At 38.2% G+C, this 72,089-nt stretch overlaps 1 protein-coding gene and 2 long non-coding RNA genes across 6 annotated transcripts; 1 reads left to right on the top strand and 2 right to left on the bottom strand.

The window, feature by feature from the left end:
- Positions 1-24,307: 24,307 nt before the first annotated feature.
- Positions 24,308-27,885, bottom strand: LOC117412807 (early growth response protein 1-like). Its single transcript, XM_034021385.3, has 2 exons — positions 27,274-27,885; positions 24,308-26,695 (listed from the first exon to the last, which is right to left on the bottom strand). The coding sequence occupies exons 1-2, from the start codon at positions 27,485-27,487 to the stop codon at positions 25,455-25,457; spliced, it is 1,455 nt and encodes a 484-aa protein (XP_033877276.1). The 5' UTR covers positions 27,488-27,885; the 3' UTR covers positions 24,308-25,454.
- A 7,225-nt stretch (positions 27,886-35,110) lies between these two features.
- On the bottom strand, positions 35,111-54,587 carry LOC131699645 (uncharacterized). Its single transcript, XR_009308240.1, has 2 exons — positions 53,992-54,587; positions 35,111-35,377 (listed from the first exon to the last, which is right to left on the bottom strand). It is a non-coding gene; the product is annotated as an uncharacterized LOC131699645 (long non-coding RNA).
- On the top strand, positions 50,210-70,278 carry LOC131699644 (uncharacterized). 4 transcript variants are annotated; one of them, XR_009308239.1, is made up of 4 exons: positions 50,210-50,387; positions 67,065-67,169; positions 68,423-68,554; positions 69,647-70,278. It is a non-coding gene; the product is annotated as an uncharacterized LOC131699644 (long non-coding RNA). The 4 variants fall into 4 exon arrangements; XR_009308236.1 differs by having other exon boundaries at positions 67,065-67,473; XR_009308237.1 differs by lacking the exon at positions 68,423-68,554.
- The last annotated feature ends 1,811 nt before the right edge of the window (positions 70,279-72,089 follow it).

Below are 72,089 nucleotides of genomic sequence, written 5' to 3'. Positions count from 1 at the left end.
TGTACAACAAGTACTGATGGTTCTAGCATTGAAGATTTTTCATTTTCATTGCTAGAGTGATTTTTTTTTTCATTTCTTTATTATTGAATCTCCTTTTGAAATCTTCCTTGCACTTCTGCAAATCTAGCAACAGAATGGTGGAGTGAAAAGGTTGCTAAGCAGATGCAGAACTAAGGAAAGCAATTATCTGAATTCAGCTGTTCATACATTGTACTTGTTATATAAACAGAATATTCCATGAACTTGCATGCAGGTCTTCTATGTCACCCTTGGGATCTGGGATATCCTCTATCATACTACCAAGAAGGTGAACAGAGTTCACCAAAAAAAAAAAAAAAAATGTACTTGTGAAAAACATTGCTGCAGCAAGATTCCAGAGAAATGGTAAGAAATATTGCAACATAAAATCAAGAACACTTGCAATCAATCGTAATTATTGCAAGCATTATAATATGTAAGGGATGAGTAAAAAAACAACCTATAATGCCATTTGTAGTTGTATCTTCTTTAATCAGGGTGTGCTATTTCTCTACTGTATTTTGCATATGTTCTGTTGCTCTAAAATTCATCTCTATTAGCCAGACATTAAGTACCTCTTTTGTTTAAATTCTCACTGGACTGAACCTAACCCTTTAGAGCTCTGCTCCTCTGTAGTAACAGATCCTTTGTCACAGTGCTCTGCAATGAGCACTATTTGCCGGTTTACCTCCAGATGTCCCCATAGTGCCGTTTCTAAGCAATGCTTGCCATCTCACTTTTATACCGGTGCATTGACTCTCCTTTCTGAAGCTGTGTTGCCTTGGTGATGGCTCTATTTTTATATTATATGTAGCTTTCATATGGAGGTTGAGTGAAAATATGAACCGTATAATTATTGAAATAGGAGTTTGCAATTGTAATGTGGTATGCTGTATGTTACTGATACTTAGTGTGACTGACTGTGTACTGTATGTTTATCTGTACATGTGTCAAAGACTGTTATTTAAATGTAGGCACATATGAGCAAAACACAGCTGAATTTGTTAAACTTGGGAAAGCTTTGTTAAAGTCACATGAACACTTGTATTTGGATTAGGGTTAGAGTCCTGTCCAGAAAAGGGGTATTTAAGGGGTGTTTCTAAAATGTAAGTGTCTCTCTTAACTATATATAAAGCTAAACACTTGTTAATTTTTTTTTTTATTAATAAGATCTATTATTTTTAACATTTAAAGTATAAATGCAATCTGTGATTCCCACTGTTAATTTACAAAATATTCCTATGCAATAATTATAAACCATGGGTACTCATCTATCTATCTCTCTCTCTCTCTCTCTCTCTCTCTCTCTCTCTCTCTCTCTCTCTCTCTCTCTCTCTCTCTCTCTCTCTCTCTCTCTCTCTCTCTCTCTCTCTATATATATATATATATATATATATATATATATATCGCTAATGATAATGACAGAAGTGGAGGTATTCATGTTGCTTTGAAGTGTGTCCTCGAATAACAGAGTAAAACAGCAGTATTTCAGGTGCAAACTTTAATTAAAAAAAGAGAAAGTAAGTATTGTTAGAACTTTAATAAATAAATGTAAATGTAATACCCTTAAGATCTGTTTTGGTTTTTTTTGGGTTCAGTTGTTCTTTGTGATTTTGACTCATCTCTTGTCATTATCTTTATCTCACACATGTCCTATTTCTATAGGAAATCCCAGCATGCCTTGCCATCAATTAACATATACATAAACACTTCTACCTGTGGGTCATGTGACATGAAACAGACCCATTTAGAGTGTTGACAGATTATTTAAAAAAATGTTTCTTAAATGCAAAGCACATTCCAGGGACAATATCAGAGAGTATTTGAATATGGGCAAAACTATTGGCAAATAATAAATACTATTGGTTTGGTTTATCTTTGTCTTTATTGCAATCACTATTTAAAGATAAGGACTGCGCATGTTTATTTCAGGTGCAGCTCTAGGTTCAGCTGCAGCTGTAGGTTTGTTTGGGCTGTTTGCTAGGAGTGTGAAGGGTAGAACTGTCAACAGCTCTGAAAGGTGGTGTAGGTAGTGTTCAAAACCTCTTAAATGTGGCATGTTCAAAGTTCTCGTCATATGTGGCACAATGAGGGTTGTAACTGTCTGTACTGTGCTACACTTAGCGCTGTGCTGAGGCTAGGAGTGTTGTTGGCACTGGATTAATATTGGCAATAGACCAAGCAAATGATAATGCACACATATTAGTGGTGTGGCATTGTACTTCCACTGGCACCTTTGTGGCACCTGGTACGATCTGCAACTGTAAAGATTTTTACAGCAACAAAAGCTCTTATCTGCCATTTGTGGGTTTAACTAAATACATATTTGGCCATTCCAGAATATTTTCAATTTTTACTGCCTTTATATTTAACTAGAATTCCCAGGGGTGTGTACGTATATATATAGACTGCAACGAGGTAGTTCATGTGTGGAAATACTCAATCCCAGCAGGTCCTTGTTAGGGTAAGGATTTGATTGGTCTGTCAGGGTTGTGAATATACACCATGTAATAAATAATAAAGTACTGGCATGTCCAGTATTACCACCTGCAGTCGCCCTAATAAAACAATGAGAACATTTCCATGCAATTCGATATGAATTCAGTAATTGAATTGCATTGCCACAGCATTTGCCGTTGCTGCTTTTATGCCCCCAAAGGAGATGTTAATAAGTCCGTGCAGCCTTATCAGTTGCACTTTGCAGTGTAATTAAAGTAACTTGGTTGCTAAAGTGTATAAAATTGCGACACAGCAGTCGCACATCTTAACCTGGAAGTCTTAGAGCTGGTGGCGTCTGAGCAAAGGACAAAGCAGAGGGGTGAATGCCAGCCGAGACCAGGAGAGAACACTTTGTGCCTGAATTGTGGTATTAAGCATTAATGCAGGTTAAAAAAGGCATTACACTAGATTAGTGCTGAGACAAGTATTCAAAATTTCAAACAAACACTGTTTGAAAATGTATTCTGTGGCAATAAAGTCTGTATTCATTTGAAACATAATTTATAAAAGGACATAATCAAAAAGACATTAATGCAAAGGAAGCCAATGCATAAATGACATACAATAATAAAAAAACACCCTTTCTACTGTACAGAAGAGTGTTTCTCTCTTTTCTTTAATAAATCATTTAATGGGGGTTGTGTTCCCCCTGAGAGATTTGTTTTTACTGTAATGCAATACAAATTTTGTTTTCCTGATAATTTTAAATGAAAGAATATTCACACATGAAAACCCCACGGCCGTCCCAGCAGATTAGACCTGAATACAACTTCAAATCAATCCAAAAAGATGCTGAGGGATTTTCTAATACAATAGATGGACTGCAGCTACTAAAACACTACTGCGGGATGCAATATATAAAGCATATACTGTATTACAAGCATACAAAGCCTGTTCCATAACAATACAATACACTGCAGTATATATATATACACACACACACACACACACACACACACACACACACACTTACATATATATATATATATATCCACAGAAAGCGTCAATAATAATAACAAAACTAAACAATGTAGAGAGTTGAAAGAATGAATATGTGAACCAAAAGCCAGCTTCTCAACGCCTCAGAGTTTTATAAAGAACTTTAGCAGGATCTTTCTTTCTTATACAGTTCCTCACCTTTGAAATGCTTGGGTTTATCTAAATGTCTTCTTCCTTGGCACTGCTATCCATCATTGAGTTAGCATTAGAAATGTACATCAAAGAACCAACGTGCTTAATAGCAAGTGTGAATGTTTCTGGACTATGGGACCGATCTTCCACTGCGTTGATAAGCATGGCTTTTTAAAACATTGTTAAGCTCAAAAAATGATGCTATAATTACACTTTTTGTAACTGCTGTATACCTGTTTCATATTTTCCTTTTACTCTTTAATGACATTTATTTTCTCATTCCATGTGTCTCAAACTGGGATATATTACTTAAACGAAAGCGCATTTTCAATACAGCTTAATTGTACTACCAGAGCATATTCATAAGAGGTAGATTAGCCCAACCCTTTCTCCCACATTAATATACTGATTACACTTCATAATAACGGGTGAAAATTCATATAAATCCCAATACATTAGCTACTATTCTTGTGGTGTTCCTCCGGACATTCCACAGGACACAAATCATCATAAACAACACCAAAACAGGTGTTATTCAGAGGTTACTAATATCCAAACCTATAAAACGCTATTGAACTGATTATTAATCTATTCAGGGTTGTCATCTGTCACAATCCAATTGACAAAAAGTGTTTTTTATTAAAATCCAGCACTTGTCATATTGTTTCCATAACAATAGGACGCATCAAGTGCACACAGAGATAACCATTGCCCTCGCTAGTTTAAAATCCCCAACTCTGTTTCAGATTTTAAATGAAATAAATGAATAAGACTGTCTTCAGCGTCTTTTATGCATAGGACCATCATACCAAAACCAATTCGGACTATCTTAGATGTTTCATTGGCTTTTATGAATGGCAGTCAGGATGTTTCTAGAAAGCACAGATGGTGTGTGAAGACTTTTTGCAAATTAGTTACCATAGACAGCTGTTTATTTTTTTCTCAAAGTGCTTATTTTTTTTTCCAGCGTATTCTTTTCGATGTGTCAAATATCCAAATATATAATATTTATGCAAAGAAAAAAATTCAAAATAAAATAAATGAAAGTTGTGTAGGGTACAGAGCACCTGTGGTTTATCACGCATGTTTTGTGTGTCATACTCTTCAGCAAATATTGAAATAAGTTTGTCGAAGACCCATTGAGGCAATTTTGCAGTTACGGCAATATTACCAGCACATGTTGTGTTACTTATTCAGCGGAGATTCAATCACTGAACTTTCCCACCCTGATGCAGGTCGTTGTATAAACTGATTGGTAATGGCGACTAGGCTGATTTTACACATAAACATGGAGCAAATCTAGTGAAACAAACACTGTTAGGGCATGACGCTGTATGCATCAAGGGAAAGCAAGTGGATTTTTAAAAACTATAACTAACAAGCATGTTTAACGCCATACTAAGCTGCAGTACTGGTGCTGCAAGGACACCATTAGAAGTAGGATTATGCCGTACCAGGAGATTGTGTGCTCTAATCTTACAAACGGAGTAGCTTCAAACACAGCAGGTGCTTTAAAGTAAGGGTTAATTTTTAAAAAAACCAAAAGAAGCCAACCAAACAGGTTACTTTACTTCAGATGGTTCCCCGACAACACAGACAGCTACAGCGTGCTTAAAATAAGAGGTGCGAGGCATATTTAGGAAATGTTTAAGAATGTTTAAACCACAGTTTTGTTCATTATGGGAAATACAGTACAACAATTTGTGATTTTTTTTTTTTTTAATAATGTCAGGCCAGTCTTGATTGATACTGTTGACGATATAATACGTGTGTATCGGCGTTTGCCAGGTTACCGCCTGTTGGCCAAACGATTGATTTATTTGAGGTGTGGATTACTATAATAACAATGTGCAGTAGCCCCTGATGACGAGATCATTGTGTTGTGTCGCTCTTCTAGTGCTTCCTTTGTAGTATCTTTGAATGCTTCAGATTTCGAGTGTACAGCTCCCTCCACCCTACTTCTGTGCTTGTTGGCTCTACTAAAGACAATATTATTTCTGATGAGTTTAATTTATGTTGTATAATCTCAAGTCTAAAGGAGTAAGTACCTTTAAATGTCATTTTCTTTTTTACTGTCGTTCGCAATCATTCTGATTATTGCTTATTTCAATAACTCAAATACTGTGTTGTTTTATTTTCTTTTTTAAATCTGTGCTGCTCTTCTGTGCCAGTTGCCATAGATCTATGCAATGTAAACTAGATCAACCAAGTGTCTTTAAAATACGAAGCGCCAGCGACCTCTAGAGCACTGCTGTGTATTGCCAGAAAAACAAAAGGAAATTTGAGTCCAAGTGGCAAATCACTACAGTATATATAATTAAGACTTGCATTTTTGTATTACTCTGTTACTAGTGAGACTGAATACTAAGCTTCATTCATTGTGTTGAGTTTGAAAAATAGTCGGACATAATATTATGTGAAAATATTGATTAACAAAATTTATTTTTTGATCGTTATATAAAAGACCACGCTGTCATTAAAATTACAGTACTGAATCATTATCTGATTAAGTATTGTATAATCTGATTTTCCACTTACTATAGTAAATTAAACTATGACTATTATTCTTCTCATAGACTTGGCGCCAAAAGTAAACTTTAACAACTCGATAATTTCAGTAAAATACAAAATATATTACTTACACATAGAAAAACGACGTAAATAAGGTTTGTATTTTGTGATGCATAACACGTTGCTAACTGTTAGAAAACACATAATATGCAAAAAGAAAAAGAAAAACGAGACCTCGTACATGCCTGTAGCTGTGAAGTGGCTTTGAAACACTGCACTTACACCTAGGCAAGATGGTGTCTTTGTTTACACACCAAAATGATGTAATGTCCCATCAAAGCCTTCTATGTCTTTGATCTGTACTGCAGCGTAAAGGAATGTCCCCTAGAAAGTGTCCTGAGGGCATCAGATGATTCGAGGGCATTTGCCATTCACTCCCACCTTTCACTTCCAGAGCTCGGCAACTCTACCAAATCAAGCCACCCGGTCCCTAACCCAACCCCAACCCTAACCTTAAGCAACCCCTGCCCTAAAACCTAACCCTAACCGAATACCTAACCCTAAACCTTACCATTAAGAATCATCTGATGCCCTCAGGACACTTTCTAGGGGATATTCCTGTGTGCTGCGATCTGTACTACAGTGTTGATTTTGATATCCCAGAAGCCCTAGCGGTCTGACGGTTGCGCAGCAGGAACACGAGAAATGCTTTGCACACTCGATCTTCTCTATTTTTTGTGTTGGTCAGAACAATTTCATGTAAGTGTTTGGGCAATTTATTTAGCATCTTATACGTGCCGCCTATGCTCCCAGGTGTATGTTTTTTTAAATACTGTTCCAAAATAAACCCTGCTTGTTGTTTCCTGGCCCTATATTCAGACGTCATGGTCAGGGTATATTTAGTTGTGCCACTCCCTTGTAAATGTGTGGCTGTGTGGGCCTCTCAGAAGATGATGTTTCTGTAGTAATAACAAAAACAACCATAAAGAAGAGGCCCCCAAGACCACAAACCGGGCCCATCGATGATCTGAAACATCAGACTCTTAGGCAATTCCCCAGACTCTCAGACCTTTCCATTCTTCACATATCCTCATGGATATGTGCTCTCTACCCACAAATTCTGAGTCCACAGCCTTTAGGTATGACTCACAAGAAAGCACAGACAGCATTTGCTGTATATTAACAAAACCAGTTTGTACGTTTATAGATTTTGTGTACTAACAGGCCTGTGAGATTTATACAATTTGAGATGTGTGAATTAAATAATAATAATAATAATAATAATAATAATAATAATAATAATAATAATAATAATAATAATACATGGATGAGGTCTACTTTGATGCAAAACACCACTGTCCTAAATGCTTAAATAAATAAATAAATAAAAATGGATTCTGCAACAAATTAAAAACTCAACTAACTTTTACATCCCTCTGTTGAGTTATAGTAAGGGAAATGTATGCATAAACACACAAATACCCACAAACCCATGAACCCGACACACATACATGAGGTATCATTGTTCTTCAACCACAAGTCATGTACCAGCATCAGTTTTTCATTAATAATCAATATTAAACTAAGGAAGTAAAAGCTGTACAGTACACTACATTAAAATAGAATAGCACAACAATTCTGAATCTCTGGTGTGTTTTTTTTTTTTCATTCTTTCCTATCAAAGCCAGTAAACAAGCCCATATACTGTAAATACACACCCACAGACTCTCACACACATGCATGAACCAACATGCACACAAGAGCAGGCACACACACACACATTTCTTCAGTTGTGCGCATTGTCAAGCACAACTGTAAAAGAACATTTCACAGGCTCACTCCTCACAGTTGAACTTTAGCTAGCCTGCAGTTTATACATACAGCACAGCATATAGTAAAAGAACAGCTGGGAGCTTGTTGTAACCTGCACTGGCTTCACCTCCTTCAGGCAACAATTAAGACACTGTGTTAAGAATCACCTTTGCGGCTGTGTTTTCTACTTTTGTTTTCACGTTGGCTGCTTGTCTTTATCGTTTTCATCTTGGCCATTACTCTGTTAAAATAAACACTTCTAAATACGCCCCTGTCATTCCTCCACTGCATTGCTGTCATTATCGAAATCCCTCACTGTTTAAAACAGGGCTGCTGTTTCCAAATGCTGGGCTGCAGGCCAGGAGGGACAGGCAGGAACAGCCATACATAGCCAGCAGGAAACTCCATGTTTGGGGCCAGGAAGAGCCTTGTATGGGCACAGCAGTTCCTGGCTGGAAGTTAGACTGACATTTCCGCTGCTGGTTGGCTCGAGCAGCGCTGGATCGCATGACAATAATTACTTTGCCGCTGTAAGGCCAGAGCTTGGCTCATTGGAGCTGGCACACCTCAGCCCTGAGGCCAATTCTCAGTCAGAGATAAATTGAAAGTGGAAAAAAATATACTTACAACAATAAGCAATTACACTGGAGGAAAAAAAGTTGGAGTGTGTGTTTTTCTTATGGTGTACATAATTACAGTAGATAAAGGGACAGACACAGATATATAGTGCTTTCACAATCCTTTATGACGCCTGTTATTAAACCTGTTCAAGGTCAGAGAGGTTCACATAAGAATGAAATATATGCTTTTGTAATGGGTGCGTAGTATAGTTCACTAAACACATATTATCTGAATACCTATTACTTGTTTTTTCACCCATGTATGCACAACTAAATATTGCAATACAAAATACAATATAAGAGCCGCCCTCCCATCCCAACATTTCCCCTAAGAAATAACAGCAGTTAATCATTACAACACAGATCCTCCAAAAGTCAATACATTTTACAACCATGTTAAGCTTTAATTGGGGTTGATTGAGATCATCAAAAGGTTATTATATATTTTGTTTCCTGCAACATAGGTCAATGTTAAATGCAGGCTATTCCATCTCCAGCATTAAGAAGCAGGGCTGCTTGTTTTTATCTTAAATCAGTGCATTGGTTTAGTTTTTTCTTTGCCGTTGGTTAATAATTGGTTTACACTGGAGCATACCTGAGCATGCAAGTCACTGTGGCTTTACACTGCTTTTATAATGTATGTTGAATCCATGTGAATTACAATCGCATAGATTTAACAAGTGCATTTAGGTAGCATGGATAGGGCTGTAGATTCACATTAGGCTTCCAAACTGGATTGGGAAGCCTATTGTTATTGTAAAGATTTTTTTTTTTTTAAATGTATTTATTTATTTATTTATTTATTTATTATTGTCATTTTTCCCCCAAAAAATTGTAACTGCTCCTGTTCGCATGCAGTGTAACCAATCAACATGAAACTTGGCAGGTATCATCCCGTGTAGATTACAGGTCAGATGAAAAAAAAAATTGTGCTCCTGCGTCAACCAAGATGGTGGCCTGATGCATTTTTTGGAAAAACCTTTCAAAATCTTCTTCTTGGGAACCGGTGAACCAATTGATCTGAAACTTTGCATATGTCATTATTATTATTATTATTATTATTATTATTATTATTATTATTATTATTATTATTATTATTATTCACAATAATAATTATGAATTAATTAAAGCCCTTTCAGGATTGGAATGGTCCTTCCCTACATTGCCTTTAAATGAATCGTGAGATGATACATATTGTTGAAGAATGGTTAGTTCATGTGGTCTTGTACTCTCTTTGCATTGTAAGAATAATGTAGTTTATCATCCAGCATTTAAAACTTATTTTCCTGGGAAGCTGTCATTGCCTCCCCTTCATGCCATGATGGATATCGATGAACAAGGTACAAACTGACCTATGATTTACAGCACTTCACCAGTCTCTGTCGTGTCATAACGGATGCTTTATCTGAAACAGGTTAACTTCTCTGACAGGACTATGTGGCCAAAGGGCCCCAAATCATTTTGAAATCTGTGAGTGTAACATTGCTTACATTCTGGGGTTTTCTCTGTTGAGAGCTCAATGTATAGCCCTGTTGTGTTACGAGCAGGATCTTATAAGCCAGGGGGTCTGGAACAATTCGTCAGCTGGCTGGACTGCATGGACAAGGAAATAAGAACGAAAATGATAAAGAGAAGATTCTAGTCCAAGTCAGGAGCAATGGTAATGGTAAACATTATGTTAAACCTTTTACAGTATTTAAAGGCTTACCTTTATTTGAACTACAACACACCTGCAAACAGCCTGCTTTCAAACAATAACAAACAGTCAAAGACCTGCCTGATTGTTTCTATTACTGCTGAGGTGATACAGCCTGTTCAAGAAACAGATGAGAGTGCTGAGGAAGGGACCGGTGTGTGTGTGTGTGTGTGTGTGTGTGTGTGTGTGTGTGTGTGTGTGTGTGTGTACAGCAGTGTGCTCAGTGCAGTGTAATATGTAGGTTAGAAAGTGAGAGCTGCTGGCTCCGGGCCTGCTGTGATGTCACGGTTTTCCTGTCAGTTGCAGGCCCCGTCAGCGATCCACAGCCCGGGATTAAATTACAACCAGCTGCTGTTTACCAGAGCCAGAAACACAGAGAGCAGATTCTCATCCACTGACTGGAAACCTGCACAGATTAACTATAGTTCTAGTAATCCCCTCAGATATGCAGCATACTGGGAACCTACTCTTGCTTGTCATTCAACTGAAATAATTTACTGTAACTGAACTGCATCCCTGTTAAGTCTGTAACCCTTGAAACGTCACTTTCTAATAAGTTGTGGGAACTCAAAAGAACTGCAATTACCCTTAGAAAATATTATAATGGCAACCACTGAACCCTGAACGGTAAGCCATGGTAAGACATAGCAATGAATTATATTTTCAATGGTAAGAAATGTGGAAGTGATGTTCAATGGCCACAATACAATTCCCATCACTATACATGAATTACCAAACACTGTTTAATTATCAATGATACTTTACTCCTGCTACTATGTTTCTTTACAGAATCTAGAATCAAACAACCAAAAGTGTCCCTGTTTACTTATTGATGGAATCATATTATTCACATATTCATATTAAATATTAAAGGAACATGCCTTTCCTTATTAGTGGGAGACTTAGTCTATTTATTTATTTGGTTTGTTAGTTAGTTACAAGGTGGGTTCATGGCATTCAACTTCCATTCTGTGGAATTCAACTTTGAAAACATTTTTATGCATTTTAAAAGTTTCCGTCATGAAGACATGACATCATAAAATATCATCCAAAAATGTTATTCAGCACTTGTCATTTATGAAAAAACAACAAATGAAATGGAGTCTACAAAAGTTATGACTTTACATGAAATAAATGTTACAATGCATATTAAACAAATACTAAGTTGTTTTATGTCAGGCTTAATTATACATATATAACACTATCACTGAAGAATACAAGAAGGATATATTTTAGTATTACTATTAATACACCTAGAATTGCTTATAAGTGCTGTTGTAACTGCTGGCTTGATTGTTGAACAATACTAACTAGCCACCTCACTTGGTTTAATAATTAGTATACACAGAGTAATGTCTCAGATCATTTCTCCAAAGCGAAACCAGCTCTACAGGTTAACCTTTTCTTTCAATCACAAATGAAAAGAAATGAATGTATTTGAAAGCAGATGCCATAAAGAGCTCTGAGATTAAAACGTATTTTCCGCAAAGGAGAAACCAGATGGTGCTTTGGTAGTACCGTACATTTAAGACTTTTTATAATAATGTTTCATGTAATGAAAGTGTTGCAATGAATTAAAATGATTTCTTGGAAGAAATGGTGATGTCATACTTTTTGTAATTGTCATTTTCTTCCACATACTAAAAAAATCAAACAAAAAAAAACAAGTCTAACTACAAATAGGCAGGTACTCACAGGCCTGCTACGTCCCCACCCGATTTATATCATTGAGTGTGAAATTGCCGATTTGCTTTGGGTTGTAAGTTGGGTCTAAAAATAGTCCTGTTCTGATTTCACAGTGGAGGCAGCTGAGACGAGCTGGGCAGGAGAGAAGCCAAGCTTTATACATTTGCTCTGTTTTGTTCCAGAAGGCACTCCTAATATTGTATGACTATAACATGTACAGGGAATTCAAAGATTTTTACATATAAAAAATCCTCACGTTCACTTCAGGAAAAAAAAAAAAGTATAAAGTTTCATAGTTTTACATAGCATTATAATTGAGTTAAACTGTACAGAAGATTTAAAAAAAAAAATTATTTTTTTATTTAGTGTGTCCAATTATTACTTTCCCCCCAATTTGGAATGCCCAATCACTTTTCCCCCTCACCGCAGCTCATAAGGCTCAGGAGACCCGATGGTTCAGTGGGAATCCTCCGATCCCACGACCAAGCCAGCTTTCTTTTTCACCCAGGAACTCGAGAGCAGATGTCAGCAAGTTACTGACCTGTCAGCTCTGAGCTCACTGGGCGCCTGGCCAGCAGGGTTCACTGTAGTGCGATGAAGAGAAGCAGTCCCTGATGGTTTTGCCTCCCTAACCCACGGGATCGCCAGAGCTAATGCGACGTTCCCTTTGGAGTCCCCAGTGAAGACCAGCCTACTTCGCTCAGCCAGGACGTGAACCTGCGCTGTATAACACCCCACACACCACAAGGCTGTGCTGCTACCAGGTGTGCCATTCGGGGACCTCACAAGATGTTTAAACTTGTAAAATCACAAAAACAATCACAGAATTATGTGATACAGTCATCTATTTATCTCAAATAGGGGGAATACATGGGCAATGCATGTGCTTCTATGCTTGTTTCAGCCATGCAGTTTAGTCACTGTTGAAATGTACAGCAAAAGGGATTTGTACTGTACCTCCTGCTTAACCGCTTAAATATTTATAAAATTATAAAAACGAGTTTCTTCTTCTTGTATTTCTTAAGTCCACTATTACTACAACTTGTACTACTACTGCTACCATAACTACAAATAATAATAATAATAATAATAATAATAATAATAATAATAATAATAATAATAATAATAATAGCCTTAAAAGAGTATTAGATCATTAATATTTCATACAGAATTTGATTTTTTTAAATCACATTTTTACTCCCTTTCATTAAAAAAAAAAAAAATCTTATTTTTCCAGCCTTACAGCTGATTGATATAAAAAAAGATATCGTTTTTAAAATTTGGTTTTGGTTTAAAGGGATATCTAATTCTTTAATTTTCCCCACTTATAATGTCGTTAACTATTCTTTTCATAGGACACACAGCAGATGTTAGGACAGCATGCTGAGGTTTTATGATTGGCCCAAAATGACATCAGCATTGTGGAAATGTTTTTTTTTTTCATCAGGTTGGACTGGTGTGAAATTGGCACTTGTTTCTGAGTTCCCACGAAAAAAGCCAAGGAATCCCACCTACTCTCCAGCAACAGCTGTGAGTGAGTGATCAGGAAGCTGCTGGAACCAACACGCATCAGGGTTAAAAAATCTCAATCTACTGTCAGGTCCAGAACTTGTGACAGAGGAACAGATATGGTGTCATCATGCAAGAACAGCAAAAATCCTCCTGTTAGAACAAGGTACTTGATGAGAACTGAAGCATTGTGGGGATTGTCCCAGTCCTCATGGCACAGTTCAGTATGAAACTAATAGGCTGATCAGCCTTTACCCTTCCTAGATAAACCACAGTATCAAAGAATCCACCTGGATTGCATCAAGCACTTGTTTTTAATACAGTAATCCTTTGGATATGGTGCAATCGGGAGGGTTCCCCACTGCTGTAGAAGACTCTGAAAATCCAGCCAAAGCTTATCCCAATGTGGTATAGGGTCATCAGACTAACCCCTTAGTAATCACCCTGAAGTACTGAACTGGGACAGTTGATTGTACTTTTACTTGCTCTGCAAGCCTGCAAGCTCAGAAAAAATAAAGGTTGGTTTCTGGAGAATTTTATAGACACCTGAAATCACTACTAGCAACGAGTTGGAGATACAGCATGTCCTCTAACTGGACTGCAGTGGAGCCAGTGACAGATTGTTCTGACGATGACTGCTATTTCAGAGGTGGCTCACTTTGCTAGAGCTGTATCTCTGTTGACTGTCAATGAAGCTAAATGAAGTGCTTTAAGTGCATTCTCATAATCTGCATAATAAGTGCCAAACATTAGCTTAACTACCTGTTTTTTTTTTTTCTTTTTGCAATTTGTCTGTTGAAGTCAGATGAAAATGCCACAAATAAATACATATGAATTCTATGAGGTGCAGAGCTATGCCACTGGTTACAGGCACGGTGCTATCTATCACAAGAGCTTCACTAATGCATCCTTGCCATTCAGTTGACGCTATACAGGGGTTGTGTATGCTAAGTTATACCAGGTCAGGAAGGACGTTTTTGAAATACCTGGGATCTATCTCTGCTTTGCTCATCTTAAAGTAGATGACTTCTCCCAGTCTGAAGTTTTGGAAAGTGCTCGGATGCTCAGCATGTCTCAGTGATCCTGGCATGAGTTGACATTCAATGTCTTTGTCTATAATGTGGAGTGAAGTATTCCCACCCCGATGTAGCTAAGAGGTGTATTTAATAAATGATTCAGCACTGTGAGGATTTGTTTTTCTTGTAATAATGGATATGCATGACAAAATGATTGACTCTGCTACATTTTGACACACTGAGAAGGTTTAGAACGCACAAAAAATGAAGCCACAACAATAACCAATCCGTCACTAAATTATTTTCCTATAAATACTGTATGATATCAGGGTTCAATTAAATAGCATTGCAGATACAATGTCAATCAGATACTAGGACACCATGCAGTCACCTTGCCATGTGGTGTGCTGTGGCACTGGCTGTGCAGTACTAGCATTGTCTTTGTCTTCACTCTTTGTCTCCTCCCCATCAGTTTCACCTGTCGGCTCCCTTCAGAGGTCTTTGAGCGTCCCTCTTACAGCACTTGTCGCTATGAAACATAAAAGGGAAGCGCACACAACAAAGAAGACAACTTCTACTCAGTGCCATGATTTAGTGCATTGTGTCAGAAGTAGCTCCATCAAGATGCACTTGGAGACCCTTTTTTGATGTTTGAAGAGTTCATTTAATTGTCTGTAAAACTATAGACTATAGAAAACGCTAATCTTGCCTCATCTGGTTTTGCATTATTTCTCTTTGCGAGCCTGTGAGGAACAGCCGTGGACATGTGTTTTTATATATACCAGACATTTAAAAAATCATTGAGAAAAGCGGATATTGTGGAGGTTATCTAGTACCCCAACACCATACCTCCAGCCACATCCATAACCCCTCTTCCTCTCAAAGTAACCCAGACTGAAGAGGCAGTTGTAGCTAATATGACCTGTGAATTCTCTATAAACCTGTTTGTATTACTGTTTAGTTTTCAGGTAAGTTAAAACAGCTTTCCAAGCAGGAACTTGTGCCAAAGAGAGATCTTGCCCCCCGTCGAAACTGTCCACCTCAACCAACACCAGGAACACTGGTGTGAAGTGTCAGTTTCAATACAGTCGTTGGTATCACAATATTGTAAAACACAACACTAAATCAAAAAATCAAATCTCTAAAAAAACACTCTTTCTGTGCTTCCTAAATGTAATATTCTCTGAATTATTACCTCCTGTAGCTACTATCTTGGTTGCGTGTGTGTGTGTGTGTGTGTGTGTGTGTGTGTGTGTGTGTGTGTGTTTCGTGTTGTTATAGAAAAAGTAAAGTAGGTCAGAAAAGAAGCGAGTCAAAGACAATTAGTTATTCTATTAAAATAAGAACAGCTAGAGCTTTTACAGTCTTTGAAAGCAGTAATGCTATTATAGTCTGTTTCTTTCATAATCAGAAACGTTGTCAGAGAACCTAAAGTACCGAAGGTCCTCAATTAGGACTGTTTTTGTGAAGCTTGATAAAAGAGCTATGATTCCTGTGCACAAAAAGTGGTTCTAAATATGTACTGTCAGTCGTGCCAACCTAAGAGCAAAAGCCTGTGACATTTAATGTAGCGGTAATTCATTTTGAAAAACAGGCACTGTATCTTACAATCTGAGAGCCAAATGCATGCAAAGTGGTGGGAAGCTTGTCAAAATACTTCCATTTGCACATTTCACCACACCACATAAGGATTTTCAAGAACCAGTCCTTTTATTTCCTGAATTCGGGGTTGATGAAACGTCCCAGGAAAAGTGAGAAAAAAAGTGTCAAAAGTGAAGGTGAAGAAAGGTGTTGAATAATGTAAGGTTTTTTTTAAAAATTATTATTCTTTCTTTAGAAAGCACAAATACGGTCTTTACACAAATAAATAGTTATGTTCCGCAGATAGCAAGCCTGAGCGATTTACTGTACAAAGCACTGTCAGTCGTAACAGCATCTCTTTAGGAGTAAACATAATACTGATTTGTGTGAAAGTGTGTTTTGTAATGTTTAAGCTAAACGCTGTTAATTTTAAAATGATACAACTATACTGTATATACTCAACATACTCTTACTCATTAGTGAAGTCATTTTACTTGTTTTCTACATAATGTACAGACAACAAAACCTACTGTTTCGAAGCTTGTTTGCAGGTGTTGGCCCCTTTCATTCATGAATATAAAGCCTGGGGTAGTGGTGGGTGGCAGTGTAAACCAGGGCTAAGAAACACCATCATTGTCCTCCTAGTGAAGGAGCAAACTGGGGTTTCATTCATAGCACTCATTCATAGGATTCATAGCACTGTTACAGCAGCAGTGATTTAGAAATGTCTGTCAAATGTCAGCTTTTTCTAATGCTACCAACTGAGGGCTAGAAAGAAATTGCATACTGTATTTACACATGCAGACTATAACATAATAATAATAATAATAATAATAATAATAATAATAATAATAATAATAATAATAATAATAATAATAATAATAATAATAATAATAATAATAACCAGGCGGCTTTAGCTGAGATAATTGAAATACCCAAAGTGACAATGCCCCACTTCACTTAATTTACAGAAAATGTCAGACCCAATTGCTATAGCCAGCGCCAGGCAAAGCAAGTGAATTAAATGAGGCACTTAAGTGACTTTGCTGATAGTATACTGCTGAATTATACATGTTTTATGAAGTGCTGTATAAAAGGATCTACTGTATGCATTACCCTCCAGCATTAGGACATTCTGTGTGATAAACTTAAAGAAATGAACATTGCCTGTAAATACATACAGTATATAATCTGCGTAGTAACCAGTGAGAAGTAAGGATTTTTTTTTTATTATTTTTTTTTTAACTTGCCGTAGATGAAAAATAATGTACATTGTAAAAAACCCAATTAAAAAAAAAAAAAAAAAACAACAACAAAATACAAAACATGAACACTGAAGCAGTTAAAAGTTCAAATTATTGTTTCTGCTGTTTTGCAAAGCACTTCAACTTTCATAAAATGAGACACACGTATTTTTTTTTTTTTTTTTTTTTTTAATCTAGCAGGTCAAATCATACACAACAACAATCGTGAGGTTTTAGCCAAAAAATACAAAAAAATACAAAAAAAAAAACAGCATAGGGTGCTAATATATCAGCAGTGTAACAATACAGTGTAATAATACAGCTTCTGATCTTAAACAGAGTGCTTAATATTTAAATAACATACAACTCCTGGAAATATTTGGAGTCTGCTCTTCGATTGATTGTTCTTACAGGTCTCAGTGAGAAAGGTTCTTGAAGGGCTCTCAACACACAGATAAGAGACAAAGGCGTCATAGAGGGGAATAGGGCTCTTCACATCTCTCCACCAGGTCCCCTCTATGCAATGGCTCCTCTAAGCTCTGCTTTTTTATTCAAAGCAAGTCTATACTACCTTGGAGGTGCACTTAGTAACTTCTAAATGTGGGATCAACAAGAACAGAAAGGTCGATGCTAACATGTCATGCATTAGCTAAGCCCGTTGACAAATACTAAGTGAGCGATGGTTGCATTGATAGTTAAAGGCACAAGCAGCACAACATGTGCTCCTCAGAAAGAGCTCAATATTCCAGCTTGACAACATAATGTTACAATGTTTCCCAGCTCAACAACTTCACATTATCAGCAGCAAGCACCTTTAGACATCTTCTGACAGCACTGCAAGTTAGCCTGCTCAAATCGCTTGCGATGACTGCATTCTGTCATGTTGTAAAGAAACAGCTGTTAATGCCGGGGGGGGGGGGGGGGGATGCAGAAGGTTTCTAAGTGGCAAAGAGTTAACAAACACGAGTCTAAAATATCTAGAGCAACTAACTACAATCACATGGCATTCCCCACTGACTTATCCACAAAGTACAGTATGGGTTATTTACATACTGTCTTTCTTTGCTGGACCATTTTGTGAATCTTGCTAGACTGCGATACAGATGAGACTACACAAAACTCATACAGTATAACAACTGCATTTGATCTTTTAAAAGAAAGCCCGCAACGGGTTTACGGTGACTTCTTAAAGTGAGGAGCCAATGGCATCAATCTTGTGCATTAAACCCCTGATGACTGTCCCCATCTCTGGTTGATAAGCGCGACCTTGACAGATGTTTGTATTGAAAACACATGCCTTTTATCACCTTGCAGGAAGTTTAGAACAGTGTAAGGCTTCTGTTGACAGTCAGGGCTCAGGGTGCTGCTTAACTAATGAGTCCCGAAACAATATTTTATTGAGAAATTGAAAGCAACTCGGCCTTTATGGCAGGGATGTGTTGAGGTGCGAGGTTACAATAGAACTGCCAGCATCGTTGGCTGAAGCACAATTACACACACACAAGAAAAGCTTTAACTGTGGACTGTAGGCAAGCTGGGGTCTCAGATTAAAGAGGTTTAATCACTGTGGGGATTTAGTGAATGATGTGGTTATCAAACGGCATATTTCAAAAAGGGATAGAAAAAAAGGCCTTGGGGCAAAGAACAAATAAAGCACATTCAGATCAGGATGAAAGACGGTTTTAATAGATTTCAGATCAGAAATGGAGGGGTTCATTAGGAAAGAAGAAGTCAATGCACACCACAGAATTGAGTTAGCCACTGTGGATGTTTAAAAAAAATAATAAAAAAATAAATAAAAGAGTATGAGAACAAAAGTCGTTTCTTCAGAGAGCGCTCTACTTGAAGCCTTCGCTAAAGGAAGTTGCGCAGTGTTTCAGGTCAGTGAGGTTGCTTCATTGTGAACAGGGCACAGAAAGATCTAGGATACTGCTTTGTTATGTTAAAAGCCACTTCTCGTTGAAAGTCTAAATAAGAATCCCTCTCCTTACTTTGGGTGTAAGCGATGTACTTCACATAGAGAAAAATTGTTAATTAAAAAAAAAAAAACTATTGCACTGTATGGTTTTTGCTTCATGAATGAAGACCATTTAAAATGAGATGCGATATATAAGATTAAAGAGTATAATATTTAAAGGCTAGGTAGTACCTTAAAAGAGAATACCCATAAACAATATAAAAACTTCACTGCTTAAATGCAATGTTTTTTGTTGTTTTTTTGCATTCAATTCTGTCAAAGATTATAATTATGAATAACTCAAGACAGCAACGCCAACTCCTTTGTTCACTGAAATTGGGACATCCTTTGCTACAAGTGCCTTTTCTTTTCTGTCTTTTTTTTGTTTTTGTTTTTTTGCAAACAGGTGTTCGATAAGTTTTCTATGCGAGCCTCTGGAAAACCCAACAACAATAGTCTCAAGAGCAGAGATGAAGTTTCCTGAATTGAAATACATCATTGATTTGCATTGCAAATATCTTGTTTTTTTAAGCAACAATGTATGGAAAACAAAGTATGTAAGTAAGCGATGTCCTGCATAGAATTACTTTACTAAGCAATGCGGTGTACTTCGCAACAATATGATTCTCCTGATCATTCTGTCACTGGATTGGGATGAATGTAAGATACATTCCAAAATTATATATAAAAAAAAATGCAGCAGCAAATATGAAAAAGATGTTTGATGCTGCTGTATACAAAAATGTTACTCTTTCGCGTGAAATATGAAAACATTATCTCTTCACGCTTGTTCTTTGAATAACCTACATTGCAAATATTCGCTTTTGGGACATTTTCTCTTTAAACAAATGGAAAACAAAAAGAAAAAATAAAGCTTTGCAACTTTTTCACTAATAAGGCCGCATTCCAACCCCCCCCCCCCCCCCTCCCCAATACCATCTGATCTTCTCTTCACAAGCGGAATGAGTGTTAGCAGATCATTGGAATCATTCCTATTAGTATTCATGTACGGATGATGTTGATCTAAAGGAAATGCACATGAGCCCAGAAGAAAGAATCCATATTTAAAACAGTTCCAGTTGTTCAGAATAACCCCATGCGGCACTAGAGCTGCCACCTGCAATGACGTTTGGTTTGTCACACGTGATGTTATTGCTGAGGACAAATACTTCTCCAAAGAGAATTAAAACCGCTCGCAGCATCTTAATAATTGGAATATGATGTGCTGTCTTGCAAGATATTCTATGAAACCACTGTAAAATATATATTTTTTTAAATCATTGTTTACAGGAGCACATAATTATGTGCTGAATGTGTGGAAAGGGTTAGATTGGTAATCATTTTAAATGCTGCAAATGTTCATTACCCCGTGACTATGTAATTACATGATCTCTCTCATTTAATGGATAGTGTACTATCATAAAAAAAATCCATATTGTTATTATTATTTAAAATAAAAAAGTAATTTTAATCTACTGTAAAATGTGTTATTTACTCATTCTGTTAAAAAAAAAACCTAACAAACAAGTGTATGTATGTGCATTATTACAATTCCATTTCATTGGACTGAAAAAAAAACTTTAGCAATAAACTGAATATGTTCTATGACTATAGCTATTAATATTTTCTAGATTGTACTGGGGTAATTAATGTCTCATAAAATGATAATCTTGCAGGACTGTACTATTGTTGATAAAGGATTCAGTTTAGTGTTATTCATGCATAGTGAATGCATTATATAATAAGTGAACTCTCTCTCTCCCATACACTTTCTTTACGGACTCCAAATCCTGTTATCCAGCAATAACAGAACACAGTACAGCTGGGTAAACAGCTGTCACAAAGGCTCTCCTGGACAGCAATGCGCGACTTGCCACTGACTGTTTGATTCCGTCGTGCACAAAGCAGAAGTAGCACATAACCTGAGATCAGCTCCTCTTCAGTGCTAGTTGCCTGCCATAGATATATGTAATGAAGGCTAAATCAGCCTTAACAGAAGTAAAAGCCAGTGGCATCATGTGATCTGCCACTTTGGGTCAAGTTTTGTTTTGCTGGCAGTACACTGCTGTTGCACTTTTTAATATAAAGGCACTATAGTTGTTCTAACATAGATTATGTCTATGGCAGGCAACTAAAAGCATCTTAACACAAACGTATCAAAAAAATTAAAAAACACAATATTTGAGTATTTGCAATGATTGCAAAGCCTCATGAAAGGGTAATATAAATGAAAGAAAGTGTCATTTGAAGCTATTTAATGAGTGCAGTCCATTATTTTTGTCAAGTGATAATGAGTAATTCTCCTTGGGAGACAATTTCCCAACTCCCCAAAGTGTCACTGTGAATCTAACCCTAAAAGAACACAAATATTGGAATCGCATACTGTGTGTTCCGTGACATTGTGATGCAAACGGTAATTTGTCAGCTGAGTCAGAATATATGATGCATATGATTTGTAGCAGCCAAAAATAACCTTTTTTTTCTGTAATGCATGAATTTTGACAGCTCATTTGACAGCTCAGTAATTACTTTTTGTATGAAATAAAGAACACCATTTCAGGGTATCATTTGTTATCAAAGTTGATATGCTAAGAAAAGCTGCTGCTGCTGCTGCAGTACCAGCAGCTGCATGCATTCCAGAGTCAGACAAAGTGAGTTTAATGTATCATCAGTCTTGAATAACATTACATACATTTAGCATAAGAGAAAGTTTCTGCACTGATCTGCTTCAAGCCTATAGTATGCATTGGTTTGCCCGATTCCAAATTATCTTTGTTATGTAGGACTTTTATGGAGAGGTACACCATCTGTACGGTTTCCATCTTTTTTTAGTACATGATGATTTTGAGGGCGAGGGAAGTCAACAAAAATTCTGTAAATTGCAAAAATCAATAATGCATTGTGTGGCTTAAAGTATTTAATTCATATGCAATTATGCATTTACGTATTCATAAATACTGTGGTCATATGCAATTGGAATATGTAATTTAAGAAACCATCAGGAATGGGAAAAGGAATTCATTGAACTCAGATATATATATATATATATATATATATATATATATATATATATATATATATATATATAGTAAGGGACTGTCTAACCTTCAAACATGTCATGGTTGTTTGACAAGAAACGCCACATTAAATAACATCATTCTGCAAATGCCCTGCAATCCTACTCCACTTCAAGGTTTTTACAGATGCTTTAGTTACAGTGGTTTCGAATGGGCCAGTGTGAGTTATTGGAGCCAGATAATTCCTGATGCAGGGAACACTCGCACACTGGAGGGATGGGGAACAGATTCCAGCAGTTATGGGGTTAACGAATCACCAGCTCTGTTTCAGAAAGACACATCCTGAAAGTTATCTTCCTATGTGCACAGAATGCTGTCGAGCTTTGTTGCTTCTGACTTAAACTTAATTTCTTTCTTCTTACTGCATCTTATAAAAACACACAACAGGGCATCACATGAAATGAACACTGCAATGCAATACAAAATCAACAAAACAGATTGCAGAATTCATGTAGCAAATTTGCTTGGCATAACTAAAGGAACCCAATGATTCTTTTCCAGACTTGCCTATTTGTCAGCAACATTAGTAAAGTGAAGATGCCTGAAAGGAAATGGTTTGCCCTCCAGGCATGGTAACACCAGACCGGCTAAGAGAGTTGAATCTGAGACGTCCCTTTGCAGACAGTAATGAAGCCAGCTATATACACTGTGAATGGGCCAGAGCACGCGCAGCATCTCATATTCAGCTACACATTTTAAAGGTAGCTAACACATGTTCAGACTGCAGGACAGGAACCATATGGGGAGCGAGGCTTTGTAATGCAATCTTCAGTCAGTGCTTTTTAATCGCTATTAAGGTCAGGGACAGACAATACAAACATTTGGTACAGAACAAATAACACTGGATCATTTGTCAACAACAGACCCACCATCAGAGCTAACATTATTTCAGCATGTTATTAGTATAAGTATTATTATTAGTAGCAGTAGTAGTTGTTGTTGTTGTTGTAGGAGTAGTAGTAAAAATAATATTATTATTGGATGTGTTTTAACAGGACAAATCCATATTGTATCCTTTCTGCTGCTGCTGCAAAAAAAAAATTATCACAAGGTTCAGGTGCACTTGCTCCTGTTAGCCAGTAGGTGATGTCCTCTTTTTCAGTGTGTGCTGTTCTTGTTAGTACACTGTGGATCTCGGTAAATTGAAAACTTGTTTCAAAATTCAACCAGGATACCATGATTAAAACCTAACTACCAATCCCTGACAACTTTCTGCATGGCAGCGGCTTATGTAACTTCATGTCTAAAGGATATATACATCCCAACACACAAACACAGCTCTCCTTCTGGAAGCTTACAATAGTTATATCTCTCCTTACCTTGAATCAAATGTTGTTGCTCATGGAAGGAGCTGGAGGCTGAAGTCCTTTCTATTGCACAGTAGTGGCTTGAGGAGGTTCAATGCTAGCTTTCCCTCATTGACCCTGTTAGGGTGAGGGAGCTGTGGAGGGGTCTGTGCCCATCCCTAATTCAGCATTCTGTCTGCAGCAGCTCCTACTTCCAGCTGTGTTGAAGTATGTGGCATTTTTGTGATGTGGACTACTGAGCCACTAAAGAAGCAAAGAAACCAAATTAATTTCACTTGTCACAATAAGATGTATTTAAACTAAGTGAAATACCAGTGTAAAAACACTCCACCACATAGCCCCTATACTTAGATCTGTATAAGTCTTCTATAGGAAGAATTCCTATCTTTATACAGCTTGCATAGCGTCCGCACTGCTTTCTAATTATCTTTTTTCAAGTTACTTAGGTAAACTCTGTGTTTCTAAATACTACTGTTATTTTTTTTTACTTCTTTCCTATTTTAAATTCATATAGTTGAATATGAAAAAGTATGTAAAGATGATTTGAAATACTTTTTTTGGTGATCTGCTGTTGTTTTTGTTTTCTTTCTGTGAATGCATTAGTGTCAAAGGTGTTCGAGAGAAATAAAACTGGCAAGAGAAATGATATATATTTATATTTTTATTCCATTTATATTTCTTCTCTGTAAGGATATCTTGTACACCAAATATCCCATTGGCTGTAAAGCGCATTCAATGTGTTTTGAAGCCAGAAACAGTCACTTAGTTTAACAAACACAATTACAAAATAAAAATAACCACAAAATAATGACTGCATGTTAATAACATACAAGATCCATGCCTACTCAGTAGGTAACTACATTCCAACTCCTGAATATATAGAGATATTTACATTTTAGTTACAAAAATATACTTTTCAGATTTTTTGCTTACATTCTAAACAAATGAAGCTGTGCCTTCAAATCATTCTTTTTGTCATTGTTCCATCTCTTGAAATCCCTTTTACATTCTGTAAAAAAAATCCCTTTCACCTTAAGGCTAGATGCAAAGCATCCATTTACACAACTGTATGTGTCAAAACGTCAACAAGGCTTCACAAAAGGCACCGAAACGTTTGAAAACTTTTAAAACAGAACTTTTTTTTTTTTTTTTCTTGCCACATGTGAGAGTAGCAGTGGGTGATATTTACAAAATAATATATAGAGGAACATCACTCCTACACATGCTTTGAATACTTAAGTGCTTTTCAAACAAATTCAAAACTCATCACAGCATCGACACGACAGAAAAGAGAAAAATATTTATAAAATATGGCCCTGCTAACTTCAAATAATACAATGTAGATATGCAAATAAGTTTTCACATCAATAGTACCAAAGAATGATAAACGTAACATGGCACATGTACAATATACATATAGTTTATGTATATTATCAAAGTCTTTTCGTGGTTGATCTGATTGTCTCAGATCTGTAGACTGTCCTTGAGTTGGGGCAAGAGAGTGTTAAGACTTTAGGTATTGACTGTGATTAGGATGAAGTCCCTTTTTTTTTGGAAAGGTCTAAAGATCTCAAGCTTGAAGTGCCAGTTGCTCTTTAAAGTCATTTGAAACACTTCTTTCTGAAGTGCTGATTATGTAGAAATCCATTTGTACTCATTTTCTCTGAGGTTTTTGTGTGTGTGTGTTTTTTTTAATAGTCCTAACCTTTACTCTTCGGGTACCTTAAGATTGCACACGGAAACTGTGTGTGGAAAAGTCATTTGATCATTTGTTTGATGGTGCAAAAGTCTTAGCAGATTTCAATTGTCCTTGGAGAGAGAGTTGACTGCATATCTGACAGGGGAGTGGCGACAGGTGAGCTGTAAATGTTTGTGGGGAAGGTAGAGGCTCCCTGGGTCTGGAAGGGGGTGGTTACTGAGGAGTAGGAGGTAGCCACTGATGGGGAGGGGTAGGAGTTGTGCATGGGAGAGGAGTAGCAGGAGGGTACTGGAGAGTGGTATGAGGAGACTGGAGAGGGGTAGGACGTTATTGGGGAGGGGTAGCTGGAGACTGGAGACTGAGCCGAGACGGGAATTACCTTCTCCGCCTTCTTCTCCTTCTGCCGCAGGTGGATCTTGGTGTGCCTCTTCCTCTCGTCACTGCGAGCGAACTTGCGGCCGCAGATTTCGCAGGCAAAGGGCTTTTCCCCGGTGTGAGTGCGGATGTGGGTGGTCAGGTGGTCGCTGCGGCTGAAGTTCCTCATGCAGATGCGGCATTGGAAGGGCTTCTGCCCTGTGTGAATACGGATGTGTCTGGTCAGCTCATCGGAGCGGGAGAACCTCCTGTCGCAGGTCTCCACGGGGCAAGCGTAGGGCCTCTCGTGGGGAGGGGTCTTGCTGGGGCGGTTCGGGTATTTTCTCATTCTGCTGGGCTTGATCAGCTGGGACTGATAGGCGTTCTTCAGGTCTTGAGAACCTGTCTGGGTGGCAAAGGCCTTGATGGTGGACAGAGGCGTGAGGGAAGGCTGTGGGTTTCGGTTCTCCAGGTTCTGGAAGGGTTTCTGGTCCAAGCAGATGTCGGCTTGCTGCTGTGGGAAGAGGTAGTCTGGGATCATGGGCACTGAAAAGTTTGTGGTGCCAGTCTTGGTGATGGGGTACGCTGGTGGAGGGTACTGGATGGAGCTGCTGACCTGGCTGGAGAAGGTCTGGGACTGGTCAGAGAAGATGTCAGTGCTGGCGCTGGAGTAGGTTGGAGCTGCTGAATAGATGGGGTTGGGCTCACTGTGCTGGATGGAGCAGCTCATGGCAGGACTCTGGGATGCTGAGGATGAGGGGGGTGAGGATGGAGTGGAGGTGGTGGGTGAGTTTGCCATTCCCATCAGTCCACTGACCAGGCTGAAGAAAGGTTCTGCCCACAGGCTGTTGCTGCAGTTTGCAGGTTCCAGAGTGAAGCGCCCAGTGTAGGAGATTGGAGGCAGCCTGCAGGTCTGGTTGGGGTAACTTGGCTCAACCAATGACTTGTCACCATTCATGGAGATATCAGTAAATGTATCTGGAGAACAAAACACAAACAGAACCTACGTTTAAATACCTTTGTCTGATCAGCAGTAAACAACTAATTATATGCAGTGACATGTTTCAGAACGTAGTTATAATGCACTGGGATGTATCGTTTGTTTCTTCTGCACACTAGTGCTTCAGAAAGAGCATCCTAACCAATCTACAGTGCTTAGTAGCAGCAGGTGCTGACGCAATGAGAGAGAATCCCCCTATGCACAGCACCAAAATGTAATTGCACTTCACACCTTTTGCATTTGATTGCTAAAACAGATATCTTTCATTGCATTAACATGCTCCCCTGTTTCTAACACTAAATACATTTAATGCATTTTTTTTTTAATTCCACAGGATTACAAGCAAGTGTTTAAATAAACTGCATATGTAACAATTACTGTCTATGCTTCTTAATCCTTTACTGTATTTAACGTACATATAAATGCAGGTTAAATATGCAGAATGCATGCATATTAAAGAATCACAACCTGGGCAATACATCCATCTTAATACACATGCTGACTGTTACAAATGATTTTAAAATGACATGTATTTAAAAGGAAAGCCAGTTCTTACCTCCAGTCAGGTGTTCATATTGATCTCCAGGTTCCCCTGAGCCAAAGCCAGTGTTCTCCGGTACAGAGGGACTCAGAAACTGTGTCCCTGCTGGATTGAGCAGCATCATCTCTTCCAGCTTCGGGTAGTTATCCATTGGGGAGTGGGGGAAATTGCACAGAGGATCTGATATTTGCAGAGGGGATAGAAGCATCTCCGTCTTGGCAGCTGCCATTCTTCTACAAACAATCAATATTGTTTTTTCAGATAAACTCTGAGAAGGGAATCACCAGAGCAATGGCAGCTCTGGGATGAGAGAAGAAGGATTCAGATATAAATCAGCAGCCTTTTTTTGTTTGTTCTGCTGATTGTTCGTGCTCTTTTGTTTTATAAATATATCTATATATTCTGCACTCAACCAATGAATTAAAAGATGATAGCAATAGGTTGTTCTTTAGGAATGTTAAAGGAAATCTTCCTGTATTTAAAAAAACTGCAGCTGGTTTTGTTATTTTCGTTGTTTCACTTGCTCTGATTCCTACTGATATTTCTCAGAGAGAGGTGCTCTGTCTCTGGTTCGCTCTGTACTGCCAGTGAAATCAAGCTCTGAGGTCTGTTTCTCTAGCTAGAGAATCCCCGCTCCTTTTTATACCCTCCTGATGTGACGTAGATGTCCATATTTGGATAGGAGGAAGCCCATATTTAGGCACTGCAGTGGAGGACACATGACGTTGCCTGGGGGAAAAGGCAGCACGGAGAGAATTTGAATTAAATTTTGTGCAATAAATAGAAGGAAAAGACCGATCGTTTTCCCTCCACATGGGATCAATGCATCCACAGCTTTAATACTTGCCATTAAAATGAATGATTGTATTTGCTTTTTTTTTTTTTTTTTTCCAATGCGCACAAGTTAAACGTGGATTTCCCGTCCCTGTACAGCGCTCTGTGTCTGCCGGAAGCCCCGGCCCTGCCACTCCATATTAGGGCATGTCTACATATGGCTATTTCCGGTAGGGTTCCTCTTCCTTGCCCTTATTTGGAGCTTCCTGAGATTCCGATTTTGTAAATGCTGATCGGAGAGCTTGGCAGTGCATGAGAGCGAGATTAAAGTCCAGCCCGGAAAGCAATAAGTTAATGTCAGAACTACTATATACTTTCACTAGCAGTGGCACAGACTCATTTTACTAACTGTAATATTATTCTGATCGTTTTTATAGCGGTAGTTAAAATAAAAGGTGGACTCTTTTTAAAATGCCTGTGCTTTTATTATTATTATTTATTTCTTAGCAGACGCCTTTATCCAGGGCGACTTACATTTGCCAAACAAGGTTATGATACATCTTCAATTTAAAACGTAAGATTTGATATTTCATAACGTTTTAAAAGTGAAATATTACACATCTTAGTAATACAAATATTGACATTGATTAGTTTCGTTTTACAATGTCGTGAGATGTGCGACATACCGTATTTGGGACGTTGCTCTCAAACACTCTGGACTTGGACGGTGCAGGACCCTACCACTATCTAGAAAGTAGAAAGACTGGGCAAATCATTACTTAACAGTGTAACACCTCTAATTAAGCAACAGAAATTGACTCTGTCGGAGAAAGTGGTAAACAGGTACAAGGCAGGGAGTGTTTTGCCTAAAAAAACCTCTCCCGTGGGGACGGGAGCACACAGAATGCAATAAAAAAAAAAAACATACAAATAAAAAGGGCGATCGTCGAGCGATTACAAGGTAAATAACGGGCACATACGATTAATTTCTGCTTAATTTTACCGCATTAAAGCGACTACACTGCATCTCCATTGGTAGGGCTGCATTAGGGAACTGTTTGCATTAAAAATGACGACCCATGCATGCAATGAGCCGATAAAACAATGGATATGACGATTTAAAACAAGAAGCTCGAGTGAATTAAAAACATCTGTGCAAAGCTGAGAATGCTCGCGCTGGCATATGCAGTTCCTTATACGTGTGTGACAGATGTGCAGCAATGACTGCAGTATATATCGGTTCTGTACACCTGGTAATGTTGCAGGTACCACATCACATTCAGTACAGGTGCAAGGGCTACTGTGTAATTTAAAAAACCGACAGGTTCTTTCAATATATATAAGCCTATAGTTCCTCAAACGTTCCACGCTATTTGAGACCGTATGCCATTCTTTTGATCTCTTAATGTCATGATTTAGTTATGTTTTACAGTTTAGATTACATCTAAATCCGATTAGATCGATAATGAAACAAACCACATACAACTGAGTTGTTGTCCCAGTCTGTACATTGAACAATTTGTTTGTCTCTGCTCTAATTTAGCGGTGATTATGCAAAAGGAATTCCCTTTAATGTTGCTTGCGCTCACGATAGTGTGGAGGAGGTTTGATTCCCGAGACACGGATCAGAAATCCCTTGTCTTCCCCTTTGATGCCCACACCTTTTAAAAAGTAATCGAAAAAACAAGTTGTTTTCTACTACGGTGCTGGGTATAGAGAGATATCATGTTCAAAATAATGCACATAATTCAAGCAATACAACTGGTACTTCAAACAAATAGATGCTATTTATTTTTTCATCTCAATGCAATCATGTGAATTACACATTCTCCGACATTTTTTTGGACGTTTGCAATACATAATACGACACATGTACCATTGTTTTCACAATACGCCTGGCGATCGAATCTTGCAGACAGAATATACGGTTGTTTTTTTACACCTTCCTGCAGGGGTTTCCTGGGTTCGATCCTCGTGGGTTGGGTTCCCTTATTCAATCGTTATTTTTAAAAATGCTGCAATATGCTGTTGCTGGGGGAGGTGGGGGTGCTCCTGGTGATGCAAAGTAGAAAAGCAGGGAATCTCAGTGTAAATAGGCTCGCTGCTGCCTCCGGAGCCAACGTGCATCATATTTTGTACATCGTTACTGTTGTATTATTTATTTTCTATAACTTGTAACCACTGCAGACATGCAAACTGAAATGTGTTAAATATATTGATCGGTCATCATCATCCTTGTGGCTGGCTTCTGGAAGTCTCTGTAACTGGCTGCTTGCTGTTTCCTGTACTGGAAAAATGCCAGGTAAATGCACAGACGCAGTGAGATTGTACTGGGCATGCTCATATTTGTTTCTGTTTTTTTGGTGCTCCGCCGCAAATCTCACAGATGAGTCAATAGATCTCGAGCTCACAATGGACGGTCGCAGCACAGGTAACTTCTGTGTTCCTGAAAGAGTGCTTTTCAGACCAACCGTCGTATACAGTGTAAATGCAGCTTTAGGTGGGGTGTATAGTTGTGTATATTTTTATCCGACGCGTTAAACGATACAAATACTACGCTGACTGTGTTTATATAGCACTAATTACATACATAAATACATAATAAACATGCAGCCACAATGACCAAACCAGAATTAAACAACACGTACAAAAACATTCACAAACCAAGAACAATACTTGAGATATGAAAGTCGAGTCTATGGACGTGGGTATTTCCATTGTTATGCTTATAGAATGGAGTGTGTGTAAAAAGTGTCTGGCCTGCCACCAATTAAACTTGCACAAAGAATTCACTGCACTTGGTATAAAAAAGACGAGAAGATCAAATAGAAAAAATAAAAAAAGTGCCTAGGTATAAAAACTACCAAGAAACAACTTAGTTGCACAAAAGAGCAGTTGCATTATTGAGTACATAGTGCTGGTTTTGCACCTTCTATGACTTTATTTGCTTCCACACTTCACAATAGAGACCTAATTGTTTTATTAAATGTACCATTCAACTGTGAATGTTCAATAAATGCAAACATGTTAACATAGGTAATAAAAAAAATACCCCCCCCCCCCCCCCCCCGAAAAAAAAGACACAAAATACACTCCACACTGACAGCAAAGAAAATTTCACTTGTGTAACGTGATGTATTTTTGTGATTGACCAACTTCGCCACTGGCACGACTCACAGCATTAACTTTTGTGTTTTCAATCACTCTTCCCACGCTAGAGAAAAGCCCTTGTTTTGTTGCTGTCGGAGGTGTAAATACAATAATTTTGGCTTTCTCCTTCACCTACACACTGCAACACCCCCTCCTGGTCTTCAGTCTCCCTGTACTAATATTTAATCATGCTTCAGTGTCACATCGTGGGATTAGCATTCCCTCACACCCACGCTCCAGTAGAACACTTTGCTGTGCAGAATTAATTGCAGCTGCTTTTGAAAATGTTGTCTCACCCCATTAAAAGTAGAATTATCACATTACTTACAACTACTGTACTTATTTTGTTTTACTTTTAAATGTAGACGAGATTATTGCCATGCTGTTTTAAAGACACACTTGGTGCAGGTCTAAAATATCTTAAATTATGTCTTCTTGCTGTTCTGAATGTCTTATACTATATCTGCTGGTTTCACAGCCCCTGATTAGCACTAGTCTTGGTCTACCTAATGTTAAATTACATAAGGTAGTTTCAAGATTAGTGCTAAGGGTCTGTGAAACCAGCTGTGTATCATTTCAGTCATCATATCTTGGTAATGTTTTAAAACTTTTAAGCACTCCTGTTGTCTCTGAAGAGAACTCAAGCCTTCTTCTCACTAAGTACAGCTGGTACACCATAGTGTTGGTGTTATTTAGGCCACAGGTGTGTTTTAAACTACTGAGTTTTAAAAAGTCACCAGAATATGATGACTGAAACAGATACATACAAAGTGAATCTAACAAGAAGAACATTTGTTAAGGTAACTTATATTTGCTCTTTAAATTCCCCACATTGAACAAAAACAAAACCTCTTTTTATTATTGCAATGTCTTGCATCATAAATATTGTAGACTACTCAGGATCTTTCAGTCATAGAGTGCACGTTTTGTCTTCTGTATTCCACGTCACAGAGAAACCCTATTCATGACATCAACCGTGCCACTTTCAGTTTGCTGTATTCTCCCTATCAGCACCCTTGATGTCAATTGCTTAAAACAAAACATAGCTGAGGCACCTTTTGGAATTCCATTCAACTGCAAAGTCGATTTAAAATGGTGACATCACAATCGGCCACATTCCTCAGCCACTTAACAGTATTCTCTTCATCAAGCTTTTCCCTCTTTTCAATGAAACTGACAAATACATGTTGGGAATGATTAGAAAACAACTACAGCTGGCGGGGTGGAGTAACGTTGCGGTCAAGGCTGGCTAGCGGCAGGAATATGATTCTAATTGGCTGTACCCCTGAGAAAGACCTGCAGGAACCCCAGTCTGGAGTGTCTCTGTGTGTTCTCTGTGTTCCAGTGTGAAAGAAGTCAATAAACCCAAGCTTCTAATCTAATCACAGCTACTGCATGAACTCCAAGGCAGCAGTGTGAGGGAATCGAATAACAAACAAACAGAATAAGGCCCAAACCTCATTCATCGTTGTTTAATGTAATACCAGATAATTCGATTCTGTGAATTTATATTCAGGTTCTTGCAGTACTTGGGAACACTTCCTAATAAACTACTGCAGGTGTGTTAACAACACCTGCTACCGGGGTAGATGCAAAAGGCTTTGCGGATTGATGTCATTGCATTGAAAATTATTATTTTGTGAGGGCTTTTTCTGCAGATAAGATGATCTATTTTCTCGAGTGCTTCCTGGTGTACGGTTATCACAAAAAATTAATAAATAAAACACATATTTGTGAGGTTTGCTGTTGTGCTGATGGCTATACTACGCTCAGAGCTTCTGTTTCCACCCTGGGTAGCCTAGAATAAATGAAAAAGAAGAGAATTAGTGTGCTGTCACTGCTGGGTGATGTTAAGAGACAGCGTTTGCACAGCCCGGCCTCTGTCACCCAATGCCTCTTGTCCGTCACAGAAGCATTGCTGTTTAAAGTGATGCTTTTGTTACATCCTCATAGGAATCCTTTCACTTCCCAAATTTCAAATTTTCTTTAAAAAAACAAATGTGTCGAGGCTGTTTAATGCCAGCACTTGTATAAAGCAGGGTGGCACTTCCACGTTATGCTGAACAGATTAACAGGGTTATGTTTCCTTCTAATGCGTCTGCTCCATGCTGATAATATCATTGTGACACAGACACATTTGATGGATTTCTTTAGATGCCAATATAGAAACACTTAAGAAGTGATCTTAACAATAACTTAACCTGGACGTTGCATTATACAGAAACGTAAAGTCTGGTCAGATTTGAGCTCTGGTAACTTGGAAAGAGGAACTAAGCAAGGGGAACTGGCAAGTATAACATTTACATTTTTCAGTTTTAAACCAGGAAAACTACAGAAAGGTCCTGCAGTAAGCTATAATCCCAAGTGTTTTTGTTTAGCAGGAGAACATTTCCCTGTATACTACACTTCTACCAGTGCTAACTAAGTACTGTTGTCTGTCTAAAGGTGGAGGCTGGGTGTGCCTCGATCACTCACAAGATTGCTGTGGCGACATAAACAGAAAGCCCTTTCTCTCCTGTTTCCACCCACACCGTTCCGCCAGTTTCACTCTGTCTAGCAGGACCTGGAACTGAGAGAAATGTTCAGAGCAGTGCTGAGAGAGCTAACGAGTGAACCAGTATTTCTGTTTACCTTCAGGACACTTTTGAAAACAAGACTTGACATCTCAAAGAGCTTTGTCCAGGGTAAATAAATAAGGAGGCTGAGCAGCACTTACTGTATGTAGTAAACTGTACCTGCCCTGCAGTTGTGTGTATACACGCAGAGATGTACCTGTCAACTCCCACACATAATAAATCAGGATCATTTATTGTTCATCATCTGGCAGTTCAGACTTGTAGCCACAAATACTGTCTTTGGTAAGTCATTATTTTCCCACTTCGTACGCATTCCCTGTGAGATGGAGTGGTCCAGCACACTGCATCAGGACTGTCCAACTTTTTTAACTAAAGAAGCCACGCCAAGACAATCAGTGGGCTCTTTAAAAAAAAAAAAGGAAAATGGCAAACACAACCTAAATAAAATGTAAACTTTGCGGACAGATTAAACTAAGATACTGCTTTCAGCAATAGATGTTACATTAGATTTGTGTATGTTGACTGTAGTTTTCCACCAAAGACGACCAATTTCCCTTGCATTCCTTTTGAACTCCTTAACAGCCTTAATTGGGATACTCTACCCCTAAATCAAAAAAGCCACATGTATGACTCAAGAGTCATCTGTTGGGCAGCCCTGGTCTGTATCCAAGTTGTGCACAAAGCTGCTGTGCTGACAGGTCTTGGATACACTACATCTGTACCTCAGAGACTGGGAGTTCCACAGCAGCACCAAAGTCCTGCGGATGAAGGGGGAAGTACAGTAGGACCACCAATAGTCTGGAAGTGTGTGTAGGGGGATGCTTAGCACAGAAGGTATTATATAAGCGTGGACTGTATTAGTTGAATGTCTTACTGTGGCAGGGCTCTTGCCAATTTGCATGACAAAGAATACAAACTGTTTTTTTTTTTTGCATTATGTATTCCTTTATTCAGTGTTGCTAGGGTTTTTGTGCTCAGTCTTTGGACCCACACTAAAACCTGCTCAATGCTGAACTCACATTATTCAGACATCAAGGTTTCTGAGGTTTTTCTGCCTTCCACCTCCTATACAGATTATTTAAAGGGGGGGGGGGGGGGGGTTCGAGGCAGTCTATGTACAAATCCTCCTTGATGTGTGCCAGCTTTTATTTTGATGTTTGAACATTTCTTTTTACACTTTAAAATTGATTTAAGGGAGCTGACTGTGTTCAAGGCTTTTTTAAAATAAATATTTGTTCAGCAGAACCTTTTAAAAGTGTAAAGTGCTCAAAGAGCAAAGCGTTTCTTTATCATATGTGCCCAACAAGCGTGTGCCAATAACAATGTGAAAAAAAAGCAATTGTCCATCACAGTTAACAAATATATCTGGTCTTTCAGATAGATGTGTTTTATTATGAGCACACTCTTCCATTAAATACAGTTTGCTTTGTCGGAGACTACGTCCCAAACGTATTGACACTGCTGTCTCCTTGGTCTAGCCTGGGGAGGGGCGGCCTGCCATTTTGAAATGCTTAGAAACTGCCTGTAGGTTGAAACCCTTATAGAAAACAGAGCATCATTAAGAAGCTGCCATCCTTGAAATGAACTACTTTGCCTGTAGACGCTGTTGTTGTTGCACCCTGTAAAAAAAACAAAGGGGTGTTACCAATTTGTTGTCTGTGACAGATTAATCATGTTACTTTTTCCTAAAAAAGGTTATCCAAGGCAATTCCGAACTATGAAATGGCAATACGTCTTGTTATTGTTATTCAAGTCCCAATGGTGGCCCATCATAGATTGTAATTCAGTATCGATGCAGTACTGTAGGCGTCTAGTGCTACAGAAATGACTACGGATTCATCCACACCGTTCCAGTCTCCTGAAGTAGCAGCTGACTGGTTGTTCTCCAGTCAGTGACCCTTGACTGGTATTAAGTGCACTGATGTGGACTGATATGCCTTTCCCAACCAGTGACCAGGAGCATGAACACGCTGGTTAAAGATCAGCTGTGGGCGAAAAGCAGAAAACTGCATCTGACAATCCTGGTTCTGTTAGCTTTGATCTGTATACTATATGAAGGCAGTCATCCCATACTACTGTCATTCTCGCAGACAGGTAGGAAATACACAGTTACAAACCTATGCAAGACTGTAACCTTTTCAGATTATGTTAAATATTGGCTGCAAATTCACAGGAGTTCCAGCAAATACAGCTGTAATAATAATAATAATAATAATAATAATAATAATAATAATAAAAACACAATTTAGCCTTCTGGGGTTTCTCGTTCTCTCTGTGCTCAATAATCTCTTATATGACACCCTGTGGAAAAAAAGGTCATCATGTTTTGCAAAGAAATTTCCTTGCATGATTCACTGAACCCTATTTCACCCAGTGAAGGGACTAAACTGTTTATCCAAGGAGCCTCATTCCCTTGTATTAATGTTAGTGGCTTATAAGGAGACCACTTTGTTCAGGTCATCAGGTGACCATTAATTGACTCTTATAAATGTATTGTTTCAGTAAATCTTGGAAGGTACATTAAAGACAGTGAAATAAGCTTAACAAAACAAGTTGTAGGTAGTAAGGACCAGTGCCCAGCATAGGACCATAATATCAAAGCTCTGTCATTAACGTTAAGTACCTCTTCCAAACAAAAATGGACAAAAAACAGCCCTAACAAAACACTCCTCAGTGCTGTCATTAAAGTTTTCTGAATAGATTCCAATAATACAAAACCACACTTTAAAATAACGGGTGATGCCCATACGTTTTTGACGATAATGAAGTGCCCAGTCCTTCATGTCTAGAGATTAATCCTTCTAGAAAGTCTATATAAAGTTAATCTGTAAGAAAGCAAAGTCTGTCACGTTGGCAGTTACTACGCATACTGTATTCATAATAAACATGTCTGTTTGGACTGTGATTCTCACAGACAAACAACAATTTAAATTGATTTGGTTCTTCTCTTTTTCATGAGCCGGTCTAGACTGGGCGGCAGTGAAGAATCAGCTCCCTGGTTGTGCGTCTGCTCCTATTCCTGCTTCTTTCAGACAGTTTTACATTCTGGCCTGGAATTCCCCATTTCTTTTCTCATAGATTTGGCCGGCAGTCAAACGCTGGCCAGATGGCAGCAGGAAAAATAAGCCACAAGACGAGCTGTAATTTCACTCTCTCATGTAGCCCCTCATCATTCGGTGGCTCACGTATTCATTTCTTTTTATTTTCACCTATAGATAGCTTTATAATCAATTGTCCTGTAACAAAGCAATATGTACATGCATGTGTATGATCGCATGTAACTCACTGTTTCTGGTAGCTGTCTTGATTCCTGTAGAGCAGGTGCCCATTATATTATTTGGGGATGTGAAGGAGCTTCGGAATATTGAGGTGTTTAACCCTTTCCTCCACAAAACACTTAGAAATAGCAATTGTTGTCATCGTTATGAAAATTAAAATGGAGAGCCAAAAATAAATGAAAGACAATTCAATTTTCCATTTCTGGTTAAGCCTATAATTCAAGTGGTGTATATCTGTATTAAAAAATAATGTATATTTGTCTTTTTTAGCGACTTAATATTGATCATTTTTGCAATCATACTGTATATATATATATATATTTTTATATTATAAATGTTGAAATAAAGTAGCACTGTTTTTAAAAGTTATAAGCAGGGGAATAAAAAACACACACACAACAAAACAGATATCTCAGATTGATAATGTAAGCTGGAAAAAAATAAAGTTGAGCCAGCTGGCTATTTTAATTGATGTAATCTGCAGTGGGAATATTTATCTTGCCTCACGTATGTGGACATGTCAAAATTATCCACGCTCTGTCATAAAACATATGTTCTATGTATATAAAGCAGACTTACAGTGGTCAAGAATGTTAACCCAGTCTGACAACACTTGTTTAAAACTGCAGCTGGAGGATGGGCACCATAGTTTCTCACAGTGTCATAGTCAATAGAATTGAGAAGATGCAGGCATACCTCCAGCTATGGTTCAATAGAGTGGACCCTGGATAGATTGATCCAAATGCTAATCAAGTGATACAGGACTGACCATCTTCACTCACTGAACATTGGTATGGCCAGGCTGGCAGTAATCCATGCAAGCCGATAAGACTTCAACTTTGTGTCAATTAAAAGAACCTGTATAAGGAAACACATGTAACCAACTAAGCCTGCATGCCCCCACCACCCACATCCCCACCCCACCCACTTTGCCGCATGATTATTTTTTTACATTGATATACAAGAAATGGAAAATACATTCATGTTTTCATGTGAGATGTATTATTCATGCATCATAACAACTTTGGGAAATATGTTTGCTGCAGCAGTTTTCACTTTCCCTCTCCGAGGTGAATTTGTTCAAGATATTTATAACATTAGGAGCAGCTTTTTGATTTTCATATGATTCTCAATTGGGCGGCCGTGAATGTATGATTTGTCAATAAATAAAAGCATGTTTCATGTACAATAGGGATTCTCTTAAATGTATGTAAGTCCGCTTTTCTATAAAATCGTTCCATCAACAAGCTGTTGTCTATACAGTCAGTTCAAACAGACTTCAGTAATTGTAAGGAAGGCATGTTGAAAGGACCATGGTGACAGACTTTAGGAAAGTCTGGCCTGTACCCTTTGAAATGGAGGCCCTTGCTGAATGGCTTTGGACATTTTTATATACCATCGTTTGCTTTAGTTGCTTTAGTTGTGTTTAAGAAATTCCCCAGCCTGTACAACAAGTTATTTTCAGTCATGCATTTAGTCTCGCTCAACCCGGGTCAAAGGGTTTCAACCCACATCCTGCGACCCGGATACGACCCAGGTACATGGTTTCACACTACGCGGGATTGTGACCCGGATAGAAGTGCCAATGTGAAAGGGGCTCTAGTTATACCCCACTGCTAGCCTTTACAGTGACATACAGCAAATATGTTACTTTGTGTCTGTATAACATTTTTTTAATGAAAAATAATACAACGAATACCATTATTTACCAGTTTTATACAGTTATTAGTATGACATGGAAAGTTCCAGGGACACACTACTACGGCCTGTTCTTATTTGTTTATTTCCCCCCCCAGCATTTGAATATGATAAAAAAAAATGTTATTCTAATCTGTGGTTTACAGTTTGTGAGTAGCCTTTCTTTGCTTGGAAAGTAAACTTCATGTTTTCAACCTGGGAAAAATCCTCAAGTAAGTTTTAATACTCACCAGAAAGAAAGATATTTTAATAAACCAAAAGAAAGAAAGAAAGAAAGAAAGAAAGAAAGAACTATAACCGATTATTTTGCATCTTCATCTGCTATTTTAGTCCTGTGGCTTCACTTTAATTACCAGAGTTGACAACAGAGGAAGTGTTGTCACTTCCTGTGCTCCATGATATCACTGCTGGTTAGTAAGACTCAATGTGTTTCTGTTTTACTGTTGGAAAACAGATGCTATCACCAGTTTACCATGACTGTGTTTAAATAAAAAAGAAGTAACTATGTTTAGCATGTATTGCATTTATAAACATATACATACACACATACACATGTTTACAATACACATCAGCACACATTCCATTAATATTAGAATATGTTTGAAGAGAAGCAGGAGTTTTAAATATTCCATTCTAAACAATTCATTTGGAAGTGGTTCAGGCTGGTATTTATGGACTAACAGGCTGTGGGAACCAAAGTTCATGTCCCATATGTTGTACAACAAGACAGCAGTTTTATGTTTGATCCCATTGTTGATTGTCACCTACTCAAACAAAAAAAAAGTCAAAAACATTTTTTGGTCAGCTTCATAACTTTTTGGTGTAGTATATTTAATACCAAACAACCATGTTGGTTATGTTCTAGATATGAAATACATAACAAATATGTATTTAAACATGGATTATAAATTACTATACAAATCAACCATACGACACATCTTTCTGATTAACTTCTTTGACAAATGTGGTCGGCAGTGATTATAATACAGTAGCTGTTTTGGTAGCAAACTTTTTTTTTTTTTTTTTTTTTTTTTTTTTTTTTAAATCCTAATTTACTGCTTTAACAGGACCGCCCGCGACCACAATCTCATTTGTTTAAATTGTATATAAATATATATTTAGATGGTAAGTGAGACCCAGTGGCTTTGGGGTGCTCCACAACAAGCCATATCTAGACAGTTTAATGCTACAGCAAATATAGACCTTCAGTAAAAAGGGACAGGTTCTGCAGAGTGTCAGTATATTGAATTATGTGAGTCTACTTAGATATTTGGAAGACTCTCTTCCAGGTGATTTCACCCTGTGCTTGAGATATTTCAATGTCTTTTTGTTAACCCCTTTCTCAATAGGGGGTTTCACACAAAGTCTCCCTAATATATAAAACACCTGTCTAATTGCACAGCAGTGGAGAGCAATCAGAACCTGTTTTCAGGCACAGTTGTCACCTGTCAGCAGTCCTAATTGTATGCTATTTCATAGGCTGTCAGATGTTTTCTGCTCCCTGGCAATGTAACACGTTGACAAGAAAACGGGGGAAAATGTAACATTTAAAGTGTCAGTAAAATTATATAGACACAATCTGAAAATACTGGAACATGCATTTTTGTTGAACCCCTTCTGTAATCGTCTGTTGAAGGTATTTTACTTTATTCATGCTGTCTAGTCTTTTGGGGGTCAAGACTTTTTGTAATACACTTGGTAATCTGTCCTAACCTTGGCCCAGTGCAGTAGAAAACTTGTAGATTATTGTTGATTTTCTGGGGAGGAAACTAGTGATATGTGAAAAATGATCGGAGGTTAAAATCAGGCTAACACTTTAGTTTAGGGATCCATTATGAGTGGTTCTATACAATCTATAAACATGTTATTAATTATGCTATTAATAGTCTGTGCTAAAACAGATTTAAAATAATTAATATGCATAAGCATTTTAAACAGTTACCAAAATCTGTTTTAGCACAAACTTACTCTCTACACCATCTGGACATTTTCTGTATGCAGTTAAGAGGAGAGCAGTTTCATTTCAGAAAATGCTAGACTGGTCACACATTCTAAAAGCGGATGACGCATTTGCAAAGACTACTAGTTTCCTTTATGGATAAATTCTAGTGATCAAAATCTCTTCAGCCTGTAAATAGGAGGAAGCACACTGTTCCTGTAGAAAGTGCAAGTCCAAGAGCTGAGCTGAGTGGGTTCATGAAGTGTATCAGAAGGGATGTTAACAGTTTGCGTTACTTAGTGAGTTGCAAAGCTCAGCAATGAATGTATCATACATTTATGAACCCTAAACAATTGACCATTAATAGATTACAGGTCATCCAAAGATAACAGCTAATCAGTTATCAATTACATGTTTAAAAATGACATGGTAAATCAAATTCTTATGGTCATTCCTGTGTTATTAAAATGGCATGGTAAATCACATTCTTATGGTTATTCATGCATAAGCTTGCGCATATTTATTTCCGATACCTAAACTAAACGATGCATCAAGGATACTTTGAGAGGTTATCCCTCATGAGTATGGGGGTAAAAACGATATTACCCCCATTAAGTCTAGAGATAGGAGGCTGTGTGGTCCAGTGGCTAAAGAAAAGGGCTTGTAACCAGGAAGTCCCTGGTTCAAATCCCACCTCAGCCACTTACTCATTGTGTGACCCTGAGCAAGTCACTTAACCTCCTTGTGCTCCGTCTTTCAGGTGAGACGTAGTTGTAAGTGACTCTGCAGCTGATGCATAGTTCAGACACCCTAGTCTCTAAGTCGCCTTGGATAAAGGCGTCTGCTAAATAAACAAATAATAATAATATTATTGTTGGTTGAAATATTATTCTATTGTGTTGGTTTTTTTTTATTTTTTATTACAGTATCTCCCTATTATAAAGCTCATATATCTCAATGGGATTATCAGCTATCCCTTCTGACCTTGCCAGGGCAGCTGTCTGTTAAAGACATCTCTTCACTGGCACTCTTTACTCCTATTTTTAAATGTCTAAGTTGGTAATTGTGTCAGTGAGATGCTGCGTAACCGTGGGGCACCTATTGTACTTATCTACAGTCATTCCTGCAATCTTGGATTTAGTTATAAATGAGCTAGTCTCTGCTGTATCTAGTATTAAATAAAGTACCGTGCAATTTAAACTTCTCCATGTTAGCCTCCAACTTTTCCATGTTCTGTAATACTTTTGATTTGAAATCATTTTTATTTCATTTTCTTTAGAAATGTGTCATCTCTGCAGTGCATTGTGGGATCGTAGTCCTGGGCAAGGTGTTATATGGGATTAAACTCAACAAAGAAATACAAATCCCAGTTTCCACAGCGGTAGGTATTGAGTTACGTTTAAGGAACGGTCACATTTACTTGACGAATCAGTTGCATTTGCTTGTTTTATGGCCTAGGTACGGCAATAAAAAATGTCCCTTCCAACCGGTATTGCCATTGATTGGTACTCTCCATGTTCTTTCATTTCAACGTGTTGCTCTATAGATGATCAGAGAGCAAACTTACTGAGAACTGTGCCATTTCCTCTTACCATGTACTGTACAGTTCCTTTTTCGCTGACAAAGGCTAGTTCTAGAGTTCACACTTTCCCTTTATTTTTTTCTCTATACTTCGTCTCTGACATAAATTCAGCCCATCCAAAACTAAATTAATGTGTGGTAGGTTTCTTCCCTTCCTATACACCAACTGCTCTACAGTACTGAATGTTTTCAATTTGGAAATTCAATGTGTCTCAGGAATCCTTATGACTACAGTCTTCATTTTTTCTTTCAACTTTTAAATAGTTTTGGATCTATTCTCCATATCATTTTCAATCCTCAGTCCTCTAGATGCTGTTTTGTATTTCCTTTCTTGGAAGGCTTCAGTAAACAGCTGCTGAATCACTTCCCTTCATCCTAACTCTCCCTTCCCACATTCTGGAGAGGAAGGAGTGGCCAAGAGGGATGGGAAACAGTATCAACAGCAGGGGATACTGAGGACCTCAGTCTGTCCACAGGGCTGGCTCCCAGCAACAGATTACAACCAGGCCTGGAAGCTTTAACCTCTGTTTAACAAAGGCAGATGGGTCAGTTCCTACAGCGCCAAAGTGATGTGATACGTTTCAGTTCATTTTGATAGCAGCAGTAGCACAGACTCGGTTACCATTACTGTGTGTGTTTATACTGTACCAGCAACAAGCATTTTAAAACAGCATCATTCGAAAGGTGGTGCAGCCAGGAAATGCAAAACCAGTTATTAATAAAATAATTACAATTGAAGAGCAGCAGATTCCAGAACCCCTGTTTAAAACAAGTCCTAAGGTAGTCTGTAGCCAGTGCTTTTAGAATTATAACTTGATTCACATTTAAGACCAATAACTTATTTAAGACCGTAGCACGGGTGAGGGTGTATAACCAGGGTGTTTTAGAGAGGAATAACGGGGTCCGAAGACCCCACAGTAACAATTTGGAACCGCACATTAAATTTGGTCTAAAAACAAGTTTTTGTAAATGTTGTTACTACAGAATATAACCCTTGCAAATTATATGAGCTGTGTGGTCCAGTGGCTAAAGCAAAGGGCTTGTAACCAGGAAGTCCCTGGTTCAAATCCCACCTCAGCCACTGACTCATTGTGTGACCCTGAGCAAGTCACTTAACCTCCTTGTGCTCCGTCTTTCGGGTGAGATGTAATTGTAAGTGACTTTGCAGCTGATGCACAGTTCACACACCCTAGTCTCTTTAAGTCGCCTTGGATAAAGGCGTCTGCTAAATAAACAAATAATAATAATATGCAGGCATTTGCTATCGATAGAATGAAGCAGTGATGTTAAGTTTGATCAAGGATTTATCTAGGATATAAAACTAATATGTACTTGATTTTACATTTTTTTTGTATTGTGTTATTTTTTTTTTTTCTGAGATTGCTATGGGATGTAATTAACAGACAACCCCACGCATACAGCCCTGCTGTAATAAACATTTAATTATAATGGTCTGATTTACCAAGATGCAAAGAGAGCAACTTACTGTCTCATAACTATGCCTGTCTGTAGGGCACTTTTAATCCTCTATAAAATAATTGTTTTAATTTAGAAAAACAAATTATATAACAAGCTGCCGAAGTTAGACCATTAGTCAATCTCCTCTATGAGGTTGTAGTAATTTCTGCACATTTTATTTTAGCTCGTGCTTAATTACAAAATGGATTGATGCTTTTGTTGATATCAGAAAACAGCGCAAGGAATATCATCATCAAGTAGGTTGCTAGTGTGTCACAGGAGGTGGTAATCTCATAGACTTGGAGTTAAGCGTTACAAAATAAACCTTCCTCCTGCCTGTTTGTTTGTTCTTTAACTCTAAATTAATCCACCCCTAGGGGTGATTTTTAGGCCCTGTCCACACTATACATTTAAATCACATTAGTTGCTTTTAAACTGGCTTAATTAAAAGGACTTGAGAACTGGACTCAAGACCACCTCAGGGGGTCGTCTCAAGTTCAGTTCTAAATTTGGTCACATCAGGTAGTGTGGTTTTTTGTGTAGCCTCCAATATCCCAAAATGCTCTTTGATATTTGTGGTGCGTGGACATTGCAAATATTCAGAACAGGTGTCTGAAGGAGTTGAGAACGACTATCAGTACAGCCTCACTGTATATGATTTGAGGCTATGTAGAGTTCAAAACGAAATGCGCAAAGCCATAATGTTCATTCTAAGCTCTATGTCTTCCGTGGGCATGGGCATTTGCAAGGTTGTAAACATAAAATACAGTGCATGGCGGGATACTATTGTATTAATTTCCACTGTTAATTGCGCTGCTAGGAACTGTAACTGAACTATTTTAATAGTGTCTTTATACATTAATCAACCAATCACTGGTAAGAATTTGTCAAAATCATGAGTACTTTTATTTGTGTGATTTATAATAAGTTATCCATCATATTGTAATGAAACGGCACCTCAGACAATTTAATTTAATGGAAAGACAAGGGCTGGACGCAAAGCGCAAACCATATGGTTCAAAGCTCTGCAGTCGAGAGGGAAGTACGGGTCTTATGCTGATCTCAATATTACTAACTAGGAGGAGATTCATTACGGTATGTAGAGTGTGTTATTATAACAGGAATCATTTTAAGCAGCCAGACCCTCTCGCCCAAACTGCACGAGAAGACATTTCTTATAACAATAAGAGACACCGTACACATGATGTATTCAATTATATTAAAACTGACCTCACAGAGTGTAACACCCCCCCCCCACCACCACCACGCCTTCTGCCTGTATTGCAGTTCAGCGTTATTTCTGTCCAGTCAGAATGTCCGGATCCATTACATCAAACGTATCCCTCTCGGGAAACCTACAGTAACAAGTGACACCTTTTTAGACTTACCTACAAGCACCCCATCCCTGTATTATTTAATTACATTATCTGTATCCACCTCTCCCAGACATTTAATCAACAAATAAAAGATACAGAGCAGTCAAATTCCTTCTCAGTTATATTGAAGTTTTTGTCAGTTAATAGCCAGTTTATCACCTGTGTTTATGTTAACCTTTTGACTATTATTCTCGTCTGGGCCTCACACTGGATGCTGAAGCTCTGCTTGTCCCTGTACTGAAGCTACAATGAGTCATCTGGCTTAGCAGTGCAGTGAAAGGTCAGCTAGGGAACATGGAAAAAAGAAGTGTGTGTTTGTGTTTGATCTCAGTCTAAAACAAGGCCTTTTCTAAACCACTCTTTTTCTAGTTCATTCAAACTCTCTGTGGTTTGAATAGTGAAGAGGGACTTTAGGGGAATTCCAGGCTTACACAGCTGCCCAATGTCTGCTGAGCCAGTGAAATAATAACAGGAATTGAGTCCAACAGTGCACTGCTGTCCAGAAGTGAATAATCCTGACTCACTCTACTATACAGTACATAGAGGTACACTGTGTGGATGACCCTGTGAAACAGAGGGCCATGTGATTCTTGGGATGCTCAGTTATTATTCATTCATTTCTTAGCAGACGCCCTTATCCAGGGCGACTTACAATTGTTACAAGATATCACATTATACATTATTTCACATTATACAGTCATCACATTATTTTTACATACAATTGCCCATTTATACAGTTGGGTTTTTACTGGAGCAATCTAGGTAAAGTACCTTGCTCAAGGGTACAACAGCAGTGTCCCCCACTGGGGATTGAACCCCTCCGGTCAAGAGTCCAGTGCCCTAACCACTACTCCACACTGCTGCCCGTTACAGTTTTGAGTTACAGTTACAGTTTTGAGTTGCATTGAGGGGCAGCCATGAGGCTGGTATTATTAGGGAAAAGGGTTTCTAGAAAGCTGAAATGCAATTTATTTAACAACAAATAAATACCAAATTTTCTTAAATTTACGACACAAAAAAATATAAAACTGCATTTAAATAATTTGTAATGAATATCCTCCCAGAGGCTGATGAGCTAATAATACTGACATCAGCATAAGGCATAAGGATCATCTACAGATCTTATTCTTTAGTGATATATAATGCCAAGTCATTATATAAAGTTTTGTGAATTCGTTTAACCAAAACAAACAACAACTGTTATAAAGATAACTAATGGTTTAGGACGTTTTATGCAGCATTAAATAATTACTTAATAACATGTTGTATAAACGTTATGCTCTCACACACCGCGCTGAGCTCAGGTGCAACACATCTCAGACCTCCCACATGTTTGTAAACTAATGTATCTGTGGCCAGAGCTGAGGCCTGCAGGGCTGGCTTTGTTACGGCCTACTCATGTTTCCCATGAACTTGATCAGTGTGAGCTGTCAGCCTGTGGTCCAGACCCCTCCCCCTGTCACACTGTGTGTATGTGTGCTTCACGCTGGACTGGGGGGTGGTGGTGTGCAGCCTGCTATTTTTAGCCCCTTTTCCTCTCCATTCTCCAGCACACAATGAGGGGTAATGTCCACCTCTCCAGTGGTCAGCGGTTCTATTTTAATCACTCTCGTCTGCTATTCTTTCGGGTGTACAGAGCGAGGTGCTTAACGCTGTGCTATTTTTGCATTGCAGACGACTGATGTAGCCCAGCCTCTCACATAGTCTTTCTTGTTTTGTTTAATAACCACCCCCCCCCCCCCCCCCCAGTTACCGGAAGCTCTTTCCTAATTTAGAAACTTTCCGGCTGCTTTCACTCTTACTTATTTGTTACTTTGTTTTTTCCTATAGATCTTTTTTTTTTTTTTTATAATCGAAAAAGCTTTTATTAATTAATTTCTTTCAAAAAAAAAAAAAATAATACTGATTAACACAGTTGTCTTTCCACACAACAGTAATACAATAACATCAATCTTAAAAGTCTCCTGGATGTCTAACAGCAAGGTTTGTACAGACTAATGTTGGTAAGCATTAGATACAGTACTTTGTATCAGTAACCAGTGTATAGCACTGGGAGACTACACAGAATCTATAGGAAATTGCCAGTTTCAGTGGCAAATGTTTAAAGATGTTGTTTGACCTGTCTCTGTACAAAAGCTTTTTCAGTGGAGGATGATTCTTCATAGTGGGGGAGATTAATTGAACACCATTGAGAGGCTTTTATTCCGTTCAGTACTGTAAAGCACTGCAGAGCAATTTTACAAAGGTGACTGTTTTTACCATATATATTGTTAGTAGTTTGGAAAAGGCTTTGATTATCATTGTTTGGTTAGATGTTTTTAGTACATCAGCGTCAGTATATTCATTTACTATGGAACTCAAAGCACTTTTGCTTGTTTTGTTTAGTTTTTATGGCTAATGCAAATGAGTGTATGCAATTCATAGTGGTGGAGATAATACTCTTTCCTTCTAATAGACACATTTTCCAAATCCTAAAAATAGCCACTGTGATACAACTTCTGGCAAATGGCCAATTACCCAACCCATTAGTCATCCCACTTCATTTTCTCAGATTCCTAAAAAGTATATAAACTACATTATCAGACTTTGGACCACATTACCCCAACCCTGCACACATACAACTAGAAATAACCCTTAGATTAAGAACACAAAACATCAGAAACTCTTGGTTTAAATGGTGTAATATTAGCCTGTGTCTGGTTTTGTGAATAAAGCAGACACTGATAACTTAATGAAAACTTTTAATGAAGCTTAACCTTTTAACCACTGGAACATTCTGTTTTCAATATTCCACAGTCTCCCCGTCAAACTAATGTAACTACTCATATCTCTAAACTGTATCATGTGAAAGGCAGACGCAGTAGCCTTTGCAGTTCGATGGTATTTCAATACATCATATCACTTTAGTTTAGGAATCCATTGTAGGTGATTATATATTTGAAAGATGCAATAATATATTCATATAACATGTTGTAGCAAAAACCATTTAAAAAGTGTGCCAACAATACCATTGCAGGGTCACTGTCACTCATCCCTTTTGAGCCTTCAATTCACAAAGTGACTTTATCGACGAGGAAGGAAGGACAGAAGGAAGGAAGGGGTTAATCTGAATGCTACTCTTCTCTTTCATGCTATGAGTAGATGAGGGACTATGGGTTTGTTCTGAATGTAGGCTCTTCAACATGGGAATTGATGTTCTTGCAATTACCAGTACCAAGTGGCACTCTGAAACATCTTTTAAAAGCTCTAGCCTCATTTTCCTTAAAATGGTTTGCGGCAGAGCTTTCTCCTGCAGTAATTTGTATTTCACAGAACATTAGGAGAAACACTGTTAGCTTCATTATTCCAAATAATTGTGTAGCATATTGATTACACTTTTAACTCTCTTTTTCCGTCATGTTGTAATTTTGTTACAAGAGGGAAAGTGGAACCACAGTTATTTTTTTCTTATAATGTTGTTTTTTTTATTTTTTGTTTTGTTATTCCCATTATAGAAAACTTTCAAATGCAATTATAGGTGGGACTTACACAGGATGTGTCCAGGAGATGTTTTGCCTGTTGTTAACTGTTTCAAAGGCCGTTTTGTCCCAGCTTCAGCTTTACTTCAGCACCATAGCCCAGGAGACAGGTCGCTTCAAATGACCAGATCGTCTCAAAGGCTTTGTGATGAGCGTTACAGCATTTCTATCGGCTCCCCATCAAAGCTGCCAGTCTCCATCTCCTCCATAAATAAAGGCAGTTATCTAATAATATTGGCTATTTGTTAAATCTCCACAAACCCTAATATTACCTGAAAAATGTGTTATAACAAAATTTCTGATCTGGTGGATACTACAGGGAGTGCCATGTTTAAAGCAGTATAACCTGACCAATGGTTTGTAATAGGATGGCATACTTGTGTGAACTAGCAAATCAAGCACCACGGATACCCCGGACCATACTATCATATTCCTCCTGGTTACCTGCGTTTTATTTTACACTGATGTTAGATACCAGCTTTGCTGTTCTTTCCTCCACAGCCTTGTACGATTAGGACAAGCTTTCTGTGAAGATGGACCATGGAGGAAACAAGAGCTAACTGGTAGAAAGAAGGTCTGGCAGTACAGCATGGCTGGCACATACAATAGTTATTGAATACCGTACTGTATATTGAAATATTTAGTCTATTTGGTGTAACAATCGTGGTTTACCCAGAAAGGCTCAGTTTTAAATATCTACAGTGCCTACCTATCTACCTAATGCTTAACACTGCAGTGTTTGTTTTCATGGTAGTCCACGTGCTGTACATTACACACACACACACAGAGTATACACACCCACGCACAGACACACATATACTGTATACAAAACACTCACCTGCACACACACACACACACACACACATACATAAAAGACTCAGGGGAACCACACATTACAGCTTCAGTCAGCTTTTCTGTACATTTAAAAAATCATTATCAATCATTATCAGTATCTTAATCCAATACAGACCAAAGAAATGCAGAATGCATAAAAATGTAGTTATGTAATATATAATGCCATCATTTGAAATTCATGCTATGCGAGTAGAAGTACATTGTAGTACTTTTTCAGAACAGTGAGGTATGGTGAAGCATATTAATACATATGGCAAACCATGGTAAACTATGGTAAGTGCATAGTATACTGTAGGAAAAGCATGGTAAAACCACAAAAATACAGTGGTAAACTTTTATAAGGTAATAGACGCTAACTTCCTATAAAAAAAGGGTTACTTTAATTAAAAAAAATATATCAATGGCAAGTCATTGGTTAGTTCTTACATGAGGAGTTTATCTTTGTGTTTTCGTGTATTTGTTATGTGCTGGCCAGCCTATTAGAACATGAGCAAGCTGTGAACCACGATACCCAATTTAACTATTTAATAACTATCTCGTAAAGACAGTGTCTATTTTTAGCGACTCTGTGCCTAAAAATATATCTTTCTTTTCTATTTCTGTGTCTGTGTCATCCTGTTATTTGTCTCTCTCTGCTGATAAATGTAGTTGAGTTGGTTTTGAAGTGTGTGGAAACTGTGACAAAAGATGTTTTGCAGAGAATGCTTCCTGTGTCAGAGGCAGCAGAGTGTCTCGAGAAACCACAGGCCCCAGAGCTGCTATCGTATCGGTGACGCTGCAGCGCTGTGGAAAAAGGCTGTCGTGGAAAAACGTTTTCTTTACACTGCGAGGAAGTTTATTCTTCCGAACAAAAGTGACTATTTACTACTAACCAGAAAGGATATTTTTTCCTGTTGAGGACTTTCCCTTCAAAAGAGAGACAAATGGTGAGACCGCATTTTGAACTAATACAGTATTTCTTCAGCTAATCTGTGCTATCTCAGGGGGTTCTACTGTACCCGGGGAGTCTGTAACACAAAAAAATCGTCTATTGTTTCAAACCGATCATGTGTGTACAAAAGGCATCTTTGGCTATAAGAGGAATACAACAACTGTTGGCGTTCAAAACTAAAAATGAACATCTTAGGTGACAACAAGGACCCTTATCAAAATGCTGGGTCATTTATTTTGTTTTAATGTGGTTTTCTGGTTATTCCTTTAAGAAACAACTGGTTTCGACTACTTGAGCAAAGTTTAGTTATCCCAATGTATTAAATTAATGCATTCTCTTTTTCTAGATATAGTTTTATGAGAACATAAGAAGGTTTACGAACAAGAGGAGGCCATTCGGCCCATCTAAGCTTGTCCAGTTCCTAGTAGCTGATTGATCTCACAACTTTTTTCAAGTTGGGTCTAAAAGGATACAAGTGTTTCTGCCTTTCTGTTCAATCATCAGTTAAATGATGTACTATACAGTAGCATACCACAAATGTGTCACAATATCTGTTTTTCACATTGGTGAATTGAATGGTACCATGAATTATGCATTAATGACATTTCTATATGACAAGCACAGTGGAGGCGGTTGCTTTATTTCCAAAAAAGTTATGTATTTCTGACTCAATTGCATAAGGGTTACTCAGCTAACAAATATAGCACAGATATGACACTGTGCTGGAACAGACTGTTTCACCCACGCTTGCAGATGTGACAAACTCAGAAAGTCCATCTATCCTGAGATTTTCCTAGAGAAATTCTAATAAGCACACTCCTACATACAGTAGCTGTGCAACGCTGGCTCTTCCAGGTATAATAATAACCAGTGTTTACAGATTAGTCTTATTTCAGAGTTCTTTGTACAACCCAAAGGTTTCGTGGGTCTGGTGGCTGCATGGTGACTCTTAGTTGAATGTTAAAATATTTTGTATATCAAAGCCCATACATGTATAACAGTTTAGCATAGTAAAAGCATGGCAAAGTGTAGCAAAGCATAGTACAGGTAAGGCACAGAGATGCTAAATCATATAAAAATCATGGTAAATGCATAATATAACCATGGGAAAAGTGCAAAATGACATATGTGCATATATATCGGGCCAAACTATTTTAAGGAACAATCATTAGAAATACATTGACTGTGTCACAAATAATTGAATACACTACCAAATTTGTATATCTTACATACATTTGACACCCTGTTGTAACAAACCCTGTCATATATTTGTGCCACCCCTGTAAGAATTATTCAGCTGTATGTCTATTGTATATTATTGTTGCCCCTTTAAGTGACCGGTGACCTCAAATGTTCATTGGTGCTCTGTTTAGTTGTCAGGAATTGGGCATGTGCCTGGAAAGAAGACCTGACCCTTATTTTTGTACCTTTGCGTCTTGCAAATTAACGGTTTAATTCGAGAATGTAGTACAGCTATGGCCAAAAGTTATACATTTTAGGATTGAGGCATAATTTAAAAAAAGAAACTATATGACCATAATTGAGATATTTTATTTAACATCACGTAATCAAAGAAACTACAAAATGATATCGCAAAAAATCTACCGGAAGCCATAATAGTATTTCATGTTCGAAAATGTTGGATTTTTCCATTTTTGGCAGGGACGTAATTCAATATGTTAACGTAACGTTATACAGCAGGTTTCATTCGACTTTATGAAGCTAAATTAGTTAATTCTATAGGATGATGCAAAACTTTTGGCCAGAGCTATATGTTTGTGAGTGGCTGCTTATTGAGCTAGCTGGACAAAGCGTTTAGCCCAGAAGACCCTTACACTGTGCTGTAACTGAACATGGATGTGAGCATTTCTTTTTCTTTGTTTTCAATTTCCTTGATGATCCTTGAATTCAACCCTACTATTTCCTCAGAGCTTTTGAACTCCCAAAGCAGCATTTTCTTTGAACATTTATAAACATAAAGGTCAGATTGTATACTCCGCAATCGTGAGATCAATCGGACTGAAAATAGGAGCACTACACATCGTATCCTATCTATAGGACAGCATGAGAGAGATTGGATCGTACTGAGCAGTGATTCATATAGCATGACACTTCAAACAGCTCCTATTGACCAGCAGATCTGAAACTGTAAGACATCAACTGCCAAACTAGCAGATTCCAGTCACTTTTGTACTTGGGGCCTATGGCATCCTAGCAGGGCTTTGCTGCTGTCAACCAGGTTTTTGCTGTGCAAAATTGCTGTGTAAAAACCCAAATGCCGAGATGTATTCACTTATCCAAGCAAAATAAAGTAAACAGAACATGATTTAAGGTATTTTTTTTCTAAAGTAATGGTGTATAATAGTGATGATTTGTTTTTAAGTGCAGCGAACTCAGAGGTAAACATTACAAATTCTAAAATAAACGACTCGACGGGCCTCATCCTCGTTTATTAGAATTTTCAATGTTTACTTCATACACTACACTTAAAACTATCACTTAATTATCCTTATTTATTATTATTATTATTATTATTATTTATTATTGTTATAGTTTTATTCTGGTGTATGTTGGAGACCTCTATGGAATGAGTTTTGGTGATTTCAGCCCAATTTACAGTTTACATCAGATTAAAATCATGACTGACACTACAGCCCATTTTTTTCCAACAGAACAACAACAATGATAGGCCTAAAGTTGCAGGGCTTTGTATTTCCACTGCTAATAGACGCACAGGAAGCATGCAACAGATCGCATTGAAAGAAACAAAACCACAAAAAAGAGTTGAGCTCTTAACACTTTGATGGGGTTCAGTACAAATAGATTTGTGATATGTCAATTTAAAAATAATTTTTGGCGTTTTTTTTTTTTTTTAAAAGGTTAATGATCATGAATACATTTCTTGCTAATGTCAACAGCAAAAATAACGAGTCAGTTTAGATATAGGTTTCTTTTGTCAGTTAAAAAAAAATAATTACCAAACATTCCACTTAGCTATTTTCATCGCCCACCTTAAAATAATATATATCTTGTAAAGTGGGAGTTTGCAAGTAAATACAACTGGCAGGATTGAAAAAAGAGTGACATTTAGAGGAGCAGAATGTGCAGGGAAATTAGATTAGCATATGTGTACTTTAAATGAACTGTTCAGATTATCGCTTGTGAAGAGAAAGTGGGTGGCCAAGGCATGTTGTTTGTGTTGTGCTATTTACAGCCAAGCCCACATACTTGCTATTTATGTTAAACACTATAGTTTCTTTTAGCAACTAATATTTTCCCATCCCACCCCCAGTATTACAATCTAGATATGCGTTACATGATCTGTTCTACAGTACAAAATCACCACATTGGAGCATTACAGTATCAACCACTTCTGTACCTGGGGTTAATGGTTTTCCATCATGACCCATGTGGAACATACAGTAAGTACAGGTATATGCTTTATATTAGATAGGGTGACACATATAAAATGTATTATAGAATCAATCTTATGTGTACATATTAGAGTTTAGGCTGAAATTCGGGGGTGGGATTATTGAATGATTTCTCTCTCATCAGATCACTTCCTCTTATGTTATATAAATCTCAGGTAAACTCACCTGGGCGTTGCCGTCGCAACAACTGCGCTGCCGATTCCAAAAACAGACCCCGTTTTTATTTCTGCAGCCTGTGCTTCACCGTGCGTCGCCATGCTTTTGCTTACATTGTTACATTTTTCTGTGCTTTGGTTGCGAGAAACTTTCTACATATGCGTTTTGTTTGAGGGGCTCTCCATGCCTCTCTCGGCTTTCCAGCGGCACTTATGTTCAGCCTTGCTCTGTGTTTTGTTGTGCTTTTACTAGTTTGTACAGTCCTGAGCGTGTCGCTTCGGCCCCGCTGGCCAATCCAGGCTCCAGAATTGGTAGCAACACATTCATTCTTACGATGAGGTGTTTAATCACCGCCACGCCCCTTCTCCCTACGAGTTTGTTCTGTCTACATTCATTATGGCAGCACGGATTCACCACATCTTATCGTTGTGGACTGAAATACTTACCTATGCAATTTTGCTAACACATTACCCTACAAAATTTGAAATTGTAGGAATGTCCGTTTCTTGTACTGTCTGTCCAATGCGTTGCCCTCCATCTCGAGCTCCAATAACGCCACCCGTAGTGATACGCGGACTGAGCGGTGAGATATATAGTCCATAATTATAAATAAATAAATAAATAAATAAGACACACTTTTTAAACCAATTTCTTCTTCTAAAAAATGTCCTGCTTCTTAAATTCGAGTCGCACTTACGACACAATTGGTTTCTGGAAGTCACGTTGTAAGTGGAAGTGTCGTAAACCGAAGCACATTTCCCATAGACAATGTTATAAATTGGAGTTACGTTCCTGACTCTGGCAAGATAATACATTTTTTACAAAAATGACCCGTTATATTATACTCATGCAAATATTTATTTAACTCTTTACACTTACATGCATAAAACAAACAAACGCTAAGTGAGTGAGTCAGGGCGACCACGACAGGTACTGCGGTTCGGACACAGAGCATGCGCACATGACGCATGGCTCATGTCTTGCCGTGTAGTAAATGAAGTTGAAGCAGGGTAATAATGCAAAACAGTCGAAGTGCCGTGCATCGTAAATCGAAGCGTCTTAAGTCAAGGAGCGCCTGTATAAGAACATAAGAACGTTTACAAACGAGAGGCCATTCGGCCCATCTTGCTCGTTTGGTTGTTAGTAGCTTATTGATCCCAGAATCTCATCAAGCAGTTTCTTGAAGGATCCCAGGGTGTCAGCTTCAGCAACATTACTGGGGAGTTGGTTTCAGACCCTCGCAATTCTCTGTGTAAAAAAGTGCCTTCTGTTTTCTGTTCTGAATGCCCCTTTATCTAATCTCCATTTGTGACCCCATGGTCCTTTTTCAGGTCAATAAAGTCCACTGGGTCGACATTGTCTATGCCTTTTAGGATTGTGAATGCTTTAATCAGTGGTGTGTGTACAAATGTAGTGAATAATATAATATAAATATAAATCGCCAACAAAAGATGTGAATTCCTGAGTACACAAGCAACACGACTGCCTGCCAAGAAAAGACGAACAAAGACGTCGCTGCCCGATCTTGAATCATCCAATTTTCAAAGAAGTGTCATTAGCTTCCTGAGGAATTCGAAGAAATTATGCCGACCTGGCATCTCCAGATCAGTTCCTGTTTCAGAGGGCGGTGGCTGCTTCTTTTGATAAGTTCTCCCTGATAAATTAGAGAACATCAGAACCAAAAATATCCTCACCACCGAGAAAAATGGGTAATAAAAATAATGCTTTATATTAAGATGATGGTGCGGCAATCTTTATAAAAATCAACAAATAATTACAGAAACAACATCTGTGATAAAGATAGCCGATGGTTTGGGGCATTTGACACGGTTATGTAATCCTACATATATTCATTGACATGGACTCACAATAAACTCTACAGCAGAAATTATATTTGGCTCAGGATGATAACTTCCAAAAGCAGGCTGTAATTTACAGTAATGAACTCTGTATTTGGTACAGCATCCAGACCACATCATTTGACTGTCAGCACTCAACAACAGTGTATTGTTACAGACGACACACAAAAAAAGACAGTACATGCCTGGGATATGCAAATAAAAAGGGAGAAACAAGTATATTTAACTTTTGGGCTGGAAAAGCAGTCCATAACTGTCACGTGTTTCAGAACACATTTCCAGGAACCTTTGACAGCCCGAATTTACTTTCCAGACATAATATTCTTCGTGTTAGCCTGCATACTCCAGTTGTTTAAACAAGACAGCTGATTTAGACAGATAAAAACAGATTGCATAAGGCGGGCATCTTTCCCTTCTCCTGCTGTGCTTACTTACTGAACAGGTGAACATGAGACATAATACAATTTCTATTATAAGATATGGAAAAAAAGCAGTCTCCGTGACTAGACTCCTGTTTATATTCCTGTAATCTATACTTGGAAGAGTGAGCTTCAGTTGAGTTTCAGTACAATTGAATAATCCTCGATGAACACTTTTAGACTTAATAGATTTTTTTTTTTCTAAGCAATACAGGAGGCAGCCAGTTGTTGTGCTCTGAACAGGTGTTTACATTGCAAGAAGAATGGATTTTTTTCTTCCCTCACTTGTAAGCCCATGAGTCACCTTCACCACAAACCCCAATTTCATAAAATTCCTCATTAGTACCCAGCAGGACTGTGGGACACGTGGTTAGCTACTCATCAAACCACAAAAATCTCAGGGATGTTGTCACCTCAGTCAGGACTGCAGTGCATCGTTGTTCTATATTGTAATATGTTTTTGAATTTATTTCAACTACCTGCAGTTTTCAAAATACTTTGTAGAGTCACTTACTCAGTGAGTGCAGTTGATGTAGAAAAAAAACATTCTGGTCCCTGGTAAGTTATTATGTTTTACTGTTAAGTAGAAATGATTTACTTTACCAGAATACAGGAATGATGCAAATTCCAGTAGGGGTTCTTCCTTCCACTCAGTTTTACACATGGTCGGTCCTGAGGAACGTGGAGCCAGTCCAGCCCAGGGCTGCACAGTGAGTCAGGGAGAGTCTTAGCTGGGAGCTCTGTATTTACTGGATCTTAGTGCTTTTACTCTAACCACTAATCCACACTGCCTGGGTGATGGGTTATACTTGGGCACAAACAGCCCCAAACTCTGACTCTCCTGGAATGAATGTTTGACGTGTCACTGGTCTACACTACATATATAAATGGCAGGGCACACCAAAAGTTTCTTAGCAGATGCCACATTTTTATGTTTTCTGGTGAGCTGATGAAGGGGGGGACCTAGAATTGGAGACTCGGAGGAGCGTCAATCTGTGCCTTAGGATATTCCACTGGCCAGCAAGATCAATTCAAATATGGCATATCTTCTTCATGTATGTGGCTTCCCCAATCAAGGTAAAAAGTGGAGCGCTGTCATTATTATTATACAGATTTTTTCTGTTAAAGAAGAGTTCGGTTTTGCTGTTAAAGAAGAGTTGCCATGGCAACAGAAGATGGCTGTGGTTACAGATAGTTTTGCAGTAATAAAAAGACATCAGGAGCAACCTAAATTGATCTTCCCAATCCCCCAGGAATCCACGGGACTGACATCTGCAGCAGATTGGGAAAGTGTAATGACCTTGTATTCAAATTAAAGCAGACAGTGTACCTGTCTAGCAATTGTCATGCAGCTGTCCCTTTAGAGCATATTGATAGTACTGTATATTACAAATAGGTTACATTCACATCTACAGCAACACCTTCCCAGAGCAGACTGCTGGCTTTCAAATGCTGACCTCTTGTTTTGTATCTTACAATGCTGGTTATGTAAATCAGGAACATAAGCACTTGCCCCATGTTTTCCAAAAGATATAAAAATAAAATAGAGACAAATACGCTGGAGGGATTGGCACTGAATAAATGTGGGAATCAATGACTTAGAATTGCAGATTTTTTATTTTCATTTTTTAAATAAGACAGAAAGAGGATGATATAATTTTGTAATGTGGTTATGCCTTTTCAAAACATTTTGGTAGTTTAGGCTGATGTCTTAAATGCCTGTTATCATTTGAAAGAATAGTAATTTACTTCTTGACTCTGTCATGAAACAGGTGGCACTTGTGATTCAGCCACTCATGTATGGCATGACTTTAAGTAAGACTGAAACCCAACTGTTATTGGCACTGTTGTGGCCTTGTTAGACACCACTGAGCAAAAAAGACTTGAACAGGGTTTTCATTTTTCCTAAGGCAGTGGACATCTCAAAAAGTCGGCCAAGCAAAATATGTATTTCTGTTTATAGGGTCTGTCAGGTTCTTAAAGCAGTAGATTATTACCAGTTGACTGTCTCTCAGTTGCTCCAGTTTCAACCACTGTAACTTGTACTGCAGTAGGATGAGACAAAACAAAAATACTCTGATGTGTTCACAGCGCAGATAAACCATGCAGTACCATCTATTTATTTAAGCAATACAATTGCCACTTGCATTGCCAGATCCATTGTTCTGGTAGATCTTTTTCATTTCTTTGTAGTGTGTAAAGAATGTACACTATTTGCACTATTTAGGGAATTTACACTATTCAATACATATGGGACAGTAAAGTGTGTTGGGAAGCACTGGATGGGACCACAGGGCTGGGGACTGGTAACCCCATTTCAATGTCTTCTTTAGTGTCAAATTCAGCATTGCCCTTCTTTAAAATGAATACAGCTCCCCTAGTGGTAAATGGGAAACCATGTCAATACAGAATTAATCAAAGAAATAGGGGATTTTTAGGGACTGTTTCTTTACTGTTGACCTAATTTCCAGATAGCATACAGGCATTTATTTATATCTATCTATCTATCTATCTATATATAAACACCATTACACAATTAATTATGTAGTAAATGACATCACAAACACATTAATAGAAATAAGTGAGTGTAGGTACCATGGTATCAAAAGCCTATAAGTACCTCCACTGTTTGTTTTTGTATGTTTGTTATATATGTGTGTTTGTTATATATATATATATATTTTATTCAGCAGATACATTTATCCAAGGCGACTTACAGAGACTAGGGCGTGTGAAACTATGCATCAGCTGCAGAGTCACTTACAACAACATCTCACCCAAAAAACGAAGGAAGGTCACACAGTGAGTCAAGATTTGAACCAGGGACCACCTGGTTATAAGCCCTTTTCTTTAACCACCGGACCACACAGCCTATAGCCTATATATATATATATATATATATATATATATATATATATATATATATATATATATATATATATATATATATATATATATATATATATATATATGTAAATTACCTAACAATTCCCCCTGGTATCAACGATATTATACCAGTAGGTGAATGTGTATCTTTGAAGGCTAATTCAAAACCAAGTGGTTGTTTTTCAAGGTTTTGTTAGAAGCAAAGCATCCCATGTGATGTCCATAGACTTCCATTTGAGTGGTAAACATTGTTGTTTTATGCTGTTGCTGCAGCTTCCTGGTGTTTTTAGTTTTTTAGGAGCTGTGTTGTGTGAATGAGTCCATCCTGACTGACTTCCATTTGAGTGGTAAACATTGTTGTTTTTTGCTGTTGCTGCAGTTTCCTCGTGTTTTTAGTTTTTTAGGAGCTGTGTTGTGCGAATGAGTCCATCCTAACTGGCACAGACAGGAAGTGAAGAGAGATTGCAGGAAGCCCACTGTGGGTTCAGAGTGCAGTTGAGATGCCACAATCTGCTTTGAGCTGTGGCACTGTCATGTAATTATAGTGAAGGGTATCTGGCAGAGACCAGAACTCAGGCCTAGAATCAGACAATCGAACCACTACTGCAGAACTATGGTTTATTTTTAAGAGGTCATTTAATTGAAGAAATAGTTGAAACATGAATTAACCCTTTGTGGTTAAGTGTCCACTATATTTTACATTGTCATTCAGCATAGTAAATTGACTTCTAATCCCTTAAATAAAATACAAGATAAAGCCTATTATTAAACTACTGTTTCCTTGGGGCTGTTTATATACAGTAGAACAGATAAAACAAAAAGCAGGATAAAACATCAAAATAAACACAATTGAATGAGACAGTGAATCCTAGAAGAACGAAGCAGCAGTTCTGATAAAACACTAAACACATCAGCACTCTGTAGAAACATACAAGAACTGATCAGCTTCACCGACATGCCATTTGAGATTCTTCATCTGTACCTGTGCAGGGAGCTGATGTGGTTTGTCCTGATGTCCACTTGAGTTTCCTGTACATCTGGGGAAACTGAGTACCACTGTTTCTCCTGGTTTTAGAGCTGCCAAAACAACATGGCATGGATGAAGAGAGGGGCATTTTGGGGGACAGTGGTCGGAAAATATTGTTTTCTATTCCCTCAATTTAAAGGTTTAACACACATGTTTAACCATCATAGAAAATTATGGTCAATTCCTTATAAAGTGGGAAAGCTCTATAGTTTTATAGTTCTTGTAAAATTGTGTTCGGAAAAGGCACAATGGGTAAGCACTAACACTGTGAGCAAACAATCAGTAAACAAGAGAATATAAAACCGCATTCTAGAGTAGTCTTCCATTAGGTTTTGGTCCATTTCCTACTCAAGTTGCTGTACCTGACCATAAAAAGCTAAATCCTTTAACATATTAAATAAACGTTGTATTTTTTCCCAGACCCGTATTGTATTTTATTGTATTTTTGCCTGAATGAGCCCTTCAAAATCCAATCTGCACCAAGAAGAAGTCTCCAGGTTTTAAATAGATTGACAGTGTTACCCCAGTTACAGTTCTTTTTACCATTCTAGATGTGACAGCTGAAGGAAGAGCCTTCATTAGAGTTTCGGTGGTGTGGGTTCACACACGCTGAAGCTGTTGTTGTATTTTAGTCAACATCTACTGTATGATTGAACACATTGAGATAATGCAGATCAGTAATCACGTGGTAAATGGAAATAAATATTCACCCACAATTATCACTCTGATTATTATTAAACTTTTATATTCCAGGTACTGTCCCTCTATAGCATGATGTTTGACATTTCTGCAAACGCCACAGTGTATTATAGAGCACATAACCATGTATCCATGAAAAGGTGATGGGGTGGGGGGGGTGGGGGGGGGGAAGCAGTGATTATAAGTATTAAGAAAATTGATTTAAAAACCTTTCCACTCCTTTAATGTTGCTGTTTAAAAAAAAAAAAAGTGTGCTGAAGAAAACTCAATTTAAACTACTGGCTCTTATGTAGGCAGGGCTTTATTGTCAAATGGAGCATTAAGCTTGCGCCCTCTATGGGTTACTAAAGGCTTTGCTTCTAAATGTACACAAGCTTTAGCTTCATCAAAAAGCTCACATTATTGTGACAAATAATGTTATTTGCCTGAGAGTCCTGGAAAACATACCATTAGTAACTGCATTAAATACCCATACCTGCGGCAGCTGTGGATACAAACACGAGATGGTTCTCCCAGGAAGAAAAGCTGTCAACTACGAGTAGTTATGTGGTAAAGACTGTGTTATGCAAACCACTACTCTCTTTAAAACATGAAGTTTATCAGCACTGGGAAATTGATTTACACATATTAAAATCTGTATGCTAAGCCCTTTTCAGTGTCCTCAGGGTGAGATAAAACCAGGCATTCACTTATCATTGGGATTTGATGCTTTTTAATTATGAATACGCCTTTATTTTTTCTAGAAAGATATCTGAGATTGGTCTCATAGGTTAGAAGTGGCAGTGGCAACTGTGGTGACCTAGAAGTGCTGTAGCGAAGGGTTTGTTGTCAGGTGCCAGCATGAAACCAAAAAAAAAACAAAAAAACACATTCCTGTTATTTGCTATACTGTATCTAGCACTCACCAGGCTTTGGAGCATCTGTGGCAGATTCAGACAGGAGAGAGCCACCAATGGAATGAAATGAATGATTTATTGAATTGACAGATAAACATGTCCGTAAATGATTACATTGTTATTGGAATTTGGCCCACGGTCTTGCCCATTGGAGCTCGTTAGCCGCCCCTGTACTGGTAAAACTATGATGAATGCAACATATGTAGTTCAAAACTAAAGCCAGCGGGCAGGACAAATGGCTTCAGGCCACCTGCCCCCTAGACAAGGCAGCTGCAAGGTGGAAATCAGAATGTATTCCTGATTTTATTCTTCTTCTTGGAAATGCACAATGTTTAGAAATGCTAAAACAAACTTAAATTCTTAGAAGTCTTTTTCAAAGTGCTAGGCTTTGCCAAACTGGTAATTAGAGTCACCTTAATTACATTGCATGTATACGAATCCACAAAATTGACAGCAAATTGCTACAGAATAGATAATGCTTACACTGCTCAAACTACTTGATTACCGAGATTGTAACAAGTCCTCTCTGTCCAATTTCTAATTAAACAGTGAATTCTTTTAATATGGAGACAGATCCCAATGTTCGTTTTAGTACTGGACCAGTGGTTCATGTTTTTTTTTTTTTCTTTTTCAGTTAACTGACCAGAAAGATAACTGAATTATCTTGTAATCTCTCTAGGGAGGAAGGCAAACTTATTAGAGGTTCTCATTAAACACAGAACCACTATTAACTGAAGGTCTTGTATTCTTTGCAGACTGACATTACTGAACTCATGTGCAGTTAGTGCAATATGTAGTGTTTACTGCAGATATAATGGGGGCTAACAGACTATCTATCCACTTTAATCAATCATATTTTATCAATTGTTTTATTATTTGAAAGTTTCACTGAACACCCCTTGCTTTTTTGTTCACTGATATGGCCAATTCTCTTACTCTTGCCACCTGATAAAAGAGAGGATACACAATGGTTGTATGATAAATCGTGCCTGCGGGACGCATGCCTGAGATTGTTAGGCTTTTACTCAAACATTGATTATTTTTTAGTTGACCACAAAGCTTTTTCTTTTTTTATTTAAATCACATGTGCTGTAATTAGCCATTTACTTGATGACAGATTGAATTCTCACTTTCTTTTTGTTTAGCAGATTAAACACTGATATTGCAAAGGGAGGTTCTGATTTTAACGGTCGGTGAAGTCAATATAAAAAAAAAAACTATATTATAGAAAAAAAAAACTAGTAACACTATTGCAAGTCCTAATCTGCAGCATGTTAGGAAATATTTTACATTCAGTATGGAACTTATTCTTAGACTTTGAGGTATGGGTTGCACTGTTTATTGAATTTGCTTAATTTCCCCAGTGCATAATATCTCCATGTATTGATAGATAAATTGATTTAATAATGTCCACATACTTAGCTTTATTCCTGCAGTATATTGCTACTTTATCAACTGGCTAAATGTACTAACCATGGACTCCATGTTGCCATGGAAACAGTAATGATTCTCTCCCTGAACCCCCAGCATGCTCTCTGATTTCTGCTGCATGCTATATGTGGAAATGAGCATGTAATGGAAATGTAATTAAACAAAATTGACGTAAATGAGCAGTGATTGAAATGAATCTGGTCAGAAAGATTCAATCAGTCATTACTTTTCTTTGTTTTTTTTCAGGCTATTTATAACCCAGCCTTCTCTCCGAAACATATCAGTGTATAAGACATTACATTTGTGGATAGGTTGTATAATGCATACATACCAGGCAACAATTTTTAAACTAGACAGCATGTTGGCCTAGAGCATTTTCAGGACCATGATATTCCATCAGTTCTATCTCAAATACAACCAAATACACAAGTTTTGTTTCCTAGTGACAAAAAAACCCACATGTTTTCATACTTCTTTGGCAACTGTAATGGTTGGCTTTTACATGCAAGTATTGTATGCATTGTATATGCATTGTGTGAGTGTGGGATATCCCAGCTCTCCAGCGATATGCTCTCTTAGGGAAACTTGTCTCTTTAAAAAAGTTCACCTCCCAGTCATGGTCATCCAATAAACAGCGGAGTGGCAGGGGGGGTTTAGTGTGTGGTTGTGGGGTATGTAGACCCCACAGTCAAATGTTAAACCCACCAAATTGATTGAATGTGACTCCACAAAAAAAGTAACTTTTGAAGTATTTACAAAGCATGTGTAAATGTTTTGACTGCAGTTTGGAACTTGCGTCAAAAAGCCAAATTCACACAGGTGATCTATTTAAACACAGTTCTCTCTGCAAGCTATCACAGTTAGACCAGCTTTCAGTGGAAAGTAGGACAAACTCATCTAAATAACATGCTCACTTTCTATTTCTTCTTTTATTTTTTTTTTTATTATCTTTGGATTAGTCATGCCAACACTGTCCCCTGCACCTCAATCAAAATGAAATGTTTTGTATTCACTGTAACCACCTCGGGTGCTGTTTTACTCACTGTAGAACACAGTTATAGTTCCTGCCAGCATATTACCATTCTTAAAACATTGCTATGAATAATGAGAGCAGACACCCCATTGCCAGCCGGGATGTGATTGTGACATGGGCAGTGGCAGCTGAGCTGGCTTGGGGGTGTTTAACTCATGTAAAAAGACCCGGGGTCCCTAACTGAATTACAATACAGAAATTAATTAGAGGCCTCGTAAAATGGCTCAAATCAAAAACAGCTCTGGCTAAAAGTGGAGATGTCTGTTTGGCATTCTGCTATCATTTACTACTATCATCATTCGTTTCATGGGCTGTTTGAGATGCAAATGACTTGATTAAAACATATACAGCAGTGTAGATATAATGTGTGCTTTTGCATTTTTCCTCGGCGATGTCATACCAAGGCAGACAATGTGCATCGGGGAAGGAGACAGCTCACCAAGCCATATTTCAACCCACGTAGCTTTGCTTTGACATTTCTACAAATGCTTTCAGAACTGTAATAGCAACATTTATTTTTCTCCTTTCATATAAATAGTGTCAATTAGGTGCATGGGTTAAACATCAGGTGCACACTTTTATCAGGGTTAGTTTTGAGAACTTAAAATGTTCGTTACCCAATCCGGCAAGTATTACACCAATGAATAAATGCAGAATGACTGGTTTTGGGCATGTGCTGCCCTTTATACCCCAGTACCCCAGATTTTAATAGCCAAGCAAAAACTGTGCATGGAACCACATCACAGCAGAACCACAGTACAGCAGAACGAATACTACACTTACAGATCACTTACTGGTCAACCAAACACTCTACTTGCAACTGATAGAAGTGCTGCTGGCTACTGTAAAGGACTGTAAAAGAATGTTAACAAAAAAACAATACTCTCCTGGTTTATTTCATTGTCATCTTAACATTACCCCTCATGTTAAACTTTGTATTAATACAGTTGGCATTGAATTGTTGAAAATAATACATGTTTCAGAGTGCCAGATATCCCAGTCTTATGAACACCCTCCATTTCCTATGTGTTCCTAGTTTTCAGGCTCCACTGTATAGCTTCTACGCTCAGATTTAGAATTAGTGCTAGTATATTCAGTGAGTGAATTTAAACATCAGGCAACAACCTGACATTACACATTATGCTGGCTGTGTAAAGTGTGTGAATATGTGTGATGGTCCTGAAAGGACAGCAACACTCTATTGCACTCAATCACTTTATTTCTTTGCTGTAGTAAATGCGGAAGCTCTTGAACAAAGTTAGACAACATTAGCGCTTTGCTCCAACTGTGCCCTTTGTTAATAGCTAGAACCAATTAAAATGCGTAGTATAGAAATAGTAAATGGCAAAATTACTTTACAGATTTACTGTGGTACACTTTTAAAAGGGGTCTAAAGTAATTATTCATTTTTTAAAACTCTTAGAGTTGTTATAGCGAATGATATAATTCCATAAATATTTTCCTGTCGTGCTCTTGGCTATGTAGCATAGGGTTCAAATAAAAACCAAATATGTGAGACTTTCTGTACAGTATAGTTAATGGAAATGCATGACATGATTTATGGAAATATTTTTTTTTAACTGTAACCCCTTTAAACATATTGAGGACTAGGGTTGCCAAGCCCCAACCCACGTGTATACATCCATGAAACAAAATCCTGATAACAGAATGTGTCAGATTTGGTGCATTATGTGCATCTCATCACAGTTTTATATAAAATATGAAAATTACACCTTCCCTATCATTAGTAATGAACGCAATGAACTACTAGTGACAGTTTCCCTCTGCCATGTGTGTTTAATAAATAATATGAAGACTAAGCCCCAGTATAATGTTAACATTATGGTTCAATATATTGTGTTGTATTATACAACAGGAACATATATTAAGGCGCGTATACAGTAAGTGTTAAGATCTGGATCTTAAAAAGACAGATGTAAAAAGGTCTCTGTATTACCTTTACAGAATTATTGTGCACAGAGGTACACACAGGGCTATTGATTAATGGACATGATAAACAGGATACTTTTACTGGAATGTGTGTCATGAAGAGGGTTATTTTGCTTGTATCATTTCCCCCTCGGTATGCATGTGTCAGGGCTTCATAAATGTGTTTTACAATAAAAAAAAAAAAGAACCTCATGCTGGTTGTAAGAAACAACCTCTGGCTAAAAAAAACCCCTTACCTAATAAGGTTTTAACACACATACAATACATACTGTATGTTTATCCAGTCAGGTTAGGTGCTTCAGAAATTGAGGATAACTGTCAGGAATCAGTGACTCAGTCCAAAACTTATTCAACGAGTGACATTCACTATATAGCCTACCCTTTCAATGGCTGAGAGTGTTTTACATTAAACAATTTTAATGGCATAATAAGGAAGTTAATGCTGCAGATAAACACAAACAATTCTTACTCCCTTCGGGTACAAACTGAAGGCATATTTAGCTGCAGATGATTGGTTATATAATTATAAGATATCATGCTAAGAGCTTTCAACAGTTGTGACGCTTATTAATAAGCACTTATTAATAAGAGTCAGGAGATTTATTGAAAGCACATATGACCTAACACCTGCTTAAATTTCAGAAGCGTGTGATGATCACTTTTCATATGAACTGTATTAATCCAATGCTTATTCATGTGGACTGATTGATTATATTAAACATTCACCTGGCATTAAATTGCACTGAACCTTTCATATTACAGTACAGTATATCCCAGCTTTTGTCGACCGAGCCCCCATTAGTCTGGGAGCTGCCAGCTCCCTTGGCCTTTCACCAGCTACTACTCTGCACATTGTGATTATATCTTTCTTTTTTCGTTCAGTGTTGACAGGTTAGTAAAGAACGGTGCGCCTGGCTCGGGGCAGTCAGGATGGATGGATGGCAGAAGCACAAAATGAATTCACAAGAAATTCCAGCGAGATCTCCAGTGAGTCATCAAATCTCCAGTGAGCAGGGCCGTCGTATGGAAATGTCAAACAGTCCAGGCATATTAATCAGAGCCTAACATGGTCCTGGACTATTACACTCCCTTAACGTTCTACACAGTATTTTAACACCCATTTGATCTTATAATGCTACCATGGCTGGTACTGGAACCAGCCTCCCTGTGGACTGCATACAGCTGCTCATCTCAGCCACCTTTAAGGGATCAGATGGACACTTTGTAGTGGCCATATTCCCCACAGTCACACAGCAAATACCTGCTGTGGGGGAGTGTGGCAAAGTGGATGGTAAGGGGAACAGGTGTAGCGGTGATGCGATGCAGGAGTGACAGACAGACAACGATAATTCGGTGAACAAGTGTTTATTGTGCTGTTTCCAGGTCTGGCGACCGTCAAATAATAAATCCCCGGCAGTACACAACAATGTGTAAAGCACGGGGAGCGTGAATAATCCCACACAGTCCTGAACAGAAAAACAAATGCACGGTCACCAGTCCTGGGTGAACTCAGTCGTGCAGGTGCTCTGTGCAGTGGTGCTCCGGATAGTGCTTTTGTGGCGACAGCTCCGGAGGTGTGCTTTAACTGTCTAGTAGTGCGACAAAAGACAGACAATTATAGACAGACAGAAATAACACACAACACGTAACACTTATTCCTGCTTTTATATTTCTGAGAGCTCCCCTCTCAGTCCTTCTCTCCTCCTGTTTAACCCAAACGAAGGAAAAGAACAGCGTTACCCTGGCCCCTATATGTAATCCCGCATGATATCTAGGTAAACGGTTGCAGCTGCCTTATTACTTGCAGCTGCCCCTTGTTTACCTGTCAGATCAATACGGTCTTACAACAGAGTCTCGCTTCCTTCCAGGCTGACCCACTTTCCGGTCCCGGAAACGAACTGTCAGGCCAGCCCTTCCAGATACTTCTCCTCCCGTTCTTTAGCGCCCTCACAGGTCGGGAGGAAGATTTATCACCAGAACTCATTGTATTTCTGTCACAGGGAGTCATCACAATACAATTTACCAGGAATAACTTTAACTTTTGTCAGCTTTGTGCTGTACTTAAACACTGCCAACTGCATTTTAGATTTGCTTCTTTAGATTAACAGCATTTAGGAAACGTAAAAGGTTGTACAGAAAACAGTGAATGCGGAACAATCTAGATTTAATTACCATCATGGATCAGGGTTGTTTGTACTGTATTAACCGATACCAAATAAATATTGCACACCTTTTTTCAGGAGGCTGTGTGGTCCAGTGGTTAAAGAAAAGGGCTTGTAACCAGGAGGTCCCCAGTTCAACTCCACCTCAGCCACTGATTCATTGTGTGACCCTGAGCAAGTCACTTAACCTCCTTGTGCTCCGTCTTTTGGGTGAGACATAGTTGTAAGTGACTCTGCAGCTGATGCATAGTTTACACACCCTAGTCTCTGTAAGTCGCCTTGGATAAAGGCGTCTGCTAAATAAACAAATAATAATAATAATAATAATAATATTTTCTAAATCATGCGTTGTTAGAAGGCACGTCCTGTCCTGGTATCCCACCCCCCCACACACACACACACATTGATAAATGACTAATTAAGGGACTACTGTCCCAACTCCAGGGTCACTTCCTTAACAGCAGTGACAACCTGACCAGCTAGGTGTAGCAGATAAAAAGATGGCACTTGACCTCTCCCAGCTGCAGCTCCAAACAGCTGTCTTAGAGAGTGACCTTTTCTTTCTTTCTCCCTCCGAGTCTGGTACCAAAGGAAATGCACTAAAGAAACTCACATGCTCTGCTACATGTTTGGTTTTCACAAACAAATGTCATGATTAAACAGTAGCTTTATTTAGATTCACAGCTGTCTAGATCAATGGAACAAACCTGCAAATGCGTCACCTATTTACGTCACCTGTAATGCGCAATCATTACATTTTGGAAATTGTATTATGAAGGCTGTGAATAGTAATCACATGGTTTCAATGCACATTGATCTTGCAGTGTATAACATTGATAATGTAGGTAGTTATATATTTATATTTGTACTTGAGCATAGGCATTGAAACAATTGCACACCGAGGAACCATTAGATGAGAGGATGTGAAATGAAGTAGTTCTATTAAGATTTGTGGAGTACAAGGTAGTGAAACACATTAGTGCTAATATTAAAGCAACGTGCCCTTGTAAGATTCCTAAACGTTTTTACTTGTTTCCAAGAGATAGAAATCAAAACAAAATTATATTTAGCACAGTATGTCGTGAATTTCCCAGCTTGTTGCATCCACTCATTCACTGATATCAAAAGTGGCAAATGACGGAACTTCAGGAGTGTTTTTTTTTTTTTGATTACATAACAAAACCACGTTGGGCATGTTGGAAGCTAAAATAAACTAAAATTCTGCTGTTTTTTTCACTCTCTCGCTCTCTCTCTCTCTCTCTCTCTCGCTCTCTCTCTCTCTCTCTCTCTCGCTCTCTGGAGGTGTGGATCCCTTTAGAAGTCAATGAATAGGTAATGAAGTGGACGAGTTGTAATTACTGCAATGGAAGGCACAGCAGCGTGATGTGAACGAGGGAGGAAAAGGCCTGTCTGGCGTGGGCCGAGGGACGGCTTCCCTGCACTCCCAGCGATTCCCCTGCTCCAATTTAACATCACAAATTAAACCAGAGACTCTCTCTTCATTAACCACAGAGCACAAGACCATTAACCAATTAAACAACCAATCCTGCCATCTACATCCACTTCATCTGGCTTTCCCTGTCAGTGTGGCTCCCCTGACATGCCTGGAGCTAATCACCTGGCAATCTGGAGCGTCACACACAGCTCGTGCACAGACGACTGTGAATACCGCTATTCTCAATCTAGTGCTTACTACATGTTGCTGATTGATGTATTACAATTTAAATCTCACTTTATCCCATGTAACACACAATACAACACTTAAATGTTTTCCCATGATCCCCTCCCTCATTTGCATAGCGGCCCCAGTGTGTTAATTACCATCCCCCCTCTGTCACCATTAAGTGCATGGTATTGCCACCTGCCAGCCATTACAGTATAAGCAGTATACATTGTACTATTCATCTAGCCTTATTAAAAAAACACCACTTTGAGATTGGCCTTTCAAATTGTGCCGCTGTACACAGTTATATTATTGTCTTTTTTTCTAGGCGTTTGTCACTGCGAGGGTTGAGTCCCTTTGTAAGACCCAACGGTGAAATACACCTCCAGCTGAGAGAATCACTTAATATAACAATAGAGGACAACTTTTCATTATTAACAAGTAAAATTCCACATGCTGCAGTTCATGAATTATTTAAGGTTGAGTTCCCCTACCAGGCAGAAAAAGAAGAAAAACAATAACACCACCTTGCCTTTTCATGGGAAACTGCTTGCTTTTCATTATTTCTCTTTATCACAACTCTGACGAGAACAAACAAAACTCTCAATCTAACCAGCACACAACTAAGGAAAAAAACACTGCTCTGCACTGCTCTTATGGAGGAAACCCCAGGGTTCAGAAGCTTACATTTTGAAACTGTAATATAAGTGGATTTGCAGTACATTAAAGGATACTTTTGAGCAAAAAGACTCAAATGCAATGTAGATTTCGAATTCATATTTACAGCAGGACTCGGCAGGACTGTTAATAGCCCCTGAGACCCATCAGGTGTCGTTTTGTTCTCCTGCTGCTGAGATTCCTTAAATAGGCATTTAAGCTGTTAAAGAGGCTCTGTAATCAAGCCCTGAGACCATCAAACCTGGGTGATAAGAGGTTGAACCTGGACAATCACTGAAAACAGCAATAGATACACTAGAAATGATTTGCTCGCTGGCACACCTACGCAGTTTTGTCTAAAAGATACAGATCTTCATGTATTTAAAGAGTAAGATGCCTCCAGCAAAATGATCTCGAGTTATTGTTTTTGCACTGCTTTGTCAGCTGATGATGTGACTTCAGTTGACACTTTCCTGGGTGGCCCGGTCTGATCTTATTTATTATTCAGCTGGGCCATTCTGTGTCCTTGCATTTTAGGTTCAGTAACTTCATTAACACAAGTGTCCCTGCCAGAGAGGTATTAATGATTAATAAATACAGGGTTCTGACATACAATCAAGGCTTATCTTTTTTTTTTTTTTTTTTTTTTAAATTTAGTCATTGCCAATTAGTTTTTATTATTTTCTCCCCAATTTGAAATGCCCAATTATTTTATTATGCTCAGCTCACCGCTATCACCCCTGCGCTGACTTGGGAGGGGCGAAGATGAACACACGCTGTCCTCCGAAGCGTGGGCCGTCAGCCGCCCGCTTCTTTACACACTGCGAACTCACCGTGCAGCCACCTCAGAGCTACAGCGTCGGAGGACAACGCAGCTCTGGGCAGCTTACAGGCAAGCCCGCAGGCGCCTGGCCAGACTACAGGGGTCGCTGGTGTGCGGTGAGCCGAGGACACCCTGGCCGACCTAACCCTCCCTCCCCTCGGGCGACGCTCTAGCGAGTGCTTTTACTGGATGCGCCACTCGGGAGCCCCTTCAAGGCTTATCTTAACATATACATTTTTATGTATGTTTTATGGCTGCCCCTAAGTGGATTCTCCTTAACTTTGTTCTGTTGGGCAGGATTCTGTTTTGGTTTACTGCGACGTGATCTATAATGAGTAATGGTTATAATTATTGTAAATTGAAATCAAAGAAGAGGAGGTTTAACCCATGTATTCTCCAGCAAATCAAAACTACACCCTAAATCAGAGCTTCCAAATCAAATGTTAAAAAGGTACTAGATCAACTCATTTTTTTAAATGAAAAGGTTTATAGTTTAATGAATTTTAGTTTAGTATAATTAAAAAGTTGGTTATAATAAAGCAACCAGGTTTCCTTTGTTTAAACTCCACAGGGTACAGGATTACAACAGCCTCCTGCATAGT

This window comes from Acipenser ruthenus, chromosome 23, assembly GCF_902713425.1.
Source record: "Acipenser ruthenus chromosome 23, fAciRut3.2 maternal haplotype, whole genome shotgun sequence".
NCBI classification, from domain to species: Eukaryota; Metazoa; Chordata; class Actinopteri; order Acipenseriformes; family Acipenseridae; genus Acipenser; species Acipenser ruthenus.
The sequence above is the reverse complement of the archived record's forward strand: the minus strand, read 5'-3'. Positions and strand labels throughout refer to the sequence as shown.

Bases quoted from the DNA above. Each gene is read 5' to 3' on its own strand.
- LOC117412807 (XM_034021385.3), bottom strand. From the start codon at position 27,487: ATGGCAGCTGCCAAGACGGAGATGCTTCTATCCCCTCTGCAAATATCA. The intron at 26,696-27,273 runs GTAAGAACTGGC...TTTGTTCTCCAG, and splicing joins ATATGAACACCTGACTGGAG to ATACATTTACTGATATCTCC.